This window comes from Zeus faber, assembly GCF_960531495.2.
Source record: "Zeus faber genome assembly, chromosome: 18".
In the NCBI taxonomy this organism is placed as follows: domain Eukaryota; kingdom Metazoa; phylum Chordata; class Actinopteri; order Zeiformes; family Zeidae; genus Zeus; species Zeus faber.
The window spans coordinates 8,439,140-8,496,589 of NC_137210.1; the positions used below are offsets into that span (position 1 = coordinate 8,439,140).

The 57,450-nt window shown below is 44.6% G+C and overlaps 4 protein-coding genes across 6 annotated transcripts; 3 read left to right on the forward strand and 1 right to left on the reverse strand.

Moving 5' to 3' along the window:
* Positions 1–14,691: 14,691 nt before the first annotated feature.
* gatd3 (glutamine amidotransferase class 1 domain containing 3) lies at positions 14,692–19,804 on the reverse strand. 3 transcript variants are annotated; one of them, XM_080019126.1, is made up of 6 exons: positions 19,747–19,804; positions 16,313–16,423; positions 16,105–16,224; positions 15,875–15,992; positions 15,561–15,683; positions 14,692–15,331 (listed from the first exon to the last, which is right to left on the reverse strand). In XM_080019126.1, exons 2-6 carry the CDS (start codon positions 16,381–16,383, stop codon positions 15,203–15,205), a joined length of 561 nt encoding a protein of 186 aa, XP_079875252.1. In that variant the 5' UTR covers positions 16,384–16,423; positions 19,747–19,804; the 3' UTR covers positions 14,692–15,202. The 3 variants fall into 3 exon arrangements, with proteins under 3 accessions (XP_079875252.1, XP_079875253.1, XP_079875251.1); XM_080019127.1 differs by lacking the exon at positions 19,747–19,804 and adding an exon at positions 16,884–16,998 and having other exon boundaries at positions 14,692–15,328; positions 15,567–15,683; XM_080019125.1 differs by lacking the exon at positions 19,747–19,804 and adding an exon at positions 16,884–16,998.
* A 5,138-nt stretch (positions 19,805–24,942) lies between these two features.
* On the forward strand, positions 24,943–33,019 carry itgb2 (integrin, beta 2). Its single transcript, XM_080019535.1, has 15 exons — positions 24,943–24,981; positions 25,106–25,203; positions 25,597–25,810; positions 26,218–26,388; positions 26,558–26,799; positions 26,906–27,064; positions 27,444–27,539; positions 27,656–27,745; positions 27,859–27,993; positions 28,312–28,502; positions 28,636–28,865; positions 29,045–29,261; positions 29,460–29,668; positions 30,941–31,107; positions 32,129–33,019. Exons 1-15 carry the CDS (start codon positions 24,969–24,971, stop codon positions 32,189–32,191), a joined length of 2,295 nt encoding a protein of 764 aa, XP_079875661.1. The 5' UTR covers positions 24,943–24,968; the 3' UTR covers positions 32,192–33,019.
* Positions 33,020–38,686: 5,667 nt separating this feature from the next.
* Positions 38,687–49,335, forward strand: vil1 (villin 1; the record flags this gene model as incomplete). The annotated part of the gene is made up of 19 exons (XM_080018537.1): positions 38,687–38,761; positions 38,879–38,953; positions 39,076–39,272; positions 39,673–39,781; positions 44,012–44,122; positions 44,298–44,503; positions 44,635–44,713; positions 45,050–45,148; positions 45,299–45,452; positions 46,150–46,250; positions 46,346–46,483; positions 47,083–47,241; positions 47,314–47,490; positions 47,586–47,731; positions 47,837–47,981; positions 48,351–48,539; positions 48,619–48,687; positions 48,796–48,936; positions 49,222–49,335. The coding sequence occupies 19 exons, from the start codon at positions 38,687–38,689 to the stop codon at positions 49,333–49,335; spliced, it is 2,484 nt and encodes an 827-aa protein (XP_079874663.1).
* Positions 49,336–52,850: 3,515 nt separating this feature from the next.
* dhrs12 (dehydrogenase/reductase (SDR family) member 12) lies at positions 52,851–56,858 on the forward strand. Its single transcript, XM_080018685.1, has 10 exons — positions 52,851–52,946; positions 53,403–53,536; positions 53,726–53,808; positions 54,243–54,335; positions 54,437–54,518; positions 54,687–54,748; positions 54,936–55,040; positions 55,117–55,207; positions 55,751–55,888; positions 56,405–56,858. The coding sequence occupies exons 1-10, from the start codon at positions 52,891–52,893 to the stop codon at positions 56,515–56,517; spliced, it is 957 nt and encodes a 318-aa protein (XP_079874811.1). The 5' UTR covers positions 52,851–52,890; the 3' UTR covers positions 56,518–56,858.
* The last annotated feature ends 592 nt before the right edge of the window (positions 56,859–57,450 follow it).

Sequence of the window (57,450 nt, forward strand, 5' to 3'; positions counted from 1 at the left end):
CACCTAGCTACTCCACTCCTGGCCCTCCCACCCAGAGACAGTGACTTACAATGGGCTGTTGGGTTCTCTCTCTTTTCACTAGGCGTTTTAATGTTAAAAAAGTGTCAGAATCCGAGCATGTGTGTGGTTGTGTGTGTGTGTGTGTGGTGTGTGTGTGTGTGTGTGTGTGTGTGTGTGTGTGTGTGTGTGTGTGTGTGTGTGTGTGTGTGTGTGTGTGTGTGTGTGTGTGTCTGCGTGTGTGTGTGTGGGAAGGGGCTGTGGGTATTCAAGTGGATAATTGTTTGTGAGCTTGTCACCGAGGCATCAGTCCCAGGTTGGCAAGAGACACATTGATCTGCCCAAACACCAAATCTTTTTCCCATGCTGTCGTCCTCGATCACTGTCTTTTCCACTTCTTACTTCACATATAAATTTATTGTCGGTCCAGGGATGCAAAGTTGCGACCCCCTGGCCATAAAGTTAGCCTCTTTCACCAAGGGATGTGCATTGTCGAATTTCCGTACATGGCCCGGAAAGCTGCGATCGAGCTAGCCAACTTATCACTGTGTCTTCCTTTAGACTGCACTCTGACCTCAGCCCGACCTCCAGATGACCTTTGAAACGCACCCCACATTTCAGGGTACAAGCCCTCCCAGTGACCTCATCAATTACTCTCCCCACCGGCCGGGGCTGCAGGTTCAGCCTATTTCTCCAAAAGTGTCTTTGTATTGTCTTCTCGCTGTCTTTCTCTCCATCGACGTGCCACCAGCGCTCCCTCGCTCGATCTCTCTCTCTCTCTCTCTTTTTCAGTTGTTCCGTCGCCACTGCCTGGGGCGAGTCTGCCGGTGATTTTCTGATGGCGAGGGCGGCGCACTCGACGGATCACGGCCTCCTGCGTGTGACGCCCCTTCCCTGTTTTCATCGCAGGCATCTCTTACTGCTTCCACCGGCGCTGTATGCTCGCAATCAACACCTTCACCTCCACACCACCCCACCGCCCCTTGTTTCCTCTTCACAGCCAGGGCTGTCCTGCCCCCACCCACCGCCTCCATCCCACATCTACTCTCCTCTCACGGGCTCAACTTGTTGTCCTTCTTTTCATACCATCTGTCCAAGTACAATGGCTACAAATAACCAGACTCTCTCCGTAATACACAAATGCGATTTTGGGATTTGATCGGCTCCACTCCCTTTCACCGTACGGCTCGATCACGGAGTTAGAGTGGGCGTAGAAGATGGGCAGAGAATGAAACGACCAGAGCGCTCGTCTACTCTTTTGGACAATTCCTCCGACGGCAGTTGCGTGGCCCTCGCTGTCTTTCGTTTGAAGTGATGTGAACCCACCGGCCAGCGTTCCTCTGCGGTTTCCCGGACCAATCACATCCCTCGAGCGGGGCATTGTCCGCAGCTTCTAATCTGGTGTCCATGCTGGGACAAAGCCATGAGATCATAGATGATTCTGGGGTTCTGCTGTGAGTGTGTGTGTGTGTGTGTGTGTGTGTGTGTGCGCGCACGCGCGTGTGTGCAAGTGAATATTTTGTGCACATGTCCACCTAAATGTGCACGCAGGTGTGGAGGAGGCTCGACCACGTATAGACAGTTAGATCGCACATATGTGCCCGCTAACGATCCGTGCGGCCCACCGTGTTTCTGTCTCCGAGACAATGGGAGCAAATCCCTCCGACTCTCATTTGTCCGCTGGTGAGTCTCTCTAAGACTCTATACGAGTGTAAGAGGAGGGAGAGAAAGCCCTGCTCAGGCCTCACTCTCTATAAACGCTTGATCTCTGTTTCTGTTGAATATGTAAATCCCCCCTCCCCTGCCACCTCTCTCTGTCCACGAGACCCCCACTGTCCCACTCTCCCTCCCCGAGTGAGGGGGCCGGGGGGGGGGGGGGGGGGGACTAGGCTACTTTAGAGGAAGGTTTAGCGCACCCAGCCACCCCCCCCCCCCCTCCCCCCCAATGCCCCTCTGGTTGATTGTGTGGCATGGAGAGAAAGAGGGAGAATGAGAGGTGCAGGATATAATCCTATTGTCCATCCCTGTACCATATGGTTAACGCACTGGCCTCTCCAGCGGTACAGTCCATGGAGTGGCGGGGGCAGCTTGGCTCTCCAATCAGGGCACATTTTTCACTAAGCCTGTGGCCTCACGCTCTTATGGAGGATCACTGGTGTAGAAAAGAGGCAGTCCGTTTTGTTGGGTTGTCACAGAGATGGGTCTTAGGGAAGAAGCACTTTCTCCGATTCCAATTTTCATCACACACTTAGAGCAGATATTCTGTTCCGACTGGGGGAGGCTTGCGTGCCATGCTGTTTTCTTTCACTTAGGCATGAGTATCCTAAGTATCCTTTCAGGTATCGACCTGCCCAATCAATAGGATACAAAGTGGAATTTAATTGGGTATGTATTCGGTTGATGTAATAGACAGATGTTGTTACTCTTTGGCACTGTATAGAAAAGTCGGAGCTTGTATCTGTGAGCTTCTGGTCTATTCTTCAGCTTAGCACCACATCAAAATCAGCAAGTGGAAAATGTGTGTGTGTGTGTGTGTGTATGTGTGTGTGTCTGTGGTGTGGGGGTGGGCGGGGTGGGCGGGGTGGGCGAGGTGGGGGTGGGGGGGGTCAAGATCATGTGTGTGTGTGTGTGTGTGTAAGTGTGTGTGAGGGAGTGTGTGTGTACATGGGTGGATGCCAGGGGGTTCGGCCTTGTGGCAGCAGCAGCTCGGACGTCTGTTCCCTTACGGTGGAGGTTTCCGGACAGCCGGGGGGGGGGGGGGGGGGGGGCTGTTGCCCCCCTCACAACCTCAACCTCAACCCGGCCATGTCAATCGGCATCTGGTTGATCCAGCCCCAATGGGTTCATGTAACCAGAAAATGCTGCTTTTCAGCGGTGGGGTGAGGGGCCGATGGGCGGGTGGGGTGGAGCGCAGTGGTGGGTCACCATTCTCCGTCGAGGCCTGGCAGATTAAGATGTAATGTCGCCCTCTCCCACCGTGACAAGGGGAGGGGTGGCCAGGCAGGAGAGATAAGGCGTTGGGGTGTGGGGTGGAGGGGGGCACGATTAGGGATACATGAGCCTTTAGGAAATGCCCTGAGGGGGCGAAGAGAGAGACGGGTGGTGGGAGGACTGGACACGATGGTGTGAAGGGATGAGTTTCCCACAGCCACAGTTGTTATTCTGCTCCCTTCCATTCACAAGTGGAATGTAGAGGCATTGGTGACAGGAAATGTAGGATTTCTGGGCGACACCAAGAAATCCTACATTCTCTCGCTCTCTCTCTCTGTCTCTCTCTCTCTCTCTCTCTCTCTCTCTCTCTCTGCTCTGCTCTCTATCCACATCTGTCTCCTCCACCTCCAAACCTATTCTGGATTGTATTTCGGACGGCGCAGACCTCATACTACATCACTTCAAGTGGTCGTTTCCCGCTGCTAGTGCCGGTATTGTGCGTGGAACCTCACCAGTATGTGAGGACCGGAACCACCTGGGCTGCCCCCATAGTTCCACTGTCCATCATGGTGCATACTACGTTGCTTGCGATCAACACACACACACACACACACACACAAAAGCCGTCAGTCTCCTTCTCCCTCACCTGCTCTCCGTCTCTTTCTCATACTCCTGCCCACACGTACACACAAAACCTGTCACCTCTCTGTCAACCTAATCTGCCCCCGACATGCAGCACTGACACGCCCTCCTCTAATGAGAACAAATCTCTCTCTCTCTCTCTCTCTCTCTCTCTCTCTCTCTCTCTCTCTCTCTCTCTCTCTCTCTCGCTCTCGCCATCTTTGCCTTTTGATACCACGGCCCTGCTCCCCCCGCCTCCAATTAGCCATCAATAACGGTATGTCGGGGCCAGTGAGACAGGCGGCCGGCCCGGATGATCCACCGCCACTTGTGTGGAGTGGAACATGGGGGATGTGAGGAGGGACGCGATGCCCTGGAAGCATCATGGGAAAAAAAACACGGGAGTGTGCTTCCAGTGTCAGGGGGGGAAATGAAACAGAGGGTGTACAGAGGTAGAGGAGCTCTTCAGCCACTGAGTTCGGGAGCCGACGTTGACGTGTCTCAAAAGTCGTACAGAAGTTGATTGATTTGCAAATCCAGCGACAAGTCAAATCTGCATGTTATTTTTCCCCAACTGTAAACTTCATCACCACAGGAGAGCCACCTCCACCTCCACCCTCGAATGATATGGAGCGTTATTCTGCTAAGAGTTGAATGTTTTTCGACTTGGGGGCGTGATAAGATTTACAAAAAGCCACCCCTCTCCCCCCCTTTGCCAACTGTTCAAAAGCTCCCCGTCTGAGACAGCCGTGAAGGTCCGTGAAGCAGGTTGGTAGAATGCAGCCATTGGAATGTGTCCTGAGATGGCGGTTGAGGACGTGCGGCGTGTGTTGCAGGGTCCCCGGGTCCAGAGTGACTCCCATGGTCACATGGTCTTCCTCCAGGTCTGGGGAGCGCTGTGGTCAGCGGCTCCATCTTATTTAGGTTAATACACCATTCAGACCAAACAGAGCTCAGGCGCGCTCGACCCCATATGTCTGTCTGCACGTCCGTCTGACGGCCCTCGGCTGCCTGTCAATCACTGTCTGTCACCGCGGCGGAGAGAAAAGGCTGAATTGTCGTTTTTGTCTCGACCGCGTCCCGCTTCCTTCCCTCCTCAAGAGCCTCGCGTTTCAAAACAACGACAGTGGGGCGGCGGAGACCAGTTTGCTTCTTCGCTGACCTCTACAACCGTACACACTCACTCGCACACTCACTCGCACACACACACACACACACACACACACACACACACACACACACACACACACACAGCCTCTGTTTCCAACAGCGACTACTGTGTCATTAAAGGAGGCCATTGTTGCTGATTAATTAATGAGCGGTTTTTTTTTTTGTTTTTTTTTTTGTTTTTTTCTGGTCTGCCATAAACTGGGATTAGCATATTCATGAGGGCGGACAGCTTTCAGACAGCTTTGAGCGAATCCAACGGGCCTGTTTTCTCGCTGTGTTTTTATTTTTGCCCATACGTAACCCCGTTTGTCGGACGGAGTCGTACCCCATTAGCTCCTGTGATCCTCCGTGTCACAGATGCGAAGAGAGAGAGAGAGAGAGAGAGAAACGAGACACAAACTGCTCCATTTTCACGCTCGAGGGAGCACGCCCCCAGGATTACAGGCTAAATTGGTCCGGGTTACAAACTGATTACCATGTCATGTAACATCTTTATTCTCATACATAATAAACAATGAGATACTATTAAAAACACGTTGAACTCAACGCTCGCCGTGCCCGCCCCACCCCAAAGCCCCGAACCAGACCAATCAAAGCGTAATGAAAACCAGTAACAGCCCAGCACCCCGCAAGGACGCCACATAATCTCAACGTACGATATTTTGCAATTAGAAAGATTTTCAATTCAAGAACTTTATTGTCATTGTGCAAGCGCAACGAAATTGCAATTGTGTGATCCTCAAATGGTGCATGTGTATTAACTCCACACAGTTTTTGAATTTTTTGAAAAAATGAATTAGACACAAATGACACAAAAAAAAAATGTCAGCAATAAAAAGTACAGAATCTAAACAATAAACTCCCAAATATTAGCAATATAAAGTATGAATACACTGAGCAATAAAATACTACTGTAACTACAACGAGGGTGAAAAAGCATCAGAAGCAGCAGCAAAAGTACGGTGAAGGTGTGGTGGAGGGATATGGAGTAACGTGTGTGTGATGTGTGTTTGGGTGTTGAATGACGTGTGGTTGGCGTCAGAATATTGCACATAATCAGCGGCTTGAAGTGACATGTAAGTAAATATTGCATGAGCCCCAATGACGGCAGCACATCCGCCTTGTCAGACCGAGCAGACGTCCGAGGATATGACCAAAGTTGAAATTAACGCTATGACAATTTAACAAACAAGATATTTGTTGATTATGTACCTTACGCGTGCGTCCGGACGACCAAATTGCAAAAGAAAAAAAGAAAAAAGATTGGGATTGCCTCCCTATGGCAGGAAGTGGATTTTCTTGCATGGAGCAGACAGGGACAGAAACTTTAGAAAACAAAACAAGAGATGGTTTCCTTCCCTTGACGTCATTTTTATCGGATGAATACATTTGGAAGTTGACCGTACGCTCACCTTCTAAGTGAAAGTGATCTTATTGTAGTGATCATCTTTTGTCGCACTGAGGTCAAAACCTGTTTCCAATAAATTAAAAATTAAGTCATCTATTTCTAAGGGCTGCCAATGTCGGATGGCAAAACTCGGGGTGATTATTTTACAATCAAATTAAGTTCCGGTGGTTTGGACATAGTGTATATCGACGGCCAATATGCGTCTGGCGTCCGATGTCTTGTGGGTTGGTTGACCGTTTTATTTTGTCGTAATTACACTGCGACGGTGTTTGGGTCAAGCTAATGATGGCCTGATGGGACGCGGAAAGGCCAAGTTTGAATGACTTCCTGACACCCTCCCCCTCTTTCATTCGGACAGATCACTGAGATGGCGTCTCTCGCTCGCTCGCTCACTCGCTCGCTCGCTCGCTCGCTCTGCCTTATTAGAGATGTCCGTCAGCGGGCGAGGAAATTTCAATGAACTGTCATGTTTTGTTTTTTTGCACAGACAACCAACAAAAACACACATGCGCACGCGCACGCGCACACGCACACACACACACACACACATAAACGCATGGACACGAGCGAAGATAAACCCACACGCAAACAAAATCAAACACCGACACACACACACACACACACACACACACACACACACACACACTCCTGACTCCCCAGCAATTTGTTGCCTATGACATCACATTGTGTGTGCCCGTTCTGGGCTGGCTGCTTCGTTAGCTTCCCTCTTTAATGAGCAGTTTAATTGAGCTGTCTAGCGGGCCACCTGTCGGCCCCAGGCCTCATTACCATACTAATGGACTGACATTGTGCTGCTCTGACAGCCCGCACTGGCCTAAACAGGGGAGGGGAGGAAGGGAGCGATACAGGGAGGGAGGGAGAGAGGGGTGCGGCGGAGGCCTGTCTGCAAGAGGGGATCGCCCGAAGCACTGGAGGGAAGAGTAGAAATGCGAAAGGGGGAAAGGCGGTACCACGGCGCGTCGAATCCAATTTTAACCCCCGCGGTGACCGCCGGCGAACGCGAGCGTAACACATTCCTCGTGTAACTTTAGGAAAAATGCATCAAATTGAATTGAGATTTCGACCAGAAAATTAATCTTTTCCTCACTTTTGTAAATTTATTTGAGTGGTACTACCGCAGAAGCAGGTTGCCTTTTAGTTAGTACTTATAAAGCACAAAACCTACTGTTACAAAGTGCTTTATAAATGCTTTTAAATTAAATGAAATTGAATTGAACAGACATAAGAGCCCACAAAGTAAGAAGCACAATGAAATATGAGTTAGAGACAAGATAAACATAAAAACAACAGTATCCATACAGTAACCAACTCTATCCTTAAGTATCCACTCAAATACTGTACAATTCAATATACATATAACACATTTTGAGCAGACACACAGTGCAGGTGTCTTTCAGGTGCAGGGTGTGGAAGAGAAAAGGGTTAAACTCCTCTTGTCGGGCGGAGACAACTGGTGAGCCACAGGTGCAATATCTGTCAAAATATGCACCTTTAAATGTCCGCGCACGCTCCCAGGGACCCAAACGCACACACACAACATACACCACACACACAACATTAATCCATCGCTGAGGGAGCTGTGGAGGGGTTTTCTAATATCGGCCCATTCAGCAACACAACCCAGCGCCGGCTGCACAGTAATGAAAGTCATTATTATTCACCTTCATTTTATTATCTTGTGTTTGTCCTACAGTACAGATGCACAAATGCACATGGCAGTAAAATTATGTTTTAACAAAGTTTGTCCTTAAAAGCTGAATGGATTTAATTACCAAACTGAGAGTATTGGGTGCAGTGGCACTAGAGGACCATCCAACACCATTCAGCCATGTTTGAGGAAATGCAAATCCAAATGCATCTTCATTTGAGCATCAGTTGGGATTTTTACAATATCAACCGAATCTGTTATATGTGGTACAGAAACAGTTGCAGAGTGTAAAGAACAAGTGCTTTGTTTCAAGGCGAGTGGGAGTGCCAGATACTTCTGACCAAATTCACTTTAATATTTCAAATTTCGGGTGCTTAAATCAGTTATTTGGTCCAAAATGTAAGGAAATCAATAAGGAAATGAATGAAGAGCAATAGAGAGACTTTATCAATCAAAATAAAAGAAAAGAAAGAAATACTGGAAGTGGGCTTTAAACAAAGACTTCCTCAAGATTTTGAAGACGAATTTCAAATTGTGATCTTTGTATTTCGAGAGAGGCATTTTGCTTTTTTCTAAAAAAAAAATAATAAAAAAAAAATGAACATTTCTTTCTTTCTTCCATATGCTCGTCTGTTGATGATGTCATCCCGTTCAACGAGGATCCATCACTCACTCACATGGGGGCCACTAGAAAAGATATGACATAAAACAGTATCAGAGTCAGTGGAACATTAGGGGCTAATGGAATATTCTAGAGTTTAATACAACCTCACCCCCCCACCCCCACACACACACACACACTCACACACACACACACACCAATTTATTTAATCTAATTTGAGCCCATGTCCATGTTGGCGTCAGGGGTCAACGGGTCATCATGAAAAACTCATTGAGCAGACGGACTCTAGCAGATACACCTACACCTTTTTAAACACACACACACACACACACACACACACACACACACACACACACACACACACACACACAGACAGAAACACAGAAACACACAAAACCACCAGAAGCCATGACCCTGACCTTCGTCCCCAGCCAGATGGACACATGGCCTTTCGGCCGGCCATCATTTCTGCGAACTTTGACCTGTAAAAATCACACAGATTGGTGGTGGTGGTTCTATATGTGTGTGTGTGTGTGTGTGTGTGTGTGTGTGTGTGTGTGTGTGTGTGTGTGTGTGTGTGTGTGTGTGTGTGTGTGTGTCGGAGGGGTGCTCAGAGAGCCCACCTGTGAAACATGACTTGGTCGGTGGCGACCCTGACCTTTGCGGGCGTAAATGCTGTGATCTGATCTGTGATCAGTATCGTCGACGTGAAACTCCATCTCGGCCCCAGTCACGCCGGTGTCGCAGTCGCGGCGGGATCACGGAAGCGCAGATCAGCATCATTCTTCATCGCTCCACAACTCCTCATGGTCTTTGGGTCAGCAACAAATAAAAAAAAAAATTCCAGTCTGCAAGTACAAGGTAGGTACAGGCCCCACACACAAGCGTCCTTAAAGAGCGGTTCCTAGGCTTTCCTTCGGGCCTGGAAAGCTTCCCATCAAAGTCTTCACCCTACCGTTCAAAAATGTCTCTTTTGACTCTTTTCAAGCTACAGTATCTTAAAAACAAACCCCGCTCTTTCCATATTTAGTGTCCATTGGGGGCACAGGGAGGAGAACAGGTCTTTTGGTGTGCAGCGGAGCCCGGGTGGAGAAAGACTCGCGGGTCGCTGTGTTGATGTGTGCTAATGTGACAGGGGAAAGCTGGCATGAGGAGCCAGCAGCACAATGGAGGAGAAGGCACCATACTGGGCCTGTTATTTTGCTCTTTTCCAGGCTCGTATAGCGGAGAGACAGCACGCTGAGGGAAGTCGGATCGCCCGGCGCCTGTGAACTTAAGCGGCAATGCGAAAGACACCCAGGCTCTGCAGTCTGCCACCCGCCGCTCGTATTTACTGTAGCTTCTGGCCTGGACCTGAAGGAGCCTACGAGGTTGCTTTACGGTCTATCAAGTCTATTGCGATTTCCAAAAGCTGTATTTTAAAAACGGACGTTCTTGAACATGAACATAAACAGAAGTGGGAAACCGTTGCACGTCTCGTAGTTGATAGACAACCGGCTCATACACAGCCTCCAGCGTTTCTACCCTTGTTTGACAGACAGGGGATTAGCTAATGGTAGTATTGGTGTTTTGCACACCGACTGGGGTCCAACATTTCAATTTTCCACCGCATCAAATTATTCCGCTTAATTTGACGTGATTTGCCAACTGCTGGCCGGACTCCCATCTTTGCCAATCAGCAAGGTGGCATAAAAAGACAAGGGCAATAGAAAAGCCATTGAAAACACATGAAAAAGGGAAGGCAAAATGGGGGCGATTACAGCTGAAAGGTGGCCATGGGGATGATGGACAGAGGCAGAGAGGGAGGGAGGGAGGGAGGGAGGTATAGCCGCAGAAGCGAAGCCATATCCATTCACGCGTCCCATGAATACACCCAAATTCTACACAACCATATGCTAATGACGGCCGCCATTTAATGTGTCAAATTCACAATTCCCCTTCTTCTCTGTCTTTCTTCGCTCTCTCTTTCTCCCTTCTCTCCTTCTCCTCGCAACGCCTAATTGCTTTGCCCCCTTCTTTTTGATAGAGAGGCTCTGGTCTGAATTAAAGCCCATATTGAGGCTGCCTGCCCGCCCTGAAGCTCCTGCGGCCGAGCCACAGGCATCCAGACGTGTGAACGCACATCGGTCCCACCCGCACATGCACACAACACGACACACACACACACACACACGGAGTCAGCCCTGCACACTTATTGGCTACGTCGCTCATCTCTGGCTTTATACACACGCTTCGAAATCTATTCTGTGGATCTGCTAATGTCACGCTGCGCCCCCCTCCCAGGTTCTCATGGAAGGCCCCCTACGGCCACCACTAGAAACGCTAGAGACCACATGCTGGGTGTCCTATGAGCGTATGAGCGTATGTGCGTGTGTGTGTGTGTGTGTGTGTGTGTGTGTGTGTGTGTGGTTTTTTTTTTGTGCAGAGAAGGGGGGTAAAGGGGGTATTGGGGGTCTCCTAAGAAGGGTCAATGCTGTGGCACAATCGGAGGTGGGGGGTGGGGGCAATGCTTTCTCGGCCTCTGTCTCTAACTAACCCACCACCGCCACCCCAAAACCCAACCCCTATCCCCGCCTCTTACTTGAAGTCAGTAATTGCTCAGCCCACCGTGCTGACCACCTGCCTCCTGATCTGAGGGTGGAACCAGCCATATAGAGACCGGGAGTTCAAGTGGGCAGCAATTTGTTGGTGGGGGGAGGGGCGGGCGTTTCTAACAGCCGTGTAAAGAATTAAAGAATTGTCGGGAAGTGTGTGTGTGTGTGTGTGTGTGTGTGTGTGTGTGTGCGCGCGTGTGTGTGTGTGTGTGGAGCTACTGTATGCCTGTCTACGACACATTCTCGCTGACACAACCTCCGGGACTCGGACGTGGTGCCTGCAAACATAACCACCTCACATCACATTTCAAGCTACAGTCTGTGTCGTAGTTGGGGGGGGGGGGTCCCAATGGCTGTTAAAAGACAAAAAAAATGGAAGAGAACCCATGGGATGAGGCGGCGAGTGGTCCGAAGGTTGTCTGCGTGCGTGAACGTACGGAGTCTGTGCGCTGAGCCTCAGCTCTCAAGTCTCCACGTGCGTCCGTGGGACCAGCCTGCACTCTCGTCGTCCCCGCTTACTTTTCCTTTTTTTCCCCTCTCCTGCAGGCTCTTGACTGGATTGAGCCTGCGGGGGCCTAATCCTCTGATCAGCATGCCAGGGGGAGACCGGTGGTGGTGGTGGTGGTGGTGGTGGGGGGGGGTGGTCCTGGGATCACTCTTGGCGCCGGCCACATTCTCAGATTGTCCTCGCAGCCACTTGTGCGAATGCAACGCAGCCTCGTCAGTCTCATTGTGGACGAAAAAAGCGAAACAGGGCGGGGGGCAACTGGAACACCCAAAACCACCGGGAGAGGGAAGAATGCGGTGGAAAGGTTGGGAACAGGAGAGGGTGAGGGTGGAGGTGCGGGGGGCAAAACACACGCTAATTTGTCAGGTTTCATACATAGACAAACGGACACAGACAGAGGGGACACGCACATGGTCTGATGTGTCAGGTTCAAGTTACTTTGCAGACAAAGGGCAGGGCGAACGGCCTGACTTCGGGAGACCGACGGATGAGTTTTGGATGGGGGTTGTCAGGGGATTTGGCGCACAAACAATCAGCACTCGTCCCTGCGCGGTGACCACGGTGGCCTCCCCAAATCCCCCACATTTGTCCATACAAATTGACTGGACCCCGGGTCTTATTTGCCCAGCTCTGTTGGCCGGCTGAAGAGGGATTGCGGGGTGGGGGCGGGGCGGCAGGGAGCGTCCCTTCCAAAGTGCGCGGCTCATGGGAACAGAATAAGTACATGTCCTGGTCAGCGAAGGGGGCCTCCAGAGAGCTCAGCAGATGAATCGTAATGACGGAATGATGGAGTCCTAGGCCTGGGATGAACACTTGGCCACCTGTTGCATATTGGGATTATTCTGCTTTGTCCATCACGTTCATCCGAGTTAATTTCATGCCAGCCTCCTCATGTTAAAACGGAATTAAGATTTTATTTCCCAGCTTTTCCTCTTCAGAGTTAAGGAGGCAGGGAATTCCATCCCAGAATGCCGAGGGCGACACGGGGGGGGGGGAGGGGGGACACCTTAGATGGGTGTCAGCAGTCTATCGCAAGGCCACACACACGCATATTCACTTCTGTGAGACATTTAGGCGTTGTAGAAGCCAAGACAAATAACAGAAAAACATGCAAACACGGCGCCGAAAATAATCGGATCCAACCTTCTGTCCGTCACCCACAACGCTCCCTGCTTTTTCTATGTAAAGTTGTGTGGAGATACTATCTTTAAAATGATAGACTTCTATCAACAAGTCTGGTAACAAATGACTTCTTGGCTTGAAATGTGAGCGCACACACTGTTCTCAACTGAGTGGTTTTAAATGGCGGCTTCTCCTTCTTGATCAGAGCCCTGACCTCGGGGAGCCCATTCACGCCGAGGCCGAGGGAGTTCCTGGAAAGGACACAGCCCCCTGCCCCCCAGGCCCCGACAGAGCCTTTGGCGACGTCCCGGGGAGAGTAATTAAGAGCGACAGCACATACTGCGGACCACGCGCGTTGTTAGATGTGCATGTGTGTTTATGTTGTGAAAGAACAGGGTGGAGCCCAGGGGAAATGCCAGTCGGTGGGCTGTGCCCTGCGGCCATTGTGCAGTGTTCCACCATGCAAGCGCCAGGCCTGAAGTCTGGCTCTGTGACTAATCCTGTTTGAGGGTGCTCCGCAGACCCCTTACCACCACCACCCCCCCCAGCCATGTTAGTTTGTACCCTTTTGAACCAACATCTCCCAAGAGAATGACCTCAAATCTTGTAGCTACTGCTTCCCTTAACAATGTCAATTTGATGCAATTTGCAGTCCCTGGTTTGCTAAATAATAATTTGTAATTTAAAAAACGTTTTTTTTCTTTTTGTTTTATAAAGGTAAAGGAATCCAACTAAAATGTGCCATGTTTATTGTTAATTTGATAAATCATCTTGAATTTCACCTCATTTGAATATAGAGAATTCCTGCCATTGAAGGGATTTTTCATTGTCATGTTTTTTTTTACCTTTAAATGTTGTGTCCAAAAGTTGGAACATAAACAAGTCAGCACATCAAAACCCCAACATGGAATAACAACTTGCCTCCATAGAGGAATAACTTTCTTCTGTGATTGGGTATGACTTTTTACACCAGACCAGGTTGTTTTTAAGAATAAGTTATATGTGTATCCAATGTCAACCAATAAAAAAAGCTAAACTGCTGACCAGTTAAGCAACTGTAGAGCGGCTACAATGAGAATCTGCAATTTGCAAAATAAAGACTTCTGCTTCAAGGGCAGTTTATGAGCTTTGACCAAAAACCACTCCAATACATACACTTGCAATACATACTCCCAAATACTGTCAGGGATATTGAAGAGTAGAATATCATTATATGAGGAATGACATATACTGTATATGAATGATTCTCCTGTCATCCATTGTTATCATTCCTAGGCCTATATTATCATGAAGTAAAGTTAAAATATTGAATTATTATATTCCTGATTTGATGTAACATGACAAAGAAAAACCAACATATAAAAAAAAAAAAGCATGTGTAGGGAGAAATTGTGTTTGTTACGAATGAGAACATTGTTTGATGCTGTTTGTATAAATAACACATTTAAAAGGGACCAATCATAGGAAATCGACAGACTTGGTGAAAAGTGACTGTTCACAAACTAGGGAAGAGTAAATTCTCTTTTCTCTGAACAGAGACCTATCACAGAATAAAAAACATAAAATATTATAAAATGGCAGTTGTCCTTTTGATGTTTGAGAGTCCAGGAGCGGTGAGTGCCCCTCCTTTAGGCAAAACTGATTTTTTTTTTTATCATTTAAAGGAACAACAATATAGCCCAAATTATATCTTGATGAAAATGCTCATAATCAATGATTCCAACGTGACAATATAAGCATTTTATCTTAAGTCCTATTCCCACTCAAAAGACAAAACAATGACATTCAACAGTGCCCAATTATTTAAAACAGTATATTATTTTGGGACCAGGAAAACAATTAGCCTCTGTAATAAACAAGCACTGAGACTCCTTGTGCTTGTGAGAACTGGGTTAGGATGCAAACTAAGCACGGGCAAAATATGGCGCGCACACACACCGCAGCTACTTAGCAAGAGTTGGGGGAATATTTTAATCTCATCACCCAAAATGTCCTCTCATGCAGAAGAGGTCAAACAAACAACACATTTACACAGGCATGTTTCTCAGCGCTTTTTAATCACCCGGACACTGTCCGCAAAGTAAGCAGCAAAGCTCTTGTCCCTTTGAAACAAATACGAAGAAATACTGCTTTATGACGGATGGAAAAAAAAATAAAAAATCCATCTGAAAACTGAATTTATTTGTGGTCAATACTTACATTCATTTGAAGATCGGTGGAAAACTAAATTTACATCGTCATGGCATAACATTAACCTTAACAAGTGGGCACCAGACAAGGGTGCTGGATAACCCAGTTAGTCACTGGCGCCCTCTACTGTTGACCTCAGGCACAGCCAAGCACACACGTTTTCCAACTAAGCTATGTGTAACAACCCATTTATAAAGATTTACTTTAACAAGAACACACCAGGCCAGGCCAAGCCCAGCAGACAGATCGACTGCAACGGTTGTCAAAAATAACTGCACAAACAGTTTTAACTCAGTGTCCACATTAGTGATGGCGCTGACACTTTTAACCTATGGGACGCCATGTAAGATGGATGGGCGTTGGTTGTGCTTCATTTGCCGCTGAGCTTCAGGACACCCTTGACCATGGCCCCGATGCCGTCGAAGATCAGGTGCAGCTTGGTCTCGCACATAAACGCCGGAGACGTCACGACCTTGTTCTTCTGGTCCACGTGGGCCTCGTGACGGTCACAGGTCAAGGGAAATAAGGGAAATAAAGTTGCATTTTTGGCCGCTCAAGCTTCAGGATCTGATTTTATGGGACGCACCCAAATCAAACCTTAACACGTCTCATAACGCCACAGAGAACCAGACGGCATCCCTGACCATCTTCTATTGCTACAGATATGACAAACATAGGTCAAAATTTTAATCCCACCAGACGTGAGGGAAACGGTGTTAAAAAGATATGGTGACGTCCCTGACACAGTGTTTGGCCCCCAGAGCCACGATGGCCTGTGCTGTGCCAGCGTAAGGCCACTTGCCCCCTTCTTCCTCCTCATGGCCCACGGTGACCTCCACCCCGGGAAGGATCTTAGCCGCAAGCACGGGAGAGATGCAGCACAGGCTGATAACAACACAAATTATTACATTTCACTGCATATATGTATGGAAGTATGTATATGTATGTGACAAATAAAAATCTTGAATATTCAAATAAAGCAGCCTTAACTACGGCCGATCACAGGAAACTACAGAAAAATGGGTGAATCATCATCACAAACCGAGCGTCTTCTGTCCGTCACTCCCCCGATGGGTTTGCCCGCTTTGTGAAAGTCTTTCAAGACTCGCGCTACGTCGGTGTTAACCTTGCAGTCCGGACCGTCCACAGCAAACGTCGACCTACGAATTATTCAACATGATTTAATCCGTACAGACACACAGTACGACAATGATACCAAGACATTCTATCTTCACACGCCAAGTCCCAGAAACAAAATCAGAATGGACCTACAGGTTTTTAGCTGCTCCGAAGCCTCCTGGGAAAATGACAGCGTCGTGGTTGCCGACGTCCAGCTCGGCCAAATCTGCAATGTCGCCGCGGGCGATGCGCGCCGACTCCGACAGCACGTTTCTGGCGGGCAGACGGCAAGGTATGCAAGGGCGTTGTCGTGGCAAAGCGACGTGTGTACGTGGGTGTGGGTGTCTGCTGCGGTCCTGACCTAGATTCATCAGCTGGCTGGCCTCCCCTGTGGTCTACCACGTGCATCTGAGGCACATTGGGGGCAAACATCCGGACGTCGGCTCCACCTCGGCTCAGGTGCACCAGGATCCTGACGCCCGCGCAGACAGACAGACAGACAGACGCGAGATCCAAGTAAACACACCTTATAAGCGAGTAGCCATGTTTCTGGTGTACTTCTAAACCAAAAAATAGTCAATTCCTCACAAGCGTAGTAAAACAAACAAACGCGCATGCGTACAGGTGCGTACAGATGCGTCCACGTAATCTAGAAAAACCCTCAAAAACGACATTAGCTGAGATTACTTCACTTAAAACAGCATTATACGATTTTGGAATCATGAGAGGAAACCAGGAGATGGATATAAACTATTCTCTTTCAATAGAATTTAGGCATTTTCCGAAGTGGGAAAACGCACGATGAACGTAGTTCGCTGGACAACAAGTGGATCAGCAACGTGGACATATTTACACCACGGAAGCAAGAAAGAAATGCGACACATGGAATGGGCATCGTGGTCATAATAGAGGCGTCGAGGGGAACATCTTACGCGGAAAACGAGTCACCCGGACACGGTCACCCCGCTGGCCCTAGCGGCGCCGGGGACGGAGGTGTTGGGACGCGGGGACCGTCGACACGGCGTCGGCGCTGCTCCGCGTTGTCTGCGAGACGTTTCCTCGCGTCCCTCGGAGCGAAACCGGAAAGCCGACAGTTTGATACCGTAGTAGGCAAAATAGTTCGTCCGCACCGGCGCCCCTGACCGTTCCGCTGGTGAACTAAACCTCGCTCTTGCTAGTAGTTACGGTAGGGGGGGGAGGGGGGGGGGGGGGACTCAAATGATACTGGAGCGCCCCTCTGCGGTGGCGGCGGGGATGAGCGTTCTCTCTGCCGCGTCGGAGTTATTTCACGTCTGTCAGTCATGTTTGCGAAACAATTCCATTATTATTATGGGTTCCATCATTACCGTGTCAATTCTCTCTGGTCATTATAGACTATGCACTCTGTTTGTATAATAGTATTAAATTATAGAATATATTATTATTATCATTATTATTATTATTATTATTAGTAGTAGTAGTAGTAGTAGTAGTAGTGGTAGTAGTAGTAGTAGTAGTAGTATTATATTAACGATACCATGTCTGTATTATATGATATCACATTATCTATAAAACATATTCATTATCCAACTCAATTTCCTTACTTTTCAACTTACGTATTTAAACGGTTCTTTTGCAAGAACACTTGCCATCCAAATTGTGCAGGTCAACTTCAAAGTTCTACAGCGATGCAAAAAAAAAAGTGTATTAACACTTTTTTGTATTACTGTTGTATTGGGATAATTATTTATTGACTAATGCAAGTTGCGTGCATTTGAATATAGAAAATCCCCCACATGCGTCTAAGAAGAGTTGATCAACCTATTGGGTTAAGCTATTAAGTTAAGTAATGTCCAAATCGTTTAAAAGTTGGGCTTTTAGTACACTTCCTAATGATGACAAAGTCACGCACACAAACACACACTTTCTAATGTGTGTGTTTGTGTGCGTGAGTTTGTAAATTCAATAAACTTTTTAAATAAAGGTGTATTCCAACATACCTTCTGATAAATACTATTTAAGTATTTGAAACAAAATAAAAAACAAAATAGTTACCGTAGGTGATTGTGGTTTGGGGTAGATATTGTTATTCTCTGAACCCAACCCTTAGGTTGCACATATTTCTATGTTACTTAACACTTCCACCTGATATACTTCCTGTATGTGGGTGGGTCCCCACATCCAGATAGTCTCAAAGGGACTGAAAAACTGTCACACACAGGGTGTGGAGCCCTCACCACAGCTGCCACTTGGTTCTGGTAAGGAAACATGCATATGTCATTATGAAGAAATTATGTTTACCTTTAATCTTGGGGAACTATGCTACAGTGCCACTCTGCTCAATGAAAAGATCATATGTATTGATATAGTAATATAATATCATTTTTGAAATACATATTCTCGGTTTGTCAATTTTTTCCAGGCGTTAAATGTTACCATTGCAGTTTTACAAGTCATTCCAAAGGAGGAACTCAAGGTCCTTCCACTTTCTCGAAGAATAATTTAAATTGCTCATATCAAAAATAATTTGGTTTGCATCACATACATTCTTGTTTATTTTTTACTGACTCGTCACTTATTTATTAAGTCCACATTTAAAACATTTGAAGTTAGAAAATATTCCGTGTAACTTCAATTGGACCATATTAAGGCGAAACAGTCTCTTATCTCAGCCAAACATTGTTGTATCCTGAACACATTATTTAGAATTAGTCTAATAAAAACTGGAAAAGTAAGCATAGGCTACATAACCGTGTGTTTATATTTCATCCATCACTAATAATAACAATAATTAAACTTTATTTGTATAGCACATTTCATGCAAGGATTGCAGTGCGAAGTGCTCCACATCAGTAGTTTAAAAACAGTAGGCAAGTGGCAAGTGCAGTTGTTATGGAAGACAGTTAGAAATATAAAAAGTATAAAAACAATAAAAACAATAAGGGCAATAATCAACATCGTATCCAATCCTGGTGTTCTGATAGGTTACTTTGAGCTATCATAATCTAGTTGCACAACAGACATGAACATACTAATGTATCGTATTCGATCCTAGTGTTCTAATAGGTTACTTTTGGTTGTCATGATCTGGTTTCATACATACACAAACATGTTTATTTGCATCATATCAGAGCCTAGTGCTTTGATAGGTTACTTCATTTACCATGATTTTCATTACACAACGTACAGGAGGAGTCAGGGGAGAAAAAATAATGATTAAGAAAATACATTTAAAGTTTGGTAGTATTAAAGGTATTAAAAGTGCACATCGGAGTGTCAGATCATAGTGCAAGGATGGGGTAGTTAGTGAAATGCTTTGGTGAAGAGATATGTTTTAAGCTGCCTTTTGAATATATCCAATGTGTTTGCTTCTCTGATATTTGTAGGGAGTGTATTCCATAGTTTTGGGGCATATTTAACAAAGGCTGCATCACCAATCAATTTTTTACTGCTTCTATTGATCTCTAATAGCCCAGAGTCAGATGAGCGGAGTGTTCGGGCTGGTGTGTAATTTGTTAGTGAGTTTGCAATGTAGCGAGGTCCTTGTCCATTTATGGCTTTGTATGTGAGTAGCAGGACCTTAAAATCAATTCTAAAAGTTATGGGTAGCCAGTGTAGGGTGGCTAGAACTGGGGTAATGTGCTCTCGCCTCTTTGTTTTGGTTAGTAATCTAGCTGCAGAGTTTTGGATAAGTTGGAGTCTGCCAGTCGTTTTGTTTGGTAAGCCGGTGAAAAGGGCATTGCAGTAGTCTAGTCGGCTGGATATAAACGCATGGATTAGCTTCTCAGCATCATTTTGATGTATGTATGGTCGTACCTTTGCTATGTTCCTGAGGTGGAAGAAAGCTGTTTCGGTCACTTTGTTCATATGTGAGTTGAAATTCAGGTCTGAGTCGAGGGTGACACCGAGACTGGTTACCACAGGTTTGATCCAGGAAGTTAGGCTTCCTTTTTTTTTGTTAGTATTTCTCTTTTTGGTTTGGGACCAATAAGAAGAACTTCAGTTTTGTCTTCATTTAATTTGACGAAATTTGTATTCATCCATTTATTTATTGCCAGCAGGCAGCTTGTAATGGATGTTGCTGCTGTTGTATCGTTTGGTTCGGTGGATATGTACAGTTGTGTGTCGTCTGCATAGCTGTGGAAGTCTACATTGTATTTTCTAATGATGTCACCAAGCGGTAGCATATAGAGAGAGAAAAGCAGGGGGCCCAGGCAGCTCCCTTGTGCGACTCCGTAACAGCTTTCGTATTTCTCTGATACATTGCTTCCCAGACGAACGTAGAACTTCCTCCCTCTGATATGTGTCTTGAGCCGATTTAAGACACACCCGGAGGAACCAATATGTTTTTCAAGTCGATTTATTAGGATGTCGTGGTCAATGGTAACAAAGGCCGCACTAAGATCTAAAAGGATGAGGATAGACACTTTATTTGCATCCGAGTTTGTTCTGAGATCGCTCATTAATTTTGTAAGAGCAGTTTCAGTACTGTGATGTCTTCTGAAACCCGACTGAAAGTTTTCTAGTATGTTATGTACTAAGTCTTCAGTATTGTCTACAAAACATCTCGCTAATCATGACAGAAAAACAAATAAATAAATCCCAACTAAGGATGATTTTATACAGATTATATATATATATATATATATATATATATATATATATATATATATATATATATATATATATATATATATATATAAATATATATATATATATATATATATATATATATATATAAATATATATATATTTATATATTATAATGTTATTCTTATTATTATAGATATGTTATTATTATTGTGTCGATTTTAATGGCATGAAGTGCAGAATTTGCTTCAATTCTGATGTAGCCTTTTCAACACACATTTCAAATACCACTATGCTGCACACGCAGTCACAACGTCCAGTCCGTGTCCATTATTGCCATGATGTCCATTATTTTGGGAACCCAAGTAGCATCGACGATTCGGCCAATTATGAGTTATTAATAGAGATATGATGATGGAGTGCTCATAACACCTTAATGTAAGAACATTAGAAATTTTACACAATACCGATTTATTCTCACTATATCATATAATTCACTTGCCTTATACCATAACACAATCAGCTGTTAACTAAAACCTGTAATAAACAAGCATACACTGACTGGTTTAGACAGATTTGTCAATTTTATTTTTTTATCATAGCACTGCTACAGATTCTGTCTCCGTCTGCCCTGTGGTGGATCAGACTGTCTGCTTCTTGGCTTTCTCCCTCCATCTCTGTCTGAGTTGCGTCCACCTCTTCCCATACCTCGCCATCTCCTCATCAGGAGCTTGACAGCGCCTTTGATAGAAGAGACAGCAAGAAATTATGCCAGCTGACTGCCATTTCCACTTTTTTAGTATACACGTCCCGCATTAGGGCTTGCACGTCTTTCGTCATCTAATGAAGAATTGCTGCAAATACAAAATAGAGCACAAAAAACACATCCAGTTGTAGGACAATACTTCTTCTTTTCTTAACCCTTTTTATCAGTGCATTTAGTTATTGCCATTTCATATATTCAAACCCCATTGGCAATATATGCTGCCTATCAATGGGAACAGTAAAGCATGTTCTCCCTGCTTTGTCAGCTTATTCAAGTCTGGTAGTCTTTTTGAAGTATGGCATGTAAATGTTCACCATTCAGCCGGAATATATGCTTGGACTTGATGTTCATGGCTGAGAAGGTTTTCTCGCAGATTTAGGTGGATCAAAACAGGTTTTCTTGGGTTTCGAAGCTTGGCCTCGCTCAAAGAGGCGTAGAACACAGGCAGAGTGGATGTCTCAAATTTGCCCCTGAGCCTAGAGTCGCAGAAATGTAGATACTTTATATTTGTAATGGGTTTGGCGGAACCACCACCGGACACAACTAAAGACACGCTGAAATGTGTATTGATACCGGCAGGAGACGTAACAGCGGATGATAATTTAGATGATGTGATAATAATAACGTAATAAAATCGTATTTATTGTGATTATAATAGAGCAACATCTAATATAATGTCATAATCAGTTGAAGCTCCAAACGGCATGTTGAAACGTAGCACAGGGTTCAGGCTGAACAGGGATTTAGAGAAAGATTTTGATTATTTTGTTTTCTTAGTTTCTTACTTGTATTGGAAATGAAAAATTTAACCTAACTCAGAGAATTTGAGTTTCTTTCTCCTCCAGACAGCTGTGCGCCGGGCGGTGTACCGGTTTTGCTGTGTTTTTATTTGAGATTTATTTGTTTTTGTCAGTTTCTAACTTGTATGAAGCTAAGATTTGTATTTATTTTCCTCCAATTCTCCTTTGAACTAAATAAAAAAGCCCCGTGCGTCCCGTGCCGCGTCACGCACATCTCAGAGTTGGTTTCCAGTGATATGAGACTTAATTTGGTATGTGTTTTGTGTGAATACTCTTTACTTGTAAAAAATAAATCCTTCACTTTTGTAACGGGGAGACTTTCTCAGACACTCTCCGAGGCTCCGCAGAGCCATCAATACACCGATCAAAAATTTTCAAGTGAGTTTGTGTCCTATCTGAGTTTATATAACTGGGATAGTTCTATATTTTTGACCTTTTTGCTTTAGTGCTGATTCCTCAAATGAGAACAATGATGACACTGGTACTGCCATTCTGTAAAGTAATAGGTGTGAAAGAGAGAAAAATATGTAGTGACAGTATATAGATAACAGGTCAGGGGGTCGGTCGGGTCTGTGGTAGGGCGAAGAGTGAGGAGGGTGCTTCTCCAAAATTATAGAGGATGTGCCATGTGCCCTGATGCACACCCATCACCAACATCCAATCAGCTGCATAAGGTTGGGTCACGGGGCCCAAAGGAACCTGTGCCTGCCTTTGTTGTGCCCATCTTTGAAAGGGCGATCGTTCCTGTTGAAAAATGGGTATTTTTATAGGCCAGCCGACTTATTTCTGCTGGTTTTGTCCTCATTAGTGTGATTTATTGCTTTTAAGTGTGCTTTATGCTCTCTGTGCAGCCCACAGTCAACTAGTCCGCAGAGTCCAGTGCCCACTGAGGGCGTTCCAATTAGTATATTATGATTATTATTAGTATGCTATTAATAACAAAACATCTAACTACAATAGCGGGAATCTCTATCTGTCTGCCTGCTTATTTGCAATGCTGTAGTCATAACACAGGCACAATAAATACATGTTCCTTGCACTGTGTAATTGCTTATGGTTATTGTTACAACTAACTGCATGTTATAAATGTGTATGAATTGATATCTCTGCAATATCCTCAGAAGTGTATATATTTCAAACGTTTAATATGCTGTGCTTTGATTAATCCAATTGTCTTCTGGTAATACTTTTATCTAATTATTTTCAAAAATAATAGTAATAGGTTAATAGTAATAAAGATTTACCTGTCATTGTGTAATTATAAGACCTGGCAGTTCTTGTAACAACTACCTACAATTCAGGAAGACTGTAAAAATCCAGATATCTGGAATTCTATAAATTCTGAAGGGTATGTTTTTTCTCTCACCCTGGTGAGAGATAGCAGAACCCAGAATCGTGATTGTGGCGCCACCCCTTGCGCCGCCTGCGCGAGCGCCTTGTGTCAATTATGCACATTTTATTGTTTTTAGAGCTTATTGTGCATTATCTGCGAGACATCTGCAAAGACATTTCACTGCATATATATGTATATGACAAATAAACCCCTCGATCTCGAATTAACGTTATCCACGTTACAAACGCAACACCTACCTCGTATTTAAGAATTAAAAATCTTTATTTGCCACATGACACACCGCACTACAACACATACATATATATACACACACACACACACACACACACACACACACACACACATGCTTTTTGGGTGGTGGCCAGTGAAATGAGGCCTCTGCATTTAACCCATCCTGGCTTGTCCTTCCTCCGGGGGGGCAGCCAGGAGCAGTGGGCAGCATTCGTCGACGTGCCTGGGGACCTGGTAACAAACCGCCATCGCTGGTCAGACAATGATGGGTGCATGTTTTTGGTGGGGGTCCTTACTGACGGTAGGTGGAGGAAACCCCATGTGAGCACGGGGAGAACATGCAAACTCCACACAGAAAGGCTCCTATTTGGGAGATAACCCGCCTGGAGCACGGTGCACCGTGCCTATTTAACGTTAGTTATCTCGTTCTTTAATGTAGTTGTCTTCTGATAATACTTTAACCTAATTATTTTCAAACATAATAAAGGTTGATTGTGTTGATTTGTGTGTTTCTTTGAAAATTCTGGTTTCACTCATGGATCGTGTTTTCAGGTCTAGTGTAGAGTTTTTTTAGGTCCTTATTTTCATTTGACGGACTAGATAGTGTGTTCATTTTGGAGTGTCTGTCCTGTCTTCTTTTAGTTCCTTGGTTTCTGTTTCATACGATTTGGAAACACTGTGTTTGAGTTCTGTTTCCTTGCCGTGTGTGCTGTTTCATAAGTTTCTCAATAGGTTTCAGCTTTTCTTCTTTCAACAGAACTGATTTTGTTTGTTTCTTAATCGAAAAAAGCATGAATTTAAACATAAAATGGACAATATTGTTAAGCAGGACATTTTATCCCAGGTTACCCTATGAATTTCCACCATTTTCTGTTATTTCCAAGAGTGTTGGAAGAACCTGAACTGATGATGTGGTGTTGCACTGTGAACAATTTTAACAAATTTTAAATGATTTCACAGAGATTTATCACCCTGACTTCGGTTCTTTGTTAGTTTCAGGGCAGAATTTGCAGAAATTGCAAAAGAGAACTCCCCAAAATCTCTCAATGTCTACTCAGGACAGAAATAGTACGCTTAACTCTTTTGTTGCGTAAGTAAGAGTAAGAGGATTATGTGAAATGGATGGATGACCAAACCATGAGCAATTTGTCAATTTCACAGCTCCGTATAAGCATCAAAAGGCGAGATCAAAACAGGCTCTCTTAAAAAAAAAGTATTTTTTTTATTCAGCACTGATGAAATGTTTTCCTTTCTGTAGGATATGGATCGACATCTGCTTTTATTTCTGCTGCTGCAGATGTGCGGAAATGGTGAGTTAAGAATTTCAAAACACATAATTCAGACTCACATACGTATTTTATATCTTTGAGAACAGTTTACATTTACAAAAAACGTTTCTGAGAAATATAAAAAAGGTTATATATTTATTTATAGCATGTTCCCAACAAGTGGAAGTATGTCCAAGGACAGTGATCAACTCCTGCGATGACTGTATTAGAGCTGGACCGTACTGCGTGTGGTGCCAAAAGCTGGTAAGGAAGTCGAGGCTTTATCAAAATGTTTAACACCTTTTTAGAACTGTTCATAGCACAACCTCGTTGAGCACTTGAGTGTGATTTTAAAAAAAATTGAGGTTGGAACAGTGTGTGTGTGTGCAGGGCCTGATAAAGGTGTGAATGCAGTTTCTCTGCTCTTGGTGAAAATGGAAGTGGTGTGAAAAGAAACGTGAAAAAAGAAAATGAAATGTCAGCGAACACAGCCAGGCAAACACAAAAAATGTGTCATTCTTTAGTGTTATTATGACAACAATTACAAAAATGTATGAAAGTGTATGGGCTAAGAAATGAAGCGCTTCGCTGAATGGAATTGTCTCAAGCGTGAAACAAATTCTGTTGCTTTTGTCTTTTCTGCTGCGTATTGTCTAGAATTTCACCAAACATGGGGAGCAGGAGGCAGCTCGCTGCGACACGCGCCTCCAGCTGTTGGCGAGGGGCTGCGCAGAAGAACATATAATTTCTACCAAGAACTACCTTGAGGTGGTGAAGGAGGCGCCTCTGTCCAAGTCGTTCGAGCAGAGGGAGAAGCAGCAGGAGCCTGTCCAACTCCAACCCCAGGAGGTCCACCTGAAGCTGAAGCCTGGTGAGTCCCCATCGTGAAATACATGCTCAAAGGCCACCTCCACAGTTCTTTGCATTTTCTTTTAGCTGTTTAATGTTTTTCTATGGCACTCTATGCTGCAGTGCACCAACTGTTTAAAAGTTTAAACTACAGTGACTGCTTCCCTATTCTAAACACTAACGCTAGCTAGCGGTATTGGTGAGAATCGGCTTCGTCACCACAATGTTCTAATGAACTCAAATCAATCACAAAGCAAACCCGCGTTTTCGGTTTGGAAGAAATTTGGAGGGGGGAAGCAGAATGTGAAATTGCCATGGAGGTGGTCCTTAACGCCTGTGCTATGCCATCTTCATACCCTGTTCTCTTGCCGATCTTCACATTGTTTCTGTAGCATAGAGCCACACATAACATTCTTTTTGTCCCGGCAGGGCTGCCATCCACATTTACCTTGGCTTTTAAAAGGGTGGAGGGATATCCGGTGGACCTCTACTACCTTATGGACTTGTCCAACTCAATGGATGACGACCTGAGGAATGTCCAAGGCCTCGGACAGGACCTTTTCGCAGCTTTGAAGAGCATCACTGAACACGGTCAAATAGGTGACTAAAGCATTTATTTATAAATGGTCTACTGTTTATATATATTATTACTTGGATGGTGTGTACATTCAAACATGTCCCTTTTACAGTAGCACAGAATCCAAGGAGCAATCTAGGCGTCACCTTACGAATGTAAGGGCTTATAATGGTTTTGCATAACACCACACAGGGTTTGGTTCTTTCGTGGATAAGACGGTGTTGCCATTCACCAACACCAACAAGAAGAAGCTGCAGAAGCCGTGCAAGGAGGATGAGCAGTTCTGCCAGCCCCCCTTCGGCTTCAGGCACGTCCTCAGCATGACAGCCAATGAGGAGGAATTCAACCAGGAGGTGAAGAAACAGAACATCTCCGGGAATCTAGACTCCCCGGAAGGAAGCCTCGATGCCATGATGCAGGCAGTTGTCTGTGGGGTAAGGTTGCCTTGATTTTGAATGATGACACCTTCAGACCTTTAGACCAAAGGCTGTCACATTGGTTTCCATGCCCATCTCCTGATCCTAAACCCATGTTTCACAGGACAAGGTAGGCTGGAGAAACAGCAGCACCCGCTTAATTGTCCTCACCACCGATGCTGGCTTCCACATGGCCGGGGATGGCAAGTTGGCTGGCATTCTGGAACCCAACGACGAGCAATGCCACATGGAAAACCATCTTTATGTCAAGAGTAATGAGCTGGTATGGAGGCTTTGTGGTGGTATTGGCATGTGTGTAGGATTGTGAAGTAGCCTGGATAATCTAGCCGCCAACTGTCCTTAATACAATAATTTAATACCACCCCATTTGACCATATCAACAAATATATCATGCTAGCAAACATTGGCAAAGTCCAAGAAATTGTTGTATTATAAGTTTTCACTGGGGGGAGAATAACAGGGAAGTATGGAGCAAGAGGGGGCTTTTTGTAAACATTGTAGAAGCATACAATCTGTTTCCCTGAAGCTTGAGTCCATTCTAGCGTCCACAAATCACTCCATAACACCAACATATTAAGAGTGACAAAACGATCAACTTTCCCTTCTTTTGAAAATGCTTAATGGAACATCTCTACGTGCAGGACTACCCATCTGTTGGCCAGCTGGCAGCGCAGTTGGCACTGAACAACATCCAGACCATCTTCGCTGTGACACAAGATATGGAGCATGTCTACACGGTGAACAAGCTTCACTGTTCATATCTGTCACTTTTATTTACTCCTCTTAAGGATTTCTAGGTTTGTTGCTGTGAGAGCACCTTCTGTCATGGTTATCGCTGTTTTCTGGATTTCAGCAACTCAGTCAGATGATTCCTAAATCGGCGGTGGAGGTTCTGTCCTCGGACTCGGAAAATATCGTTGACTTAATTCGAAAGGCATACAATGTAAGTTTTGAACGTTTGTATTCCCATTTCTGTGGTTGTCCTGTGTTATTAAACTTGGGTCTCAATTTGCCATCCAGTAACATTTCTCTGTTGTTCTATCGACCAATCAACAGAGCTTGTCCTCCAAAGTAACCATGACCCACAACGACCTGCCCGACGGCGTGAGAGTGACCTACACCCCCAACTGTGAGGGAGGTTTGATAGGGGACACCAGAGGAGTTTGTGACAACGTGGCTGTGGGAAAAGAGGTGACGCCCCAATTACATGGCAACAGTGATATGTGGGATCCTGTGAATTCTTCTAGCCTTCTACGACTCCTTATTTCAGTTGTCAAGTATCAGAATAACTAGAAATGGAAACCTGTATTAATTGTTGATCTCTGTGGCACCTCATCAAAAATTGTGTCCCACAAATGTATCAGGTGGAGGTGCATTTATGTACCGAATCAAAACTAGAGCTGCAACACATCCATTTTCCTAATTCAGGAAAATGGGTGTGGAAATGGATCCAGTCCCTGCCCTTCACCTCATGAGCCAGAGTCATTCTCCCATTGTTCCCGCTTGCAGATTTCCTTTAACGTCACCGTGACAGCCGATGAGTGTATAGCGGAGAAGTCTTTCATGATCAGCCCGCTCGGCATCAAAGACACACTGAAGGTGGTCGTGTCGACGAATTGCAAATGCGAGTGCAACGATCCTGGCGACGAAGGACTTTCTCACTGCAACTACAAGGGACAGGTCATATGTGGAATCTGCAGGTACGCCTGAGCGCGACACCGACAATGCTCTGGAAGGTCGATGACAGACTTGCTCTTAGCCCCTGCAGCCCAGGATGATCTCTTTCTGTTTGTTTTCTCCGTCTCTCCCTGTTTCCATCTTCTCCCTATTCAGCTGCAAGTCAGGCTTTGTGGGACAGAACTGCGAGTGTTCCAAAGGGGACGACAAGGTCTCGCAGCAGGCGTCCTGCAGCAAAGACAACAGCACCAAGTGCATGGGCCGTGGGGAGTGCGTCTGCGGGAGGTGCCAGTGCTACAACACCAAGCGGGGCAGCAGCTACCACGGCGACTTCTGCGAGTGCGACGATGAGCTCTGCGAGAAGTTCCAGAATTTGCTGTGCGGAGGTAGTTCCAACTGTTCCATATCAGATATTGTTTGGGGGATTTTTCCGCAAGTTCACTGCACGTCTGGAATTGCAACTGACTCTGTGGCTCTACAATTATTTAAATGTGGAACCATGGGAAAGAGAACATGAATATTGAAACGCAATGACGCTCTCCATTTGTCTCTTGAAATTTGAAAGGGAATGGCCAGTGTAATTGTGGCAAATGCATATGTAAGCCAGAATACGATGGCTCCGCCTGCCACTGCTTGAAATCTGACGAGCTGTGTCGCACCGGTGCCTTCGTGTGCAGTGGGAGAGGAAAATGCGTTTGCAACCAGTGTGAATGCAATGAGGGCTATCGCCGCCCCTTCTGTGACATTTGCCACGGATGCCCCGACTCCTGTCAAAGCAAACAGTAAGAAGATCCACGACTTTTGTCATGCTTTACTTGAGATACTTCAGCATCTCTTTTTATCTATGTGCAGTTCGCATTGAAGAGAGAAAGATGTGATGAACCTTGACGTAAAAGTATTATAACAGCCCCGTGTTATATGCCATATAGAAATGGCATTTTTGTGGTTTAATTTGTGCCCATCAATTGTCCCCTTTTCAGGAAGTGTATCGAGTGCCAAGCATTTGGGACTTTAAGCGAGAACTGCACTCTAGTTTGTAAGGGCAGCGTTGAGCACACGATGGTGGACATGTTCACGAAGACGAAGAAGCAGTGCAGACAGAAGGACGCCGAGGGCTGCTTTATCACCTTCCAGATAGAGCAGCTGATGGGAGAGGACAGGTACAGAGCGGAGGTCTTACGAACCAGGGGTAAGTTGGAATGTGCACTGCTGAAAAATGTACAGGATATGCTACAGTATTGTTTATGTTTTAGGTTGATTCTTATTGTTTATTAGGGGTCCAGCCCACAGAGCTGGAACCCTATTGTTTTTATTTGGATTTTTATAATTATTTTTCTCCTAGGTATTTTGCCGGCTTAAAGTGATAAAGTGTTATTGTATTCGGGCATTTTGTGGTCCAAGTTTGATCTACATCGCTCCAAATTTGGAGCAGGAATTATTGAAAAAACGCTTTACTGAAGGGTGCGGAGCCGATGTACTGAAAGTAGCCGAACGAAGGGACCAGGGTAGGCAGAAGAGGGGTGGGGGTGGGGGGTCGCGGGTGGTGAAGCGGCGCTTTGTGACATCATCCAAATTGTTATATATGTCCTGTGCATATATAACAAATGTGGCTATGGGGGGACTTTTCCATGGGGTGAGGTCTCGACTCCATTGGTGTGTATTGGTGGCTGTGTGCAGCATCTGCGCTGGGTCGAGACGGGAGACAGCAGGAACTGATGTTGCTCAGAAACTCAGAAAATTTGTTTGAACTGATGCTGTGTTCGACTGGAACTCGACAAATTGTATTTTGGCGCGATAGGAAGTGATGCTGTGTTTCACGGAAACTGGGAAATCTGTGATTAGTGACTAACGTGACTAACCGGGACCCCATGCATTGCTGCCTGCAGCTACTGTATATTTTAGGTTGTGTTTATTCCTCTTGTTTATCATAAGGTTTATTGCAATATGACCAGCTTTTATTGATGATTATTTATTTGTAGGTTTAGTTTGATATTTTATTGTTTATTTGAGATTTATTGTATATTGCAGAATTTGTGTTATTGGGTTTTGTTAATTTTCAGCTTTCCAGGTTATATAGGTTATCTTATTAATTTTAATATTAATTTTGGGTTTATTTTATTGTTCATTGTTTAGGTTGCTGTATATTGGAACGTTTCCTATGTTGTATGTTTTTTTCTTGTTGTTTTTTCAGGTTTATTTTTATTGCTTTTGTGTTAACTCTTGGGCTTACAGTTATTGCACACTGTTTATTGTAATAGCTGCCAATTTTACATATTTACTGTTCATTGTTTACCTTGTTAGGTTTATTTTTATTTTTTATTGTTTGTTGTACATTCCCCATTTCTATCTTCGAGTTAATCTTGTTATATTGTCTATTGCCAATGTTTCAGGTAATTCTCAGGTTTATTACCATTTTCTTCTATCTATCTATTGATCTATCTACCTATCTATTTATCTCCAGAATGTCCAGAAGAGCCAAACATCTACGCCATCATTGGAGGCTCCATTGCAGTCGTGGCTTTCATCGGAATGCTTATCCTGCTGCTGATCAAAGTCCTGATCTATATGAAGGACCTGAAAGAGTTCCAGAAGTTTGAAAATGAGAAGAAGAAATCCAAATGGGCACCGGTAAGCCTCCACGAAAGTGGTGTCAAACACTTCAAAAACCTGTTAACAGTTGTCTTGAGCTGTGACGAAAGGTCGCTGAGTGTTCGAGATCAGGAACTGAGAGAGTTCCGTTTTTTATTTTTTGCTTGTTTTTTTTCTGCAACTCTCCCTCCAACTACTTTGTATGGAAAGAAAGATGCACTTACAGAGCCTTTTTTTTTGGCCTAAATGTGGAACTGAATGAGTAACTGGGCCAGAGGAACTTGCTGACATTTGTAATCCTTCATTTAACACCGGTTAATGGTTAAGGGTTTTTCCCCTTTCCTTTGATTAACATCCTACCAAAGACGTGTACATGCACAAGAGATTTTGAAATGCTCTCTCTTGCCATAAGGTTAAGATGATGTAAGTAATTGTGGCGGACAAAGGGGTCCCAATACACTCGGTCCCCTCAACCTCCTGGGACAAGACTGCGCTCAGCCCTCTGTTTGACGTGCCGGTCTGCAGACAGAGGGCTGGGCCCAGTCTTGTCCCAGGAGGTGGAGGGGATCGAGCGTCCGGTGCTGTACCTCAGACACAAGCTCTCAGAGCGGGAGTCGAGGTACAGCACGGTGGAGAAGGAGTGTCTAGCTATCAAATGGGCAATCAATTCCCTCCGCTACTACCTCCTGGGATGAGCCTTCACCCTCTTTTCGGACCCCTTTGTCCACCACAGTAATATATAGATTTTAAGCTTTTATAGAGTAATTTAGCTTGAATGCAACACGTGGAAAGAATGCAAACAATCTAAATTAATCTAATTGATCTATTTAAGTGAATGGAACAGTCTTTTATTTACATTAAATGGCCATTTAGAATACCATATACAATTTAGGAAGACAAAGGTAAAGTCTTGAATATATGAGTTTTATCATTCAGAGACATCTAGTAACTGTCAATAGCCCACAATCTAACAGATAATTAAAGATTTTTTCTTCATACAGTAGTTTTTATAGAAAAAATAGCAAAGATACCCTCATCATTCAATCTGTTCCTCCAACAGGCCGACAATCCACTGTTCAAGAATGCAACCACCACCGTGGCCAACCCCACCTTCACTGGATAAGGACCACCATCGTACCAGCCATCCCAGAGTTTTGCACATTGCTGATGAAGACAGACGGACAGACAGACTGACAGACAGACTGACAGACAGACAGACAGACAGACGGACAGACAGATAGACAGATAGACAGATAGATAGATAGATAGATAGATATTTTTTCTGTTTTTTTATGGACTTTTACCATGACATGTCAGAATAGATTTTTACACATTGCTCATTTTCACCACTTCCCTGGCTATTTATTGATTGTATGTAAAAATGCAAGTAAACTGCGCAAAGGCTTTTAATAGTTTTTATTTTATAACAGGTAAAACGTTTTGTTTGCTTTTTTTTTAAGCTTTACTTTTTCAGTCATTTACGGATGAATGTTATCTCTGCAGTTAAACCAGAAATGAAAATGCATTATATCAGTATGACTTGGGTCTTGGTTTTGAGTAGGACAGCAGACTTGGATGCTTTCTTGATTTTCCACAGCAATAATCACAGGGTGTCATGACATTTCACTGCATATATGTATGACCGTATATATATGTATATGACAAATAATCTCTTGAACTTGCAGTCAAACTTTAATATCCTCCTTTTCAAGCAGCACTAGAAAGGTAATATCTGTAATCGGGTTGAGTGAGTACTTTTACGGAAGTAAAAAGTAAAAATACCTTGACACAACATTACTTGAGTAAAAGTGAAAGTACCACATTTGTATTTCTATATAAGTAAAAGTAGTAGTTGTGAAATGTAATTTAAGTATTGAAAGTAAAAGTACTTGTCATTTCTGGTGCCCTGATAAGTGCTACTGTAGCTTTTTTTTTTTTTACAATTGACAGTTTGTCATTAAAAAATATATGAAAAAAAAAATCGAATTTCAAATTTTATTGACATTTGAAAAGATCCAAACTCTGGGCTTGGCACCAAGGCTAAAAAGAGACAAAATGCTTCTCTAAATGGGCAAATATGTGTTTCAAAAAGCTATTCCAAAGATTCTAATATTCATTTCGGGTGAATATAGTAAATAAAAAAGAAAAAGTGTCCCAAAATGTTCCGTATTTGCAGAATGACCCACCTATAAATATAAATCCAGATTATTATGTGTTTTAAACTAAAGTAATGCGACCAAGTTAGAAATGTAATGGAGTAAAAAGCATAGATATTTGCTTTGAGATGTAGTGGAGTAAAGGTCGAATATCTCCAAAATTGAATATACAGTATATGTAAGTACAGATATTTAAAAAATGCACTTTCCAGTCTGTTATCCTCAAAACTGGGAAAATCCATCCACAGCAAACCGTTTCCAAGACTGGCTGCAGGGAGAAGAAACACCTTTTCAAATCCGATCGACATCAACATACTTTTTCATTCACAAGACAACTTCTCCAGGTGTGAGAAAGTCGTTGCCGGCCCGCCCCTTCCACCAGGTTCACAGAGAGACCGCCCCCCCCCGAGGGACCACCCTCCGCTCCACACCACATGCGCCGAAAGACCGATCCTGAGGGTCGGCCACAAGCCTCCGGATTACATAAGGGGAGGGAGAGAGAGGAAAAGCGGGGCCAGAGTCCTCCTGGAACCTGCCTGAGTGGCAGCCATTCATAGAGGTCTCTCCCTCCCTCGCTCTCTCGCTCTCTCTCACTCTGTGTCTCTCTATCTCCATTGCTGCCCTGCCCGTTGGGTTAATGAGTGGAGGAGTGGTGGAAGAGAAGGAAGGTAGCTGTGACTAAGGAGCGGGGCGAAGTCGACGGGGTGAAAGCGACCGACTCGGTCTACGTGGCTCCCGCCCGAAGCCTGACTCAGGTAAGCCATGTTTGAACCCGCCGCAGGTGCTAATATTTGTCTAGTACCATTTCCATTATTGGTGCTGTTGTCCTCCTCCGTGAGACAAAGCCAAGTCAAAAGCGCTTGTCTCTGTGTCCTTGGAGTTGCACAGACAATTGGGGAGGTAAGTTAAAGTCAACTTTTGCGCTGTGGCTTTTCCTGTATGTACTGAGACGGAGGCCTCTAAATGTAAATGGGAATTTAGTGTAATAGCGTATGCGTGTGCTTATTCACGGTCTCCTTGGGCTCCATGTTATGTTAACATAGACTCGACCGGCATCAAAACCAGGTGAGGAAAGACTCTTCCTTGAGTAAACATCTCTGAATGTCGCGTCAAAAGCGTGCCGATCGGGTCCATCCATCCTCATGTCTTCCGGGTGAGATCTCTGTGTGCGAGGTCTCAATCCATGCGTGCGTACTGTACTGCTGCACGCCAGGGCACGGGGTGCAGTGATACTGTAAAAGCACGAGTCCATCTCTGAGAACCTTCCCATGGCGTCCTCAACCCAGCGACCAGCACAAAGCAGAGGGAGGGGGGCTCCTGTGCTGCATTGCTGCATGACTTCAGTAAGACAAAGGCTGGCAGAGCCCCATTAACAATCAAAGAAGCTGCGGATGCGTCAAGGGTATGGCGGCCAACTCTAATTGAGCAGGAATCGGCCCTTGGCTGGGGTCCGATCCAAATGGAGTCATCGGAGTGTGAGCGTCATAGTGTGCGGGAGACAGAGGAGCCAGTGTGTCGATACTGACTCAGAACTGGGCGGTCAAGTGGAGGAGAGCCTCCAACGAAACCATGTGTTAGTAGAGAGTATTTTAAAACAAGTTAGACTTGATCTAAATCTTTGTTTTCTTTCACTCTCGGTTTTGTTTTGTTTTGCCCACAAGGATAACGTAATTAGGTTGTGACATTTTAGCACAACATTTGCTGTGTAGAAAAATAGAGAAAGCCGTTTCTGGGTCTCACTGTTTCTCACACTACATCCTATCAGCTAGTCACTCCCATTTTCAAGTTGGCCTTTTGATCAAGCCTAACCCCCTAATACTTTTAACATATACCCGGGAGAGGTATCGATATAATATTAATATCGTAAGCTATCGCCGTAGCATCCTGTTGTATCAACTCACTTTAAAACCTTTCAATATTTTTGGCTTACTCCATTTTCAAAGTATTATCAGATCAGCCTATGCCGTTATTGAACAAAAAAAATCGAATGTAATTCAACTTGAGTTTGACCTAGTGTTTCGATTGCAACAAGTGGTGGGTTAACATATTACGCATTCCTGCTCAGATTTAAGGCTCTCTGTTGGGAGACCCAGAGAGCATTATGAGAAATTCTTTAATCTGCAAATCTGTGCCGTTTCAATCCGTGGTCAAGCGCCACCCGAATGACCCAGTGAATGGATTTTACACCAGAGGAAAACAATTGTATGAATATAAATAACAGAGGTGTAACTACTGTTGGTGGGTGTGTGTATGTGTAGGTAGGAGAGGGTCCAAAGAAATATTTGCACCGGGGCCTATAAACATCATGTTATGCCACTGATAAATAATACTGTATATTGTATTGAATTATTGTTTATGTTTTCAGTTTATTGTTATTTCTAATGCATTTTTTAGATTATGTTTCTTTCCGTTGTTTATTGTATTTATCTTAAAACATTTTTTTATAGTGAACGGGAGAAAACATAAGAAAATTAACATAAATTGTGTATTGTTTGTGTGTATGTGTTTTTTTTAAACATTACATGCAACCAATATTTTTAACACGTTTTTGTTTTTTTTCTGAGTACCCCCTGCCGTACCCTCATTTCAGAAACACTGGTTTATCATACAGTTTATTGTATATTGCCAGATTTTATTATTGATTATTTATTTGTAGGTTTATTTTCAGGTATTTTATTGTTTGTTTTATATTTATTTTATTTTGTATTGTTATTGTAAAGTATTGTTTGCATTGTTAGTTTTTTTCAGGTTTCTAGGTTATATTTATGTGTTATCATACAGTAGGTTTTCTTGTTTATTGTATATTTGACATTTTATGATATTTATTGTTAATTTTTAGGTTTATTTTTCTGGATTATAAACAGGTTCATTTTATTGTTTAGGTTGATGTATATTGGACTTTTTCCTATCTTCAAGTTAATTTCTGGGTTTGCTGAATATTGCATTTAAATACCAGATAGATAGATAGATAGATAGATAGATAGATAGATAGATAGAGAGACAGATAGATGCTGCTCACCAAAACTGTGTAATGGTCTAATCCGGCCTGCACCCCTGCTGTACATGCAGTAAATCCACAGACGTCAGAGTGGGCTTGCTGGTGTTGAGAGAGAGAGAGCGCGAGGACTCCTCTCCAAACACAGCGACTTACACCTGTATGCATATCATACCACCTGTTTTCCATGTATGGTCAGTGAGGTAATGGAGAGAGAGAGAGAGAGAGAGAGAGAGGGATAATCAGAGGCAAAGTCCAGGTATAATAAAAGGAGATAGTGAAATGCATTTATTTTTTTATGTAGCTTCACTTGGATTGAGCCCTGGCACGGCTGTCACCCATTCCGCTCTTTTTCTGCTCCGTTGACATCAGGTGAGTGCCAATACTATAGCGAATAGGGAAAATAAAGGTTTTATTTGATTAGTTGTTTTTTTTCTTCTCATCCTTATGTCTTATGTTTTCCCAAAGTCGAGTTAATACACAAGTAGTCTGAGATACCGATAAACCACATGTCTATGATATAAAATTTCCATCAGCCATATCTGCTGTCTTCATGAACATTGGACAGAGATGTTACGTTCGGCGTTGCTGTGTTGTTCTATTTTTCTTGCGCGGATCAAAGTTAAGGGAGATATTTGAAACTCAATAGCACTGGTTTATTGGGGTCCAGGGGTGATATGTTCACCCTGGTGACTACTGGGGCAGGTTTGGGGAAAGCTTGGGCGTGGTCCAGTAGTACAGTGAAATAACACTTTCCCCATCTGATGTTCGGGTCCGTGCCGCAGTTGTTAACACTTTCTAGGCAAACAACGGCAGATGGCCGATGTAAAACTTGGTGTGGTTCCTATATCGCTGCATTTGGCTGGAAGACAAACGCAGCAGTCAAAGGAGCCTGAATTCATTGATAAGCTCATAATTTACATTATGGAGCACTGTGTTTGTTATGGAAATCATCAAGATTTAATAGATTTAATAAAGTTCTCTCTAGAAATTTGAATTAAATTGTTTATAAAAGACAGTCAGAGACAAGTTGGGAGGTTGTCTAGTGTGAGGTCTCTAATCTATAATTAGAACAGTGATGATCAAGGTCTACTAGGTGGGGATGCAGTGCACCCAGCAGAACTCAGCCCAGGTTATCATCACATTTCATACTGAAATCTCATGTCATTGACACAACCACTGATAGAACTTTGCCTTATCAGACTAAAGTGATTGGGGGAGGGGTGCAAAACAGAGATACCTAGCAGTACCTAGCAGTTCTACAACTGGCTACACGCCCCATCAACTACAATGGGAAATCAATTGGTTATCACTGTTACATAACTCGGCACTCGCGGCAGGGTCCCAGCCCGGCGCTTAATGACGTGTAATTATTGAACAGAAACGATGATTGTCAAAGTGACTCACAAGATCACTCCATCACCAGACCTCAAGGCTTGCTTGTGTTAGCATCAGCATGAAGATATTAAGGTGTTGGACGATGGCAAATTGTCAATGATGCTGATGCGTTGTAAAGCCACAACAGTGAATTGGTGTATTCCTTGGTTGGTGAATTGATTGAGGCCCTGTGCTTCAGTTGGGACCGCCAGCTTAGTGTTTTAGCTAAATCTGGGATGTTCATGGTCCATAAGGTGGCAGGATGCTTTCAGTAATGGATACTTTATACTTTTACAAAGGGAAATTGTAATTTTCTCAGCAGCTCAACAGTAGGAAAAAAAATAATCAAGTAAAATAATAATAAAGAAAAATCAATAAAAATGGAAAAAAGAAAAATGCAGTCTATGGGAAAATTTGGGAAAATATACAATAAACCAAACTTAACTGTACACAGTAAAAAAAATGTGGCAATGTCCACTTAACCTAGTGATAAACAACTGATAATGGTCCAAAATAAATAAATAAATAAATACATATAAATAAAATAAGTAAATGGTCAAGCTACAGGGTCAGTAGACATTGTGAAATACTGAGATGTATATAGATCATTAAATATTATGCTTCAAACTTCAAACTGATAAGTACATAACTTCATACTTGCTCATGCTGTCATCACACATTAGACTGTTTAGCCAGATAGGCCCCCTTTACAGGGACGGGTCTCCCACTAGATGTCTCTCCTACTAGTTCCTCATTAAGGTTGTTGTTAGATTATCAGTGAATGGGAGGTATTTTACTTTTTCCAGTCCAATATCAATTTCATATTCTCAAGGCATCGCTCTATAAATGCTCCTATCTCTCTTCGCAGCAGTTCCTTCCTGCTCTGTGGGTAGCTGCTGTTTTTCGGAAATGATCAGTTGAGCGTCTCCAGAGAGCTGCAGTTATTTATAGAGTAGTTTAACTTGACAGTAATGTGCTGTACTTTTCTAAGTTTACTGATCCCTAAGTTCACCTTCAGTGTTCATGAGTCCACATTCACACATTCACTTCACTTCTCTCCAGATATCCCCTCCCCATTAGAACTGGAGCCATGCCCCAGGTCAAAACTCAAGCTATAGACGTCCTCAATAAAACCACGCCTGGCCCGCAAATATGGAGAATAGAGGTGAGAGGGTCAACAGTTTCAGAGATTAGCGGTTCGCTTTACCATTATTTTGTAAAATTCCATCAAGGCACAATTCTGTTTCCAAATCCATTTTCAATTTTCTTCTGCAATGTCCAGAACATGGAAATGGTGCCCACTCCCTGTAAGACATATGGAAGTTTTTACGAAGGGGACAGCTATGTTATTCTTCATGTGAGTACCCCTGATCATGTGCATATATATTATTTATCCAGAACAAGAACATTGAGGCTGTAGTTACTTATGGACACCTAATTTAATTGTTCTCGACCCAACCCATGCTCTTTGTTGTGTAGACAATCAAGGTGCGCAGTTCCTACACCTATGACATCCACTACTGGCTGGGCAGCTCCTCCTCTCAGGATGAGCAGGGGGCGGCAGCCATCTGCACCACCATGATGGACGAGGCCCTGGGCGGCGTGGCCGTGCAGCACCGCGAGACGCAGGGCTATGAGAGTGACACGTTCCGAGGATACTTCAAAAAGGGCCTCATGTGAGAAAATACAGTACACATGCCGGCAATGAAAAAGGAAGAAAGCTGAAAGAAAATGCACAAAACTGTGAAAGCAAGAAAATGTTTCTTGCGATTCTTAAAATAACTTCCCTATTTAGTTTTAATGTATTTCTACATATGTTTCTAAAGGTCAGAATGTGCGGTCAGAGGAAAAGGATAAATAATTTCATCATTTGATAACTCACTCCATCACCACGCCTAAAACTGTGAAAGCAGAAAAATGTTTCTGGCGAGTCTTATCGTAACTTCCCTGTTTCGTTTCACAGTGTCTCTGTATATGTTTCTAATGGTCAGAATGTGAGGTGAAAGGAAAAATATAAATAATTTGATCATTTGATAGCCTCACTCCATCACCACGTGTCACATTGTCTTCACGCAGCTACAAGAAGGGCGGCGTGGCCTCAGGCATGAAGCACGTGGAGACCAACACCTACAACGTAAAGCGGCTGCTCCACGTCAAGGGGCGGAAGCATGTGGTGGCAGGAGAGGTGAGAGGAGTGGATGCATCCTGTGCCTCTCCTATACTCCACTGGCACCCACCTGGCAGGGGGCAGGCAGGATACGGCGTCGGGGACAGGCGGGTTCGATAACGAGGAGTGCAGACAGAATACAGGCGGGGGGGCAGGCAGGGTACGTGGTCGGAGCGAGGCAGAGTCGGTAGCGGGGAATCAGTCCGGAGAACGCTGGAGAGTCTGGTGCAAGCATCGAAGACAATCTGGCAATAGGTGACTGGTGAGAGAGGCATATATAGTAGTTAGATTACAGATTGGAACAGCTGTGTGCGCAGGTGAATGGAGTTGGACTAATGGGACAGGTAAGGAGAGGGAGGGGAAAGTAGAAGAAGGCGGAGATCATGACAAAACCCCCCCCCCCTCAAGGGACGGCTCCTGACGTCCCAAACGAACGAGAAAAAAAAGAAGAAGAAAATAACACCAAAAGTCCATGCAGGGTGGGAGGAGGGGGTCCAGAGGAGGGCTAGTACTTGTCGGAGACCCTGTCCATCTCCACGTCCTCCGCTAAATGGGCCACGTGATCATCATCGGAGTAGTTGGAGACCCCGTCCATCTCCACATCCTCCGCTAAATGGGCCACGTCCGCATCGGAGCAGGCTGGCCCGGGCCCGGGTCCAGGTCCTGCGACAGCAGCAAATGAAGGCCTGGACGGACAGGCAGGAAGCCTCCCTCTCAAGGGCCGGGAACAGAGACGGTTGGAAGCCGTAGGCTCCCTGGAAGGGGGAGAGGCCTGTGGCCGAACTGGTCAGGGTGTTGTGGGCATATTCCACCCACAAAAGCTGCTCAGACCAGGACGATGGGTGTTGAGACGTCATGCAGCGCAGGGCCATCTCCATCTCCTGGTTCTTCCGCTCCGTTTGGCCGTTGGACTGGGGGTGGTGCCCTGAGGACAGGCTGACGGTGGCCCCCAGGAGCGAACAGAACTCCCTCCAGAAGGCCGAGGCGAACTGGGGACCCCGGTCGGATACCACATCTACCGGGATGCCATGGAGGCGGAAGACGTGATACAATAGTAGCTTGGCGGTGCCCTTGGCCGACGGGAGCCTCGGTAGAGGCACGAAGTGAGCCATCTTACTGAACCGGTCCACCACGGTCAGGATAGTAGTGTTGTCGCTAGACGGTGGCAGACCGGTGACGAAGTCCAAGGAGATGTGAGACCAGGGGCGATGAGGAACCGGCAGTAGGTGTAGGAGACCGGCAGGAGCAAGAAGAGAGGGTTTGTGCTGGTTACAGGTGGGGCAGGCATTGACGAACCCTCGGACATCCTCACCCTGGGAGGGCCACCAGAAGCGACGCTGGACGACCTCCTTCGTTCGCTGGATCCCCGGGTGGCAGGTGAGTCGGGAGTTGTGGGCCCACTGAAGAACCTCGGACCGGAGGTCAGGCAGGACGAACAGATGGTCAGGCGGACATGCGCTGGGTCCAGGTTGGTCCTGGGCGGCGGCTCTGACCTTCTCTTCCACCTCGCAGGTGAGTGTGGCAACTAGATGGGAGGACGGTAGAATGGTGTCAGGGTCAGCAGCGTCTTCCTCCTCCTCCTGGAACTGCCAGGTCAGGGCGTCAGGTTTGACATTGCGTGACCCCGGCCGATAGGAGAGGGAGAAATTGAACCTGGTAAGGAAGAGCGCCTAACGGGCCTGAGGGGAGTTCAGTCTCTTGGCGGACTGAATATACTCCAGGTTCTTGTGGTCAGTCCACACCAGGAACGGCAGCTGCGTTCCCTCTAGCCAGTGTCGCCACTCCTCCAGGGCCAATTTGATGGCGAGAAGCTCCCTATTCCCGATGTTGTAGTTCCTCTCGGCCGGGGTCAAACGCCTGGAGAAGAAGGCGCAGGGATGAAGCTTCTGGTCGGAGGCAGTTCTCTGGGAGAGAACAGCTCAGACTCCCACGTCGGAGGCGTCCACTTCAACCACGAACTGCCGTTCAGGGTCAGGCAATACCAGAATGGGGGCTTAAGTGAACCGTGCCTTCAGGGCCAGGAAGGCGTTGTTGGACCACAGAAACGGCACCTTGGAGGAGGTTAGGGCTGTGAGGGGGGCAGCACCGTGCTGTAGCCTCTGATGAACCTCCGATAGAAGTTGGCAAAATCGAGGAAGCGCTGGAGTTGTTTGCGGGTGTCCGGGGTGGGCCAGGTGGTGACGGCGGAGACCTTGGTGGAGTCCATCTGGATGGCCCCCCTCCTCCCGACATACCCCAGGAAGGAGACGTACGGGACGTGAAACTCACACTTCTCCGCCTTTACAAAGAGTGAGTTCTCCAGGAGGCGCTGCAGGACTGTGTGGACGTGGTGGACGTGCTCAGCTTGGGATCGGGAGAAGATCAGGATGACGTCGAGGTACACAAAGACGAATTTGTTGAGCATGTCCCTGAGCACGTCATTGACCAGGGCCTGGAAGATGGCAGGGGCGTTGGTGAGACCAAAGGGCATCACCAGATATTCGTAGTGCCCGGAGGGAGTGTTGAACGGCGTCTTCCATTCATCCCCCTCTCGAACCCGGACCAGATGGTAGGCGTTGCGTAGGTCGAGCTTCAATGATGCCATCGAGAGAGGTGGGCAGGTCGTGGGAAACTAGCTCCTCCTTCACGTACTCTGCTAATCCCATCAGGAATGCATCGATCTGGGCTGCCGGGTTCCACTCGCTCAGTCGAGCCTGGGTGCGGAAGTCGATCGCGTAATCTACCACGGAGCGGGACCCTTGACTGAGACCCAGGAGACCACCAGTAGCATCGGGACCCCGTGATGTAACCCTGAGCACCTTGCAGAGCTCGGCGGCGAAGGCATGGAAGGAGGAGCAGGCTGGTGTGCGTCGTTCCCACTCAGCCGTTCCCCACAGCCGAGCGCAGCCCGTCAGGTGATTTACCTTCGCATCCTCGGAGGCGAAGGTGTGGGGCTGCAGAGCGAAGAGGATGGAACAGTTCGTGATGAACGGACTACAGCCGTCTGCGTCTCCGGCGTAGCGTTCTGGAACCCCCACCCGGGGCTCCAGGGGGTACCCAGGCTGGGCCCGTGCTGGTGGGTCCAGGGAAGCGGGCGGCGGGATGAACTGACCGAGAGCGATGGCGAGCTGGACCTGGGCGGCTAGCGTGGCGAGTCCTTGCTCCTGGCTAGCTGCTGCTAGCCGAGCGTCTGCTGAGGTGGAGGCTAGGACAGCCTCCTGGTGTTGGAGCTGTGACTCCACCCTTCCCAGGCGTGCCAGCAACTCGGGGTTGTGTGCTGGGTCCATTGTTGGCCAGATTGTACTGTAACGGGTGTGGTTTGGACCCAATTGCAGCACAAAGACAGGCAGGGATATTTGGTAATGTCTTTTATTTGTAGAGCAGACGGAAGACAGGCAGGGAGCAGGCAGGATACGTCGTCGGGGACAGGCAGGTTCGATAACGAGGAGTGCAGACAGAAGACAGGCGGGGGGGCAGGCAGGGTACGTGGTCGGAGCGAGGCAGAGTCGGTAGCGGGGAATCAGTCCAGAGAACGCTGGAGAGTCTGGTGCAAGCATCGAAGACAATCTGGCAATAGGTGACTGGTGAGAGAGGCATATATAGTAGTTAGATTACAGATCGGGAACAGCTGTGTGCGCAGGTGAATGGAGTTGGACTAATGGGACAGGTAAGGAGAGGGAGGGGAAAGTAGAAGAAGGCGGAGATCATGACAGAGCGTAGTGGAAAAACCTCCACTCCAGTGGAAAAACTCACTGGGACAGTTGTTCAAACGATTTTCTTTAGGTCCTCTGATGCTACACCTGCGTTGCCCACTGAAAATACTGATCTGGGACATTTAAATTGAAACGTCTGATATCAAGGTCATCTACCCTCCATGCGGTTTATCTTTAAGTGCTGTGCCGGGCTCGATAAATACAGAGTAAATACAGCTATGCAAATTCTGTGCACTATAAAAAGAAAAGTTATTTTGTCTTAAAAGTAATGTTTTAGCCCTATCAATTGAAATATTGCACCACACGTTTTCTAGTTTTTGGTACCACAATCTCATTTTCGTAGTATTAAAAAGAAAACAGCTGTATAATAAGCCCACATGAATCAATTGAAAGAACCAAGCAGCCAATGATAAGTGCTCTGGGTCCGACCCAGAGGTTGCTGGAAACATTTATTTGAAGGATCTTGCAATATCACATGCATCTACAGTTTATCAGGCTGCCACTGCGACCGAACCCAAAACAAAGTTTTGATTTCATCTTTCTCTGGTGGCTCCAGGTGGACATGAGCTGGAGCAGCTTCAACAATGGAGACGTTTTCCTGTTAGACCTGGGAAACCTCATCATTCAGTGGAACGGAACCAAGAGCAACCACATGGAGAGACTCAAGGTGAGCCTTCTGGGACTGAACAAAATGTATCAAGACACAAGGTATAAATCTAGGTATTCAAAACAACAACTTCCCGATGTCAACCTCAAATAATAAGCAGGGCTATAGCACCCGTGGATGAGGTGGGCTGTACTTACAAACTTCGATCTATGGTCCATCCGGCTGTTTTCTCCAGGGAATGAACCTGGCTAAGGACATCCGGGACAGGGAGCGGGGCGGGCGGGCACATATCACGGTGGTGGAGGGCGACGACGAGAAATCCTCAGAGGAGGCAATGAAGCTGATGAGGCAGCACCTGGGAGACCGGCGGGAGATCAAGGAGACCATTATCACTGACGACGTGGTGGACAGCAAGCTGAGGACCAGCGTCAAGCTCTTCCAGTCAGTCCAGTATATATAACCATCTACCTTCTACTGCAGACAACACCCGTAATGTCTATAAGTTGTCTGAAAAAGGCCACTAACGTGAATAATGGATTGAAATGTTGTCTTTTTGCTTGCTTTGTTGGCAGTATTTTGGACGCTCAGGGTAACCTGGTCGTGCAAGAGGTGGCGGTGAAGCCTCTGAAACAGGAACTGCTCAGCCATGAGGTTGGTCCATGGAAGTAGTAGAAGGAATCTTAATGTTTCTTTCAACGGTTGTGAGATTTATTTATGGGGACGAGTTGAATGATATCTTATTACGAATGTCTAGTGTGAGTGGGTGATAATCATGTCTGCTCTTTGACCAAACCAAACAGTTTATTACACAATCTATCATGTGGTTCCAAAAGATAAATAGAGCATGTCAACACCATGAAATACCAGTTTGTGTAAGAGGAAATTAAACTGCATTCTGGTTTACACCCATGCACATGGAAAACAGAATGTTACAATGTTAATGGTGATGTGAGTTACTTATTTAAAATCGAATGTATTGCTCCACAGGATTGCTATCTTTTGGACCAAGGTGGGATCAGGATTTTCATCTGGAAAGGAAAAAAGGCGTCATTGAAAGAGCGGTCTGAGGCACTAAATAAAGCAGAAGTGAGGGTCGCTCTCACACTAAAATTCCTGTTGATGTCTCTGTCCTCCTATTTATCATAGCTTTATGTAATGTTTTCTGGAAATAGAAGTGCTTATATAAGTACTTTCCAAAATAATTGTAACCACTTCTAATCGCGCTTTGCTCCGTAGGCGTACATAAAGGCCAAGAACTATCCTCCCTCGACCTACGTGGAGACTGTGAACGATGGCGCTGAGTCAGCCGTTTTCAAGCAGCTTTTCCAAAGCTGGATGGTCCGAGGCCAGACCGTGGGGCTGGGGACCATCAACAGCCATGGGAAAATTGGTGAGCTTTATCCAGTGGTCCTTTTTTCCCCTTTAAAGTACAATATACATCCGTCCCTTCAGCTGTAGTTCTGAGGAAGGGATACACCAAATGACTTAATCAAAAGCCATCACACGTTGAAAGATTTTTCCTCCACTCCAGTAATGCACACGCTATAGGATTTAGCAAGTATGAGCAATCACAGGGGATCACCCATCTTGGGATTCTAGCTCACACTATAGGAGCCATGATTTAAGATTTGAGATAATATCAAACCAACCTGATACTCTCACTAAAAAAGTTATAGTCTGGGATGGAAAATTTGACTCGAGACTCAAAGATCTCAAGTCCTTTGGTGTAAACTAAGCATTAGAAAGAGAGATGCATCTTGAAATGAATAATTGTTCTTTGGGGTGTAATCCATATTTTGATTCCATTGGTGTGTGTGCGGGTGTATGTGAACAGTCACACGCCTTAAAGGACTGTGTTTTGGTGTTACATGGGACTAAAATAAAGGAATTTGTGGAATGTAGTTGCCTTCATCACTTGTTTCCTTGACCCTGAATCGGACAGCATGGACATTTTTAGTGCCTGGGTTCGCACAGGACTGCTTATACATTTACCATGCGTTACATGTCTGTCCTTATTCTCAAACCGATGTAAATTAAATTAAAATGAAGTGAGGTAACAACAAAAATGTCTTTCTGACCTCACGCAGCCAAAGTTGAGCAGATTAAATTTGACGCAACCTCTATGCACGCAAGGCCTGATCTGGCCGCGCAGCGAAAGATGGTGGACGACGGAACGGGTGAAGTGGAGGTACGAAAACAATGAAAACTTCAGTACGCACATCGTTCAGTACAAAGTCTTGCTCCGTGAACCTCTGTGTAACTCCGCCCGTTCCCTCCACCCAGGTATGGCGGGTGGAGAACAATGAGCTGGTGCCGGTGGGCAGGAAGTGGCTGGGGCACTTCTATGGCGGCGACTGTTATCTCATCCTCTATCAGTATGAAGTCAACAGTAGGAGGCACTACATGCTTTACATCTGGCAGGTAAGGGGCGCTTAATAAGTCTTTGGGTAAAATAAACTTTGGTGTAGATTGACAACTATCCCACTCTAATTTGTAATATAACAAAATCACTTGTATGCACTGTACATCGGGGCTTTTTCCACAATGGTAAATTATTGCTGCTATGCTGTAATGCATGCCAAATTATGACCATGGATTAAAGGTCAGTAAAGAGAGTGATTGACAATTACAGACAGGAAATGAATTTCTAACTAAAAGAAATGGCGCTGCCAAGTTCCATTTTAACTAACAAAAGATGCTTTCACTCACTCAGCTCACCGCTGAATTAACAACAAATTGAATTAATTTACATGAATTGACGTAAAGAATTATATTCTTTAAAAATACATTTGCTCCACTGTGAATGTTCAAGTCAAAGGCATTCAAATACATTTTGTTTTTAGAGACATCCCCCCCGTAGAGAATTTAAGGGCTTTGGATTGGTCCAACTCCAATATCATTCAAAACAGAATCTTTATTTAGATTGACCATTGCACAGACAAAAATAAAAACTATAACAAATGGTATACACTACACTATTAAAAATATCCATGTTTCCATGTGTGGTTTTTCTATTGCAGGGACGTCATGCGAGCACAGCAGAATGCACCGCTTCTGCATTCCACGCGGTCCACCTGGACCGGCAGTACAACGAGGAGCCCGTGCAGGTCCGCGTGCCCATGGGCAAAGAGCCACTCCATCTGATGGCGATATTTAAAGGGAAGATGATCATTTATGAGGCAAGTCAGATTTCTTGACCGACGTCACGCAGCGTTCAGAGATCACAGATAATTGTGACGTATTGTTGACAGGAAGGAAGCTCCAGAGGGGACTCCCCTGACGTCCAATCCACCCGTCTCTTCCACGTCCGCGGCACCAACGACTTCAACACCCGGGCCATCGAGGTCCCCGCACGCTGCTCCTACCTGAACTCCAACGACGTCTTCGTGCTTAACACGGAAACCTGTTGTTATTTGTGGTACGGGAAGGTAAGGTACCGTCTTAAAATCGCCTTTCCCTTCTTGACCTTTGTCGGACTTGGCGGACTTGTTGGACTTATCGAACTACAACCTCAACCTCGCAGGGCTGCAGTGGGGACGAGAGGGAAATGGGAAAAACATTGGCGGACATAATCTCGAGACGGGAGAAGCAGGTGATAGCCGAGGGCCAGGAGCCTGCTCACTTCTGGGTCAATCTAGGAGGAAGGATGCAGTACGCCAACACCAAGAGGTTTTAACTGGCTTTAACTCTTTATGGACCTCAAGGAAACATGTAGACATCACACGGTGCTTGTACATTAACCCCTCCACATTTTTCCATTTGAACGCTGGCCAGACTGCAGGAAGGCGAGAACAACGTCTCCCCACGATTGTTCGAGTGCTCCAATCAAACCGGGCGCTTTTTGGCCACGGAGATCACCAACTTCGACCAGGAAGACCTGGACGAGGACGACATCATGCTGCTGGATGTCTGGGATATGGTCGGTAGAAACACTATTTTCTTTACCCATGAATCAACAGCTGTTTTTTTCTAGTGGTCTCTGATAAACTTTTTAACTAGTATTGTCATTTGAGGGCAGTGTTTGTCAGGATGGCCGAGCGGCCTGGTCAAAGGGAATTTTGGTCTCCGAATGGAGGCGTGGGTTCAAATTATTACACATTTATTATATACATTTATTTAAATATTAAAGTACACAGTGCCAACTACACGGCCCACTTAGTTGTTTTTAACTATGATATTATTTTAGTGTTTTTTTCTCTGTGTATTTTGCACTGTAAACCTGCGATCACTAAAAACTTAGACCTGACCAACCAGACTTATCGGGGTCTTCACTGATAAACCGCCGCAGGTCTTCCTGTGGATTGGAAAGGGGGCCAATCGAATCGAGAATGAGGCGGCCGTGACGACAGCCCAGGAGTACCTGTGCTCCCACCCGAGTGGCCGCGACGTGGACACCCCCATCGTTCTGGTCAAACAGGGCTTCGAGCCGCCCACGTTCACCGGATGGTTCCACGCCTGGGATGCCCAAAAGTGGAGTGTAGGTAGTTGAAGGAGAGAGTTCAATGAGATAGATGCCTACCGAACCAGAAAGTTAAGCCGGTATTTGTCTTCACCAGGGAGGGAAGTCTTATCAGGAGCTAAAGTCTGAGCTCGGAGACGCAACTGAAATCATCAAGATCACCGTGGTGAGGCTGGAATGTTCTGATCTCGTCTTTCTAGGACAACAGTTCCTTCAATTCGCGCCAGCGGGATTCCATTTCCCATGTTGCCTCTAATCCGTCTCTTGTTTGCAGGATATGACCAAGAGCCCTGCACAGGGCACCAGCAAGGTGGGGATGCTGTCCCCCTCGCTCGCTCCCACTTTCCCCGCCGACGAGCTGGTCCACCGCCAGCCCGAGGAGCTGCCCGATGGAGTCGATCCGACGAGGAAAGAGGTGACCCTGGGAATTCATTCATCCTTTTCTCATCCTTCCCTCCAGTCATTTGGCAGGGTCGAGTCCATTTACCAATGCCTTTCTTTTCCATAGTAGGTTCTTCTCTCTTTCAGGTTTTCCTCTGATGTTTGCACAAAATGAGATCAAAATTGCATAGACAGGGTCAAGGACTCATTGGAACCCCCCCACACACACACACACACAAACAAACAAGGGATAGACTTTCGGATAGAGTTAGGATAGGAAATTTGACTGCATATTTGCTTCATGTGCTCCGTCCCGCAGGAGCATTTGTCCAACGACGAGTTTGCCCTGATCCTGGGAATGTCTCGGCTCGACTTCTACTCCATGCCTATTTGGAAGCAGCAGAAGATAAAGAAAGAGAAGGGCCTGTTCTAGGCCTTTTACGATGGCTTGTGCCATGTGAATTTTTGGTGTCACTGTAAAACCGTGAGCTTAAATATGCTGCGTTAAATATTCAGAGGGAAATGATACATGCATGGCTGTCGCTGCCGCATTCGTTCGTCATTCAAAATGGCTGAAACTAAAGGCCTATAATCAATGTTAAGTGGAATCAGTGGTATTGTATTTTACTTTGGGTTTTATAGTATAAGCATTCTTTTATGTATCTTGCTCTTTATTCAGTGGAAAATAGTCTATTTGTATATTCTAGATATTGTTATTTAACACAATTTATTTAGTTCTAGAGTTAATTATGTATGTTTACCATCAACTGGAGAGATGCATGCCACCGCAAATATTAAATGGACACCTTTGTTTCTAAATAGGATATTCTTCATTTGAAAAAGTCAACTATTTTCACTTTTTTTCATACTCTTCAAGTGCCTGACAGAACCGCTCAAGAGAGAGAAGCCCTCTATATGTTATAGACTCCACAGAATACATTTTATGATTTATTTTTTCTTTTCCACAATTGGATTACTGTATCTTAGAATAAAACTGCTCAAAGATTGAAATGTAGTCCATCAGTTCAATTTGTGCTCGTTCCATTCTGCTCTAGTTCATTTTCGGGAAGTTTGAGCTACATTGTCCCATTTGTGGATTTAGCAAACATGAATAAAATAATATTTTTATATTATTTATATATAAAACAATGTAAATATTGGGGTTTTTTTTTTTCAAATCACAACAGATTTATGAACATTGTAAATGTTTAAACTTGGGAACAAGTTGAAGGCACTGAGTATTGTGGACACATAACTCAGGTGAGTTCTTGTCTCGGGTGCGATGGGGGTAAATATTAAAATATACTGTAACGCCTCCCCAACCCCACCCCCGCAACCTGATTCCATTGTATAACATCGTTTGTTATACAATGGTTTTATTAAGTGGTGAATATAAGAATATATAGAAAGTGCTGATTATGATATCAGGAAATAAAATGTAATCTGAAATATAATACAGTATGTTCGTCACGGATAAAACTCAAATGCTTTTGAGCTTGCTGAATTGCTTATCACACATACGAATACAAATACAATTGTTTGACTAAAAATGTGTTTTAATAAGAAAGGGAAAGGGAAAAAAAAAGTTCGATAGAATGATTGATCGGTAATCGTTTTGCCTTATTCTTACTTAATGCCTGAAACAGAGAGATTGGGTATTCCGACCGTCTGTTAGGTTGCCTTGCGCGCTTAAAAAGTGTGCTATTTCTGACTGTTTCACATCGCAAATAGACAGAAAGTGCAGCCGTACTTAGCTTCGACGGTCGAGGGGCGAAGACAAACTACAACGCGCAAAGCACAAAGACAAACGACCTGTTTGATAATGGCTAAATAGTGACACCTAGTGCTGGCACATAACGCAACCGCCTCGCGTCAGGCGTAGCGGAACATTCGAGCTGCGAAGACGACGTCACAACCGAAGAGAAGTACGACACTGGGGGGTTTATTGGAACGACTTCGATAGGTCAACATTTTGTTAAACCAAAAAAAAATAAAAAAATATGTCCGCGTTCACCTCTCCAATTTGAATTTGAGAAAGCCTTGAAAATATAGGTTTTGCAGCAGTTTTCCAAACGTTCTATTTCAGTAATCGGCGTACAAATATAACTTTTTAAGCCTCCTCTCGGTGGCTCTTTTCGTCCAGACAAACGTCTGTCCCGCGAGAAATCGTAAATTGTTCTGGAAAGCACTCGAGGAACATTTCAATGTTGGATTATTTAGTCATTGTCTGACGTGATAAATAACCTGCCCCTTGGCGGTCTCACGAATTGCGATAGCGGGGTTACGGTGAATCAAAAAGCAAGCATGGAAACATCATACAGAGCTGATGTAAATATGAATAAATATAAATATAGGATAATCGTCTGCATCTGCTCCAGCTTGGGTGTCACGGCAACCCGGAAATTTCTTAACGGGCTAAAAAAAAAAAATAAAAAAAAAGTATGTCAGAAGTGGGATTCGAACCCACGCCTCCATTCGGAGACCAGAAATCCCCTTTGCAGGAAGGTTCGTCACCTTGAGTCTGGCGCCTTAGACCGCTCGGCCATCCTGACAACTGGAGGAGTCGCACGCTAACAGCGACATAGCGAATAGGCTCTATGTTCACATTGTTCGGCTTCGTTGGCTGATGCAGACTTTACATTATGATTTATGCGCTTTTATAGCAAATGATCCGTTTGGGTTTCATGTGTGGAACAACTATTTGTACACGTGTTATCGAGAATGTTTTATTGTTATTAATATTATTGTTGTTGTTGTTGTTGTTGTTGCTGTTGAACGTCGTGCCGCTTCGCTCCACAGGAAATGCTAAGTAAACCGTCTGGGAGCGGACAACATTAAAATGTAACCTTGGAAATAAAGTTTCATTCCACAATAGCATCCGAAGAAGTTAATCCAATGGATGATCTATATTAAAAAAAAGGGACAAGGGACCCTCACAGCGTTCGTGGTAATAAGTGGTGGTTTTCAATGTTGGGGCTGACGGCGTTGTAATATGTGTCCACTGCACAGCGGTAAAGGTTGTTGGAAGTCAAATGCCAACATTTTCATTTTCCAATTGCGAGAACTGTGACTTAGATATTGCCTCCGTCAATGGAAAACGAGCTCACGTTGTTCGTGTCGCGTTCTTCGTTTTCCAAATTTGAATCCACATTTGAATATCGATTAAACGTCAAAACAGCTTTTCCGTTTTTCCATTTGAACACTGTCATCGAGCGCCCGTACGAGTGTGTGAAAATGAAAACGCTAATTGGATTGGCGCATTATAATCGCAGCTTCGTCTCAAGTAACACATACATGATGTGGAAAGTTATAGTGGTGTTGTGGAATTACGTTTTCAAATTTACAATTTAATTCAGCCCCATATGGACTTCCGTAGTATAGTATCGATATATACAGACCGTGTGAAATATTTATATGAACACATTAATATTGTATTATTGGGTTGTACAGTGTACAACGTAATAATACATAATGGTAAATAAGTTGTGTGTAGATTGGAGTTGGATTATGAACGTCTTTCTGATTCTTGCCTTTATGTTTGAAATAAAAAAAAAAAAAGGAAGCTCATGTCAGAAGTGGGATTCGAACCCACGCCTCCATTCGGAGACCAGAAACCCCATCCAGCTGGAAGGCTCGTCACCTTGAGTCTGGCGCCTTAGACCACTCGGCCATCCTGACAACTGGTGTGTGCGGCGCGAGGACCCCCTGATATAGGCGTGCATGCATGGGAGAAGGTTATCATTTGTGAAACTGTCATAAATCATATAATACATTTATTTAAAAAAAAAACAAGGTAATTAAAATACATCGTAAAAAGTCATTGACGGAATGCTGTTTTTGCGCTGCGACCGTACCCGCCCTTTACTCAGACCACGTGAGCACCGCGGGACAACCACGTGTCAGGCGGACCCGCCCCCTTCATCACGTAACGCCTGTGGTCGTCGCTGTGAAACTGGGTCGGACGCCAGGTCCGCGCTGTGCTGCGGGCATGTCGATGTACAGGAACGCCGTCTGGTTTGTCAAAGGACTTCAGGAATACACAAAGTAAGTAACGGGCCACGCAGTGTGTATAACTAGCTATCTATACATGTAGAGAGAATATAGATTGATAGTTTCAAATGGTGCTTCCGGGTTGCGCGTTCATGCAACAAGCTAACCAAAAATCGGGACTAAAAAAAACCCACATATCCACATTACTACATATCCCGGTAATGTTAGAAATGTCACAACGATTACAATGTCGATTGTGTCAAGTTTCCATCATTTCGTTTGAGGAAAGCGAACTGTACCCAACATTTTGATGTGCTGCTCGGTCGATATGTATAAATGCAATGTGTGTTCCATGCCCCCGTCATTGTGGAATAAAATCAACCAAAAAAAAAAAAAACCCCTATGAAATTGTTGATTGCAAGTATATGTATGACAATTAATCCTAAACTTAAATATCATAATCGTGACAGTCGTTCATTGTGGCTGAAGTACGTTGACACGCTCTCACAGGGGTGGATATGAAGCCGCAGCCAAGCATTTCTCTCCAGGGGACCTAGAGGTGAATCTCAATGGCAGGTCCTTCATGGTCACAGGGGCCAATAGTGGGATAGGGAAAACCACAGCCCTGGAAATCGCAAAAAGAGGTGAGGCTCGGATCTCTTATTGTGTGTCTAGGCTGAGATTTTGTATTGTATTGTGTTGATAAACTCCCTTTGCCTATCTGAATGTATTCCCCATTTCGCTTGGAGATGAAACGGAGACAATAAATAAAGGCGCTGAATCAAGGTGGAGCTGTCCTGCAGTCATGGTTTCCCTCTGTGTGTTTTTTGAAGGAGGGACCGTCCACATGGTATGTCGAAACAAGGGGCGAGCAGAAGAAGCCAAGGAGCACATTGTTGATCAGAGCAAAAACCGGGTGAGGACCTCCCTGTTTAAGCCCCAGGAATGTCCTGTACTGTACCACCCACTCATTTGTAATAACCTGCATGTTGAATTTGCTCTCTGGGGATGGGAAATGCGCAGTTACCGGTTACCAATATACTTAGAACATGTCTTGTGGTCGCTTTCTCTAGTCAGCGGACTCTGACTCTGCTTGCACATCCTGTAGCACCGTAAATACAATACAAAAGGGTCCCATAGTTATGTGTGTCCAAAGGTGAGTTGTGCAAGGGGAAGACGAAGATAGTCTTTCACAAAAATCTGTTTAAAAAAACTAACAGCATAACACATGTGGCATCTTAGGAACCCCCTTCATTTACATTATTCAGTGCTCACTATTTGCTACATAAGAATATATCCACCTGTAAGAAAACTGAACTGTATTCATTAAAATCAAAATTTCCCTTCCAGGATGTCCATATACACATTTTGGATATGTCCAGTGCTCAGCAGGTTTGGGAGTTTGCCCAGAACTTCCAACAGAACCACACCCTTCATGTGCTGGTGGGTAGATGTCACAGATCATTTATTTTACATATACAGTATATTATGTGCTTATCTCCAAGGTATTCAACACTGTATTTTTCTCTTTTTATTTTTCATAGATCAACAATGCGGGCTGCATGGTCAACAAGAGAGAGCTTAACGAGGAGGGAATGGAGAAGAACTTTGCTACAAATACACTAGGTGAGAGAAAAGGAAATGCAGCCATTTTTTCATTCCATTGGAATAGATTAGATTCACCCTGGAAAACTCCGGTCAGAGCTGTACAGGGCAATCCCAGGACACTGGAGAGATATCTGCCCAGTGGCCCTCACTTCATTGGCGGCACTGACCGTTTTCTATATTTTACAGGAACCTACATCCTCACCACAGCATTGATACCAGAACTAAAGAAGGTGGAGAACCCCAGAGTGGTGAGTTGCAAGCCACGGTATTCCCATATTGTGCTTTGGGCTTGCGCTGTTCTTTCAACTCCTGTTGCTGTAAACACCTGAGCCTCGTTTTTATTTTTATATGTTAATAACGTCACCAGAACACTGCAGATTTCTCCCATTCCAATCCTTTCCCTCATATGAAGCTGCTGCACCTTTCTTCCCCCAGATCACCGTCTCGTCTGGAGGCATGCTGGTCCAAAAGCTCAACATGGACGACCTGCAGTTTGAGAAGGGGACGTTTGACGGCACTATGGCGTACGCTCAGAACAAAGTAAGTGAGGCAGGGTGAGAAAAAGGAACCTTTCCAAAGTGTGGATTCTTAATGTGTGTGTGTGTGTGTGTGTCAGAGGCAGCAGGTGATTCTGACGGAAAGATGGGCATCTCAACACAAAGAGATCCACTTTTCCTCCATGCACCCCGGCTGGGCAGACACCCCAGGTAACAGCAGTAGAAGGAGGGGAAAATGCACAATGACAGACCTGCCCTATCCGTCTGATTCACCTGTCTTCATTCCCTGCTTTTCTTTTCATCTTTTCCACCTGAGATGGAGTGTTTTGTTTTTTTTTATTATTTTTATTATTTTATTTTTAAGAGATAAGAAATGACACGTGTACACATCGACACACTAGTAGTAGTCTATGGTAAATACCAGATACAGTATTTCTATAAGTAAAAGGGGCATACACTAAGAGTATGCATAATTATGGAATTCTGAATGTACATGTAGATATTTTATCCACTTATATTAATTTAAATTGTTTATTATTGTTAATTAATACAGTTAAGAATATTGTATATTCTTAACTGTATGCTGTGGAGGTTCTACCTAGAAACAAATCCACACCCCACTTTCTAACAAATTATATTCGCTAGCCAAGATACTGGTAATTTAAATTGACCTGTATGTACATTTTTTTTTTTTTTTAACACTACAGCTTTAAATAAAGAGTTGTTGTTGCTTTTTTGTTTGTATTTCCACAGCCGTCCAGTCCTCCATGCCTGATTTCCACGCCAAGATGAAGGACAAGCTGCGGACAGTGGCCATGGGCGCTGACACGGTAGTGTGGCTTGCCGTCTCTGCGGCAGCCGCCAAGCAGCCCAGCGGCCTCTTCTTCCAGGGTCAGACACTTTCAAAACACCCTTTACTTCCATTGTACTTATCATGATCACTTCATTTGATGAATTGAAATTAGATTTGCTTCAATTAAATAGATTTATATCATTAAGACATTTCACTGCATATATGTATAAACGTAAGTATATGTATGTGACAAACATCTTGAATCTTCAACTTGTTGAACCGATTGTAGATAGAAGTAGGCTTGGGCAGATTTACGATGAAACCGTCTTATCGGCGATCGACTCCATTGATCACGACTGACATTGAGGACAGGCGATTATTTATTTATTTTTTCCTATCTGCCAGGAAAAATCCATTTATCCCCGATAAAATCGTCGATCGCTGGGGGGCATCTATCGGCGATTGGAATTTTGCACAATCGCCCCAAAAAAAATAAATAAAATAGAATCACTTTTATTTCTACTACAGTACTTATCTTCACTATCATTTTAACTTCACTCAGAAGTCATCAGCTCTGGCGTTGTTTCACACTGTTCTCTGTTTCCCCCTCACAGACCGTAAGGCCGTAGCCACACACCTGCCTCTGGCCTTCTCCAGGTCGTCGCCGCAGGAAGAGGAGAAGCTGCAGGCCACACTGGATCAGCTCGCCTCAAAGTTCAAACCTTGACATTTTAGACAACACTCCCCACAACAGATATAACCTCAAATTTTATTGTTCATAATGGGTTAACACAATACGCTTTACATATAATTTTTATGCAAACAACTATAACTTATTGAATGTTTTGCTCCATTCCAATATATTTTATAGTAATTATGAGGAAAAAACGTTTTCAATAAAGTAAGTTACACAATCAGGGTTCCTTAATCTGATAGTTTATTATTGTAACAAAGCAGCTCTACAGATTGTACCCGGAGCGTTACGACATACTGTGTGACTAGTGTCTTCCCCCACTTCAATCAGACATGCTTAACTTCGGTTGAATAAAGTTATTTATTTTGAATGGATTAATGCTTGCTGGTCTTTAAATCCATACCGACACAACATGTACAAATGATAGAGGTTTGGGATGTTATGCATTAAAACACAGTCTCAAAGCTGAATTTGAAGACAACAATTTAATGAAGGTACAGTTAAAGCTGTCATCAATTTTGCTATTCTGAAAACCATTCACAGGAATTTTAGATACACACTTTTGAGAATTAAGACAAGTTTTTTTTTTTGTTTTGTTTTTGTAACAACGTTAACTGGCTTCATGAGTCTTGGACCATCCGACCATATGTTTAATTCAAGTACAAATGTGATAAACATGAACATTGACAGTTACTCTTAGCAGCGATTTGTCACAAATTTGCTTCATTATTTCCATTCCTTGATTCCAGTGCAAAAACATAACGATATAATATGACCTCAGAATGGCTCGCAATAAAACTGATATTCAAACTAAGTGTTATATGCATGATTTTATTTTAGTCCTGATTGATCTATACACTACAAAAGACAATGATTAGCTTGATGATATGCACATTATCTGTCAGAGACAAACGCCACCCAAATTAAATAATCTGCTAACAATTACTATGACCCCCGCACCCCAAC

Coding starts and splice junctions, on each gene's coding strand:
- itgb2 (XM_080019535.1), top strand. Junction 26,389..26,557: donor CACTGAACACGGTCAAATAG/GTGACTAAAGCA, acceptor AACACCACACAG/GGTTTGGTTCTTTCGTGGAT. Junction 29,669..30,940: donor GGAGGTCTTACGAACCAGGG/GTAAGTTGGAAT, acceptor ATTTATCTCCAG/AATGTCCAGAAGAGCCAAAC.
- gatd3 (XM_080019126.1), bottom strand. CDS start 16,383: ATGTTTGCCCCCAATGTGCCTCAGATGCACGTGGTAGACCACAGGGGA. Junction 15,684..15,874: donor TGACGGACAGAAGACGCTCG/GTTTGTGATGAT, acceptor CTTGCGGCTAAG/ATCCTTCCCGGGGTGGAGGT. Junction 15,332..15,560: donor ACTGTGTCAGGGACGTCACC/ATATCTTTTTAA, acceptor TGTGACCGTCAC/GAGGCCCACGTGGACCAGAA.
- dhrs12 (XM_080018685.1), top strand. CDS start 52,891: ATGTCGATGTACAGGAACGCCGTCTGGTTTGTCAAAGGACTTCAGGAA. Junction 52,947..53,402: donor GGACTTCAGGAATACACAAA/GTAAGTAACGGG, acceptor ACGCTCTCACAG/GGGTGGATATGAAGCCGCAG. Junction 53,809..54,242: donor TTGATCAGAGCAAAAACCGG/GTGAGGACCTCC, acceptor TTTCCCTTCCAG/GATGTCCATATACACATTTT.